This window comes from Amblyomma mixtum, chromosome 7 (genome assembly GCF_055824585.1).
Source record: "Amblyomma mixtum isolate Tamu chromosome 7, ASM5582458v1, whole genome shotgun sequence".
Taxonomy (NCBI): Eukaryota; Metazoa; Arthropoda; class Arachnida; order Ixodida; family Ixodidae; genus Amblyomma; species Amblyomma mixtum.
Window position 1 is genome coordinate 2883387 of NC_143018.1, and position 72089 is coordinate 2955475.

At 48.5% G+C, this 72089-nt stretch overlaps 1 long non-coding RNA gene across 1 annotated transcript; it reads right to left on the reverse strand.

Annotated features, from left to right (window-relative positions):
- Window positions 1-393: 393 nt before the first annotated feature.
- On the reverse strand, window positions 394-37713 carry LOC149334808 (uncharacterized). Its single transcript, XR_016284454.1, has 3 exons — window positions 37664-37713; window positions 33608-33652; window positions 394-520 (listed from the first exon to the last, which is right to left on the reverse strand). It is a non-coding gene; the product is annotated as an uncharacterized LOC149334808 (long non-coding RNA).
- Window positions 37714-72089: the final 34376 nt, after the last annotated feature.

Here is a 72089-nt window from a genome sequence, read left to right on the forward strand (position 1 = left end):
TTTCAACCTTGCTACCTTCAGTTGCATCTTACAATATAAACAATCAGGAACTGTAGTCATCAAGGCGTTTTTCATGTGATTACGGGTCTTTTGTTTACAGCTTATCGGTACGTTAGTGCAGTTCCGCAATAAACTTGTAACATTTTCATCAGCTTACCACGCTCCGATAGAAAACGCGTTTCCGTCTATCGCCCTCACTATATTTCAACTTCGTTCTAATTATCCCTGAATATCGCATTCCATGCTTTAATTTTTTTGATTGGTTTAGTATTCCTAGTTCTCACAAGGCGGAAAGTTGTACACTCCTAAAAATACAGCCTCTTACGGGGTTTCCGTGTCGTTGTCTGTACCACTTTTGTCGTAGTTGACACCACTTTCGTCTTAGTTGTCCCCACTTTGGTCATAGTTGGCACCACTTCCGTCTTGGGTGTCCCCCCTTCGGTCACAGTTGGCACCACTTCCGTCTTAGGTGTCCCTTTCGTATTAGGTGCCGCCACTTCCGTCGTTGATGCTCCAGCCACTGAGATGGATAAAATGAGATCAAAAGTCTGTCTTATCAATGTATCCTGATAGGACAACCTTAAATTACATCTGAAACTCCCTGAAAAACATTAGAAAAACAAAACGCGCGACATTTCTATACCACAAGCCATAGGCGCGCATTCCTGCATCCCACATCGCCCTCGGCGTGGGCGCTGTTGACGTAACCGGTGATCCAAGTAGCAGAGGGAAACGCCTCTTGGAAGGTGGCTAGCAGCGTAGCACGCCACCTGTGCCAGTGGTGGCAGGTGGCGTGTCATGACCTGCGCTCAAATCTCGCATTACCCACAATAGTAACCATCTGATTCTTTTTGGTCCTGTTGAAATGAATAAAAGACGGCACTAGTTTTATTAACAGCCAAATTCCTTTGCAACCCCCGGGTGCGAGAGTTTTCCTAAGCACAGTAACTTCAGCAAAAATTAAGCTGTAGCTGTGCGCTAAGGAGGTACCAGTACATTTACTGACTACGGGATCTCCATCAGTATAAATTTGTCCATCTTCCTTATTTCCTCCCCTATGCAGAGTAACGAGTAAGCGAATATTCATGCCAGCTAAAATATGTTTTTCATTAAAGAGTTTTCATTATCTCTCTTGCCCACCTGATGTTTTTTTTTTACTGCAATAAACTGATTCTGATCCTGAAACTACAGAACAGCCAGACCACCACGTCTAAGAAGGAGCGCACAACTTCTGTCATTATCCCATAATGATGAAGCATCATTTACCACTAGAAAGACTTCCTCGGACGCGGTAGGCTATGCACAAGACTGAGCTCCTTATCTGAGATTTCTTAAACAACCTGAGCAGACCATGTGTCTCTCAGACCGACTTGATAGAATGAGTCTAGGGAGACTCCAGCACTACCGGCAACAAGATATCATGTCAAAAGAAGAGGCTGTCAGCCTAGTGAGGCAGACTCCTCTCGCCATGCCCTTCACCCTCCTTCCATGGTAACCACGTTCCGGATGGTTACAATGGTATGCCTTCTTATATCCTCTTTACACGGGCAGCCTAACTATAGTTAAGCTTAACTGCTGTTAGAGGGCTTAACCATAGTTAACGCAAACCACAGTTACCCGTGCTTACACGCAATTTGGGCATGTCGGTTAGAGTGACGGAAACCGTCATGTGATTACCACCTTTGTGAATTTATGATTTCACCTAAAGCAGTGTATTATCAATCAAGATTACTTTAAAAAGATTATATGATCGAAAAAACGGTTGTTTCTCGTTCTTCTATCTGCGGGGCAGTTTTTTTTCTGCGCATGTGGCGGACATTAGAGTAAAGCTGGAAAGAAGTCTACACACAATGATCGTAGTTGACTTTACAGTCAACATAATAGCCATATTTAGCCACTACTGTCCCAACGGGAGCCGCCATATCGCTCGTTCCGTTGTGCCTCATTTTTTACTGTGTTCGCAACACTTGTGCGTCGTTAGTGCAGTCAATTGCGGCGCTTCATTACATCGTCACTTTCGTGAACGAGTGTGCGATATCGTGTCCTGTGCTCTTCAGTGTGTGATTATTTTCATATGTCGAGTGCCAGACGTGTGGTCGAAAATGCGTTTGGACGTGTGAAAGCACGCTTCAGAATCTTGGTGAAGGGTCTGGAGTGCAACATACACAATGTGAACACTGTGATCCGCGCTGCTTGTGTGCTGCACAATATCTGTGAGCAGCTCAATGATCAGTGTGATGCAGGCTGGTTTGGTGCAGTGCAAAGTGCAGATGAGAGGCGTCCTCAGCCAGTGTGCACAAGTAGCCGAGTAGAGCCGTCAGGCGTAGCTATACGGAATGCTCTGGCAAAGCATCTTTCAGGCAACTGAAACATCTTGCATGATCCGTGTTCCTTGCCTTTTTTATTAATAGATGACTCAGTGTATTGACCAACTAAAACCTTGGGCTAATTGAGGTTCAGTTTTGTTAAGATGAATTAACAGGTGGTTCAGCTGCGTAGCAGCCAGAGAGATGGCACGATGTAACAGGAGCTAGCTCTGTGTATATAATGAGAATGAGAGGAAATGGCAACTGTAGGTTGGCACAGAAGGCGTTTTGCCCGAGGTTGCTTTGCTTTCACTGCAGCAAAGTTGATGCATTGCTGGTGTAGCTGGTGCCATTTATGAGGACTTCATTTAGAGGCTTCAGTTTCTACTACTGCACCCATTCTGCCACTGCTCTCTTCTCACAGAAATTCCAAGAATACCAACCTACCTTTCTTTTAACCATTTCAACCGCTTGTCTCTCGTGCTGAGCTGCCATTTGCATCTCTTTGTAGGTGTCTCTTTGATTGCGTTGTATTTCATTTTATTCTGGAGACATATGCATGCCTGTGGTAATGAGCTTTTCCTCAAATGAATCTGAAGCTTCATGAAGGGATGTGATACTTTGGTGGGTATACGCTGCTTGAATACTTCTATTCAGATGATGACATTGTCTGCATGTGCCATGAAGTGTACATCTTCGTGGTGGGCAAGACAGTGCTTTAACCTGTTTACGATTACATTAACACCAATATGTGGAAAACTCTATTGTCAAGCCTGTACTGTCTCTTTTTTTTTCAAAAACTCGGACGCTGCATGAGTCTGCTCACTCTAATTCTAAAATAGAGCCTTATTGCATGGTGGTCATTTTGTCCGTTCTTTGAGTTGCTGCAATGGTTCCCTCTTTCCTCAAGCAGTTACGGTGACAAATATTAGTGCAACCAGTGGTGACAGAATGCGTGTGTGTATTGTGCAGCAGGGGATGGACGGACTATCTGGGATACATAGTCATTGTGCCATTGGAATTAACCCCTTGTAATACCATGTCTGCAACAATATGTTTGTAGTCCTGTATTTTTAGTTTGGCCACCGGTAAAACACAGTGTGAAAGCTTTATGCTGCGCACGTCAACCATTATGTACCATTGATAGGGAGATTTTTGTTGTTGTGTTGCTTCTTCATGATTTATTGTTGCGAATGATTCTCCTAATGAACAGTACTGCCCGGGAACCAAATAATCCATTAAAATTGATGCACGACTGTATACCCCTTGCTGTTACCTAGCATTTCAGGAATGCTAGGAGCCTCATTATGGCATCATTTGCACAAATTTATTCCAGTAGAATTTCATCTGCCTCCAAGTTCAGATTTGTTTCCTTTATTAATGGTTCAGACAACACATGCGTAATTATTTCCCCATAAGAATAATTCTCATGTGCTTCTGCATTAACTCATGAACACAGGCTCTGGTAACCAAGCATCAATAAATCCAGTTCAATGTGTCAACATTCATGGCTTTTAAAATGACTGCTGCTAAAAAACAAGACATTGAAGAAAGTGTAGTGCAATATGTTTGCAATGAACTACTTGTAAGCAACGTATATCAGACATGTACAGTTTTCTGTCAGAACTAATTTTTTACTTTTAAGTCCCCTAATCTCAGCTGGAACACTCACTTGCCATAAAGGAAACCCATTTAACTACAAACCAAATGAAGGCCTTGTAGCGAGATTACTTGGTACAGAGGCTGCTGCTTTGCCAGGATGAGGCAGGTGGAATGATACTCGGAGGTTAACTGTTTTAAGCCAGAGGTTTGGGTGAGTGGGTCATATGTAAGATGAAATGCAGCACAAAGCAAAGGAAGGACAAGAAAGAACTTGACGAAGCATACTGCTGACTGTTAAGCTTGTCTTTTACACCTGTGACAAAATATAGTTTGAGAAGGGGAACACTACTAGAGAATAGTTTGTTTACACAGAGCTCACATACCTTACTAATATCCCACAAAACTTTCTTTCGAAAGCATGAAAATCTATCATTTGTACAGTTAGGCTCACGTTAACCTGTAAAAAGCTGCGGTTTGTACCAACCACTAGCCCTTCTTGCGACAAAAAGTCCTTCACCTACACACTACTTTCGCTGACAAACCTGTTAAATCATGCAGATCTCAATCCTTGCAGTAAATAAACAATTTGCTGGTACACAATAATGAAAAGCTGGTTTACGCTCCCATTTTTATAGCTTAAGTTTCACATTTTATAGTATTCATTGTTGTTGAGTATTGCTATTTTTTTTGCTGATTCACTGTCATTGTGCTAATTCATTTTGTAATTTTGTAGCATGATCTGTGCATTGTCTGTTGCTCTCTATTGCTTGCTGTGTATTTCTTCGCAATATTTGTGTATTACTGGCCTATATGCTCCTGTTTTACCAGTTCAAAAAGCTTTTAGTCTCGCACTCACAGTTTTTGAAAGTGCAGTGTGATAGATACTATTGCATTGTCTGTTTGTTGAGCAAAAGTAAACTTTCTCTGTGCATTTTCATGTCAGTACTATTTTGCTATCATTAATATTCCCCAGAGTCTCCCCGCACGCTATCACTTGCCCTAAAGACAGCCCATTTGGTTGGAAGAAAGATGAACGCCCCTTGCAAATGATGATCAGTGAATAGGCAACAGCAGGAAGTTCACTGTGGAAAGGTATGTGGAGCGATACCCTAGGAGCAACAGCAGTATTTCTTGCCACAACCTTATTCGTTCACTGCACCCACACCTATATTCTTCTGTAGTGTACACACACCCATTGTCAATACGTATAGTGCACACTGCTGTGGTAGTCAACCCCCACAGTAATTTGCTGCTTAAACCACAGCATAAAATTCCAGACGTAAAAGAGCTTTGTTCATATCATGACATGCTGCTAAATACATTTGCAACAGTCTGCATTGTCGAAACGCCTCCTCTTTGGAGTATCAGAAACTGATTCCATTGCCTCTTAAGCCGTGCTAGGGTGAGGTGCACGTGACAGTCCAGTCTCTCCGTCCTCTAATGATACACAGCACTACCCCCTCACCAAAAGCACATTTTGGTGCGTACTAGAGACATGGACGATCTCAATGCAGGGTGTAGCATGCGCGGACAGCGAACACAACGATGCGATGTCGTACGCCGTGGCAGTGACAGGATGTACACTTTGATAAGGGACGGTATAGTGCGCCAGGTTTTCAGAGAGGGCCACAGGGCGGGACGAGACACCACAAGGTAAGGAATCTCGGAGGGTAGGTATCATCGCGATGGCGACAGTTGTGAAGGCACTCTTGAGAATCTTGGGAAGCGGAGAACCTGTGTCGAGCTACACGATACGGGCGGCGGCGGCATCGGCGATGCCATCCCGAGCTTAACTACTCGTGGAGGCGACGGCGGGAAGAACACTGTTGAGAGGCAGTAATGTGCCGCAGCTAAACTGAAGGTAATAAGGAGAGCAACGCGCTTTATCATAACAAGTGGAGTTGTAGGCGAATGCCACCAAAACTGGGGGCTAATATCCCAGTGACAGAGATGGTTGCAGTCTACGTATAAATCATGTTAGTCTCGTTATGACGTTCGGTCAGGCCTTTCGCCTTTCGGTGGTAGACCGCGACTAATTTATGACGGACAGAACTGGTGCTATGGATTTCGGCAACCATTTCGGAGAAGAAGCGGCGCCCGCTATCTAAGGTTGAGCAGAACGAAGCCAGTGACATTAGTTGTGCAGCTGGTTGGAATCGCTTGCGAGATAGCTTAGCGTGTCGTGCAGTCTGTTGCGGAGACGATCCATTTGTTGCCCATGGTAGACACCGGTAAAGGGCCTAGCAGGCCGGCACTTACACCAGAAAAACGGGTCTATCGGAAAGCCAATTAGCTTTGAGTCGACGCGAGGAAGAACACAAGGCATCTTCCAGTGCTGGCAGAGCTCGCACGCGGCAACACAGCGCCGGACACAGCGGCAGAGACCTGGCCAAAACAAGCGGCGACGCACGAAGTCGTACGTCCCGGATAGTTCAAGATGACCTGCCGTGGAAGCATCACGGAGCTAGTTGGGTTTCCTCTTCAGGTGGAGATGTGAGGAAACACTTGATGATGATGAATAGATGGTTCGGACTCGCGAACAATCACGTTACTCGACGACGCAGGCCTACTGCGATCGCCACTTTGCTGCCAAGGCTTCCTTCGTTCAGGACACACATAGCCCTGCCACACTTCCTAGCTACACATCTGTTCACTCGGACGCCACGAATACACCCAGGGCGTCCACACTCATACATCGCTCCATTACACACCAAACCCATTACATCACCTCCGAGACGCCCTGCGTAATTACAGAAATCATACAAGATACACACTCACTACCATCGATGTTTGTCGCCAATATATACCACCCACCATCTCACCCGATGGCTTCATTGGAAACGCTACTGCGAGATCTCCACCGTCTTGCAGGCAAGCATCCATTGATTATCGGAGGAGACTTCAACAGTCAGCATACTGACTGGGGCTACCGCACCACCACTGGACGAGGCCGGCGTCTCTGGTCCTTGGTACAAGAGCTCCGCCTCACAATACACAACAACTTTAACACCCCCACGAGGATTGGTAACAGTGTCAGCGCGGACACCAGCCCGGATTTGACACTGAGCCGCAACCTTGTTGGTATTACGTGGGCCACAACGCGTCATACATTAGGAAGCGATCATTACATCCTCTCCGTTACAGTACCGTACAAGCAAAGACAGGCCCGTCACCTAACACACAAAATCACCAACTGGGATGCTGTACGCTCCGCACGGGTGGCCCTCCCTGACGCTTCCATTATAGACATCGACCAGTGGTTGGCATCACTCATGAACGATGTCTCCACACACACGCGAACCCTTGTCACAACAACAGATACGCCCACCCTCGACACTCGCCTGGCCCACCTTTGGGAGGCCCACCATAGCATCCTAGAGCGCTGGAACGGGCAAAAGCTCAATCGGACCCTTAAAAAGCGGCTGGCCGCGCTGCAAACACAAATTACTGAGCACGCTGAGGAGCTCTGCCGATCAAACTGGGGTCAGATTTGCGACAGTTTGGCTGGCAATCTGTCCTCCAAACGTAGCTGGCAACTCCTCCGTCACCTAATTGACCCCACGCAATCCAAAACAGCCACACAACACCACGTCACACGCCTTATACACAAGACCGGCCTTTCTCCTGACGAACTCATTAATATACTTAGAAACACACATACAACTCCCGGTACCTCAAACCCCCTGCCCCCCTATACAGGCGCCCCGAATGCCAACCTCGACGCAGAGATCACGGAGACAGAAGTCAGAGCGGCCCTCCTGACTCTCCGTTCTAACTCCACCCCAGGAGTTGACCGGATCTCTAATGCCATGCTCCGCAATTTGGACGATCAATCGATCGCCCAGCTCACGGAGTACTTCAACAAATGCTGGCAGGAGGGCACTCTTCCCCAATCATGGCGTCATGCCAAAATCATATTCATACCAAAGCCCCACAAACCACTTACACCCTCAAATCTCCGTCCCATTTCACTAACCTCATGCCTAGGCAAGCTTTTCGAACACGTCGCACTCGCTCGACTCACCCAACACATGGCGGAGCAAGACCTCTACCCGCACAGCATGGTGGGCTTCCGTCCCCATCTGTCAGCACAGGACGCCATGCTCCAACTCACGCAGGACATTTTCGACCAACTCATTCCGGGTCACACAAAAGCTGTCTTAGCCTTGGATCTCTGCAAGGCCTTTGATCGCCTGGACCATCAAGCGATCATGGCGGCTCTCTCCCCCTTGAACATAGGTGAACATATGTACACCTATATTCAAACATTCCTTACTAACCGCACGGCCGAAATTCACTTCGGTCCCCACATCTCCCCCCATACACCCTTAGTGGGGTCGGAACCCCCCAGGGGTCCGTCCTCTCCCCTTTCCTCTTCAATGCCACTCTCATTCCCCTTGCCCACAAGCTACAAACCATCCCTCACCTTCGGCATACACTCTACGCCGATGATATCACGCTATGGACCACCCATGGCAGTGATGGAGACATAGAGAACACCCTACAGTCCGCGGCTATCCTCACCCAAACGCATGCGCGGAGTATCGGACTCTCCTGCTCACCGGAGAAGTCGGAGCTCCTCATAATCCGCCTCACAACACGAAACTGTCCCACAGCCCCCATCACCGTGACACTGGAAAACCGGCCCATCCCGGAGGTAAACACTCTCCGGGTACTTGGCCTCCACATCCAGAACAACGGGAAAAACACACTCACCATACAGAAACTCAAGCAGACAACTGTGTCGATATCACACCTAATCCGCCGCGTTTCTGCACACCACCGGGGCATGAAGGAGCATGACCTATGTCGTCTCATTCATGCCTTCGTCCTCAGCCGCTTTATCTTCACGCTCCCCTACCTGAAACTCCAGGCTAGGGAAATCTCCACCCTGGATGCCATGATTCGAACAGCATTTAAGACAGCATTACACCTACCCCAAAATACCTCAACCGAAAAACTCTTTCAACTAGGCCTGCACAATACGATAGGGGAGCTTATTGAGGCCCACCGACAGACACAATACATACGTCTCGCGAGAACCACCACCGGGAGACACATCCTACACACCCTCGGTATACGCCTACCAGTTACCGATCCCACACAGCTCCAGGTACCCCGCCTCATTCACCGCGATTTATTTATTAAACCTCCCCCCAAAAACATGCATCCCACCTACCACGAACCCCGCCGCAGAGCTCGCGCACGGGCACTCCACAAATACTATGGCACGGAACCGTATGCCGTTTGGGTGGATGCCGCATGCACGGGCGAGGACGCGGTTGTCGCCATCACGAACCCCTCCCTCCAACCCATTGCCACACTTCACATAACCCCTACTGCCACTTCGGAGGAGGCCGAAGAGGCCGCCATTGCCCTGGCCATCACCCGCACGGAGGCGGGATATATACTGTCAGATTCCAAAACTGCCATACTAAATTTTGCTCGCGGGAGAATTCACGTCCCTGCATTTCGCATACTGGACTCCCTCGCCGCGCACCCGCCCCGCCATGTGGAGCTATGGGTGCCTGCCCACTCCGGGAATCCCGGAAACGAGGCCGCCAACGCTTTAGCCCGAGCTTCTCTCAACCGGGCACCGGCGGCCTCCGACCTGGGGTTCTCGCGGGAGCGCATGAACTCATTCAGTGAAATGACGCAGGCCTACAAAGCCGAGCGTCGGCTCTACCCCCCACCTCATCCTTCCCTCGACAATTACCATCAGACACTTTGGAGGCGGCTCCAAACACGCACTTTGCCCTCCCCTTATATACGCTCGCGATATCACCCAGTCCACACGAACCCTTCCTGTACCCTCTGCCACCACCCCAAAGCCACCCTCGACCATATTCTTTTCCTCTGCCCGGCGGATCCTCCCCCGCGGGGCCTGGAGCACCTTACTTCATGGGAGGCTTGGGAGACCCTACTGCGCTCCGAGGACCCGGCCAAGCAAGCCATCGCCACCGGCCGGGCTGCCAGCGTCATGAGCCTCCGGGACATGAACGTTTGAGTGCAGTGGGGCCGTGCGGGGGCCCAAGGACCGACGTGTCCAAAACTCCCTTGTTATAAATAAAGTTTTCATCATCATCATCATCGACAGGCTGCACAAGCCTACGGTGTTTTGGAACGCCGTCGACAGGACCTGGCTACGGTTTTCCTGCTGCAGCTGCCCAGTTCTTGGGGGCGGCTGACAGGAGTTCGTCAGCGTCTCCTGTCTGCATCTCCGTTCGTCACCTCCTGGTGCTCTACCACAGCTTCCCAGGACGCAACGCCAGCGACGCATCGCAAGTCGACAACGCGCGTCTCGCTGCCTGAAAGGCATTCCCGCTCCACCTGGGACGCTTTGTATCCGGTGAACTCTCTCCTTTTTATCCGTAGTGTTGTACGCGTTTCTAGCGTGTGTTTTCCTCGTGTTTTCGTTTCTTTTATTGGCTCCTTTCCTTTAAAGTATAAACAGGGTTTCGTTTTGTTCTGTTTGATTCGTTTGTTTTCTTCGTCGAACCTGCACGCGAAAGCGTTCCCCCTCAGCAGTCAGGGACGCGTCACCCCCATTCGCTACAGTGGAACAGGACTATGTGGCGTTGGTGATGTGGATAGTGTGAATTTGGGAGACATGATGACGATGCCGAAGCGGCAACCAGAGCGAAGATTCAATATTCTTTGCAACGAAAAGCCGACTGGGAGAGCCGTATAGCTCAAAGCAGGCGGTACAGCGTCGCCATCGTCCTGAGCATTTCACAGTCTTCTATCCGTAAGCAAAGAGACAAGAGAGGCAACTCATGTGAACTTCCACAGTCGTTATGTGAATGTTCTGCTCCGTATATCAACGTTTCTGAGAGCAAGACTGAGCTTTGTCAGCTTCACCTTCGTGAATATGCCTTCCATTGGCGCTGGCCTCGGGTGCTTAAAGCTCCATCTATCATTCCTAAAATTGCCCGGGATTAAAAGGCGTCATCTTGGTGGCATAAGTACATGAGAGTATAGCTGTGCCGTAGTAGGGTTTCAGGCGGCCAGATTGGATTATTTCTTGGCCACGGCGACGGGGATCTGACGAGGACGTGAGGGGCTTCGACGAGGTGACTCCGTAGGTTTGCTCAAGGACGCGATAGGGGACCTGGTATGTGGTCACACGCCTGAGGTAGAGAAGGGCACCGAATGCCAAACTAAGCAGTCGGGACGATAAGAAGGCTGTAGACGGGCAGAAGTGGCAGGCTTCTTTTCAGACTGTGAGCTGGTCGTGAGCTGCAAATTTACGGGCGATTTGACGGAATTCTTCGGCATACGTTGCGGCTTGGGAGAGGATTGGAGATCCGGATGCATCAGGTCGATCAAAGAGCATGGTGCTCCTTATGTACGAAGGCCTATGCTCTACAGCAGAAAATACCGTGGAAATCCGGCATATGCTTACGTGAAAGAGTTTTAAGTTGATGTTGCGTATGGTAAAAGTGTCCCAGTTGAGTGACGGGTTGAAAATACTTTTCCATCATGTTGCCGAGGGTCTCAGTAAAGCGCTCTTTCACGCCGTACGTCTGTAGATGGTACGAAAGCGTTGTGTAGCGAACGATATGACGCTCTGAAGAAAGTCTTCCAAGGCGTCGGAGAAGAAGACGCGACCCCAACCGCTAAGCAATTCTTGGGGAGCTCCTATGGCGTAGAATTATATTCTGGACTATGAAACCAGCGACGTCAGCGACGACGTCGAGGCTATTAACGTAGAGATCCCGCAAAGCGCGTCAGATTATCGGTGGTGGCAATGGTGCAGCTGTTCTGTCCAGAAGTGCTGGGAAGTGAACCATAAAGAGCGACTCCAACGCTGTTGAATGGCAGGGCTAGACAAAGTAAGGGCTGCATAGCAGAAGGAGCGTGCGGTGGTTGGTTCGTTGGGCGCTGAATTTCGAGACAACAGCGGCCGTACGTACTGGCGGACGAAACTGTTCATGCCCGCCAGTAGTACCCCGGCCGCACGCTGGTAAACGTTTTCAGTAGGCCAGGACGGGCGCTTGTCACGTCGCCTGGATAACCGACCCCCAGTAGCACAAGGTGGTGGGCCCATGCGGGTCCGACATCGGCAATGAGGGCTGGTGGCTGCCCGCAATAAATCCACATGGGTCCCCCGTGGGTGCAGTGATGGCACAAAACGCTGGGGCTGCCTACTTCGTGCCCGAATGGGACCCTCGTCGACTAGGCATGGTCTTAAACAGACTGGGCAGCCCACCTTGGTGCCACCGCAGATAAACGCGGGCTAGGATGCGGGCTCTATTTTGGTGAAGCGCGGGCAACCCCAAAACCGGCTGCCCGTACCCCACCGTGAGGGAGTGCCAGTGTTTTTGTGTGGGCAAAGAGCTAGTAATCGCGTCTTCAACCAACATGGGTCCCACAGAGGAAATACACGGGCTAAACTATGGGCTTCACAGTGGCGAAGCGTTTCTGACATGCAGTTTGCGCTGTCTTAGCAATACCGGCGAAGGTCCCGCCTGGGCTGCATGCAGTTCGTGTGCATAAAAGATGGGGCTACATGACGGTGAAGTGCGGGCACACCCAAACGTGCAGCACTCTGACGGTGCCAATTGGGCTGTGTGTCGGCTAACTCCAGTATTCCCGCCTGTAGCCTACATGGGTCCTGCATAGAAAATATATGGGCTAGGCATGGCCACAATTGCGATTCCAACATCTTCCCCACCTGTATCGTACATATCTGGTAGAAAAGACCTAAGCGTGAGCTGTGCAGTAGCAAAACATGCGGTGTGTGCGTTCAAACGGCGAGTATATATCCGCCAGCAGCCTTCGTAAATCCTGCGCAGATTACTCTGGGCTTCACAGTGCAGAAACATCATGCGCCATTAACGAGTTGCCGGGCAACACCTATCGACAGTCCCACGTACATTAGTTGTACACGGGAAGAGTTGCCATTCTCGCATTTAGTCCGCCTGCTTACCATACATCAGAGGTAAAAGGGTTAAGCGCGCCCAAATAGAGAGACCTTGCATGTTTCACACAGACGAAGAGCTGCTCTTTGAACGTCTTAATCACAAAAGAACCCGCTTCTGAGATTTGTTGGAGCTTCTTTTGCGTTTATCGCATTGCATTTTTTTCTGGTGTGCTTCGGTCGCCGCGGAGAAAGCTTCTAGCATAAGGTTTCTTGCTTGTTTCAATGCACTTCAATTACGCCAGCACTGCAAGCGCTTTCGTCGTCTCCATGCAACATGTGGCGCATGGAATTCACGACTGCTTGATGAACATAGCGAGCCTCCGGCGACTGCGCCAGAGGCTGCAAAAGGTTTGTTACTGTCGCGTTCATTGCAGCAGCTTTCTGAATGTCCGCTAGCAGCAGTCTGTAGCCCCACATCGATCAAGACACAAAATTCTTGGTTTTTGCGCGGGCATTCTTTGCGCTCCTTCTTCGTCAAGTGATCGCACATTGATAACGCAATTTGCCAAGTGCCATAGCGAGCGGCCCCACCCTTCACCCTATCAGGAAGAGATACTAATAACAAATCGCCCAGAAGATTTCTAACGACGAACAAGAAAAAGTTAACTCAACGGAGCCGGCAGCTTGGGGTGTTCCCTAAAGGGCGAAAATTCGGGCTAGCGAAAAGGTACAGTGCTAGAGAGAACAAAATAAAAACAAAAACTCCTGTAGAAACGTCACACGAGTAACCTAACTATGCGCACACTTTTTTTTTCGTTTTTTTCTTTCCTCTCAACACCGCCTTCTTGCCTGGCGCATCTTGGAATATAGCTGCCGATACGAAGATCCAACTCCACGCAACCTGATTTGGGCCCCCGGTCACCAGGGCCTCCAGGGAAACGAACAGGCCGATCAGGCCGCCCGCGCACTCTCTCCCCGGGCTATCTCCCTGTCCTTGGGCGCCTACTCCCAATCAGACAATCTGGCCCTTACATTCAAACACATCACCGATTACTACAAGGAGGAGCACCGGCGCTACCCGGCCCCTTGTAAGGGACTGGATCGCGCTGACGAGTGCCTCCTCATCAAAATTCTTACTAACACTGTACTGTGCCCGGCGGTACTTAAACATTTCAACGCATCCTTTGATGGCACGTGCCAGCTCTGTGGGGAGGTGGCTGACTCCTTCCACATGGTTTGGGCGTGTCAATCAAACCCATCCATCCCCCCCCCAACCCCAACCCCACCAGAGAGGACTGGGAGGCGGCCCTACTCGGCTGTCAGGACCTAAAGACCCAAAAGGCCTTGGTTCACCGGACGAGGGCGGCGTTGCTTGCCAATGGGGCCCCGGAATAGGGGCTCCACTTAGTATTGTTAGGGGAAAGGGCCAATAGGGCCTACCCCAATCACCTCTCTGTAAATATTTATTGTATTATAAATGTTTTTCACCACCACCACCACCACCACCAACCCTGGTTTTTCTGTCTGCCTTTGTTCCTTCCCCGAGGACTCTTCTGTATCTGTCCTGTCCCTCCCAACCCCCTTCCCCAAAATGGCGCGGAGGCACTCACTCTACAACCCACTACCGAACATTTTAAGCCGTTCTCCCGACCACACTCCCCGCGACCCTTCCATGAAGTGGAGAGGGAGCTCCGATTCCACTTGTTCACTGTGTCCAGTCGCTGCGCGGTGACGTTATGCAGAAGTGCTCCCCCGCCTTTCCTGCGTTTGTTTGGAACAGGTTTTTCTTCTCTCCTGCGGTTGGGTTGAGTGTCAAGGGATGAAGGTAGCTGCGAAAATGCGCTGGCACTCGCTAGTCCTCGTTGAATTTGTGTTATACAGTTTTTTGTGCCTTTCCTCGTGTTGCTCAATCAATCCACGATCGAAGATGACATCGCCTTCCATGCGTACGTCCAGTGCAAGTATGATGGAACCCTGTCGTCCTTGTCTCAGTGTTGAATAACTTGGTTGGTTGGTTGGTTTATGGGGTTTAACGTCCCAAAGCGACTAAGGCTATGAGAGACGCCGTAGTGGAGGGCTCCGGAAATTTCGACCACCTGGGGTTCTTTAACGTGCACTGACATCGCACAGTACACGGGCCTCGAATTTCTCCTCCAAAGAAATTCAGCCACCGCGGCCGGGATCGAACCCGCGTCTTTCGGGACAGCAGCCGAGCACCATAGCCACTGAGCCACCGCGGCGGCTTGAATAACTTCGCTCCGAAAGACGTGAGTGGTGAACAGTAACATTTACTGACATTTTAGCAGTGGAGGCCGCGGCGGTGAGGGTGTATTTTATGACGGTGACGTCGTGCAGCTAGGACGTAGATAAGCATTTGAAATCACTCTGTTGTTTGAGAAGTGCCGCCGTCTCGGTTATATGCTCGGCGTCAACAGAAACTTTCTAGTTGTTCAGTGTCTTTTTTGAACCAGCCAGTTCTAGATTGCACAGCTTAGAGGGACAAAATAGCGAAAACGTTTCTGTCAATTACATACCGAAATTTCTTGTCCTTCATGGTAACAAGACTAAAATTAGTTTTGGGGTGTGTATTCTTTTTTTACACAGGCATATGGTGCATACGTGCAAGCGCAATCAGCGACGAGTGTCCTGAGGGGGAGTGGCTCAAGGCCCTGAACAAACATCACGCATCGCATCGATGCTGCGAAATGTGCCGTAAATAAAGGAGGATGACCAAGCAAGCAATGGAATCGTCCGAGCAACCTGTTTACACACCAACAATGTTACGACACACATTTGCAACACAGTATTGATTCAAATACGAAAGGCGTGAGGTGCATTCACGATACTGTGCATTGCCAAAGCTCAGAGCCAGGCGTCATGAGACGCCTGGCTTGACCGTGCCTTGGCTTTCGTCCTGTATTCTTTTGCACGCATTATCTTTTTTTAAGTAATGTGACGTACAACTTCCCCTGCGTGGGATTCTCGGTAGCTCCTTTTCCTATTTTTTTCCTTTTCTTATTTCCTAGCGATTAGCAATCCACAATCACTTTACCGATAACGATCGTCGATTACAATCCCAATTATCGATTACCTATCATCAATACTTATCTAGCTTACAGAGCACTGGATACTACGCCACTTCTACACATACACACCATTTGTTCCAGTACACTGAAGCACCATAACACTCCTTTTCATTCCGTCCACTTTCTGACGCGTAATTAGCATATTAATATTTGTCTGGCTTCGCGGTGGCTCAATGGTTACGGCGCTCGGCTGCTGACCCGAAAGACGCGGGTTCGATCCCGGCCGCGGCGGCCGAATTTCGATGAAGGCGAAATTCTAGAGGCCCGTGTACTGTCTTTGCACGTTAAAGAAGCCCACGTGGTCGAAATTTCCGAAGCCCTTCACTACATCGTTCCTCATAGCCTGAGTCGCTTTGGGACGTTAAGCCCCCATACACCACACCAATATTTGTTTTTTTTTTCGTGACTGTCAGACCGGAACACATCCCAAACACAGGTTATTAAGCCATAGACCCTACCTCGCGTTCAATGGGTGTCCCTCAAACACGCCTGGAGCAATTACCCTTCGTGGCCTACGGGAATAAAGAACAAACAAAAAACCTTCGTGGCATACGCGTTACTTGACCACCTGGCGCAGTGGGGCTATTTTCTTTTTCTATTTACAGGACTTGGGGTTTTTTTCGACGGGCGGAGCCGGGATTTCACCTGAACGAGCTCCTTACGCTGTCGCTTAGTACTTGCGACTGTCCAATAGACCTTTTCTGGAATGCATCACAGCTCGTGTTTCTGGTTCGATGGGAAAAAGATAGCGCGCACCGAGGTGTCTCTAACAAGGAGAAGAAATTGGGCGGGGGAGCGATCGTCGCAAGGTAAACCGGTTGAGAAGCAAAAGTGGGCTGTTTTGCCTGTGGAAGAAGTGCAGATTGGGCTAATTAGTGTATATTCATAATGGTGGTTCAACAGCGCGAACACACGAAGACCAAGAAAGAAAGAGGACACACCAGCGCTGAATTCAGCGCTGGTATGTGTCTTGTCTCTTTCTTGGTCTATGTGTGTTTGCCTGTGGGCCGAACTTGGGCTAGCCCATGTGGGCCGGACTTGGGCTAGCCCACGTGGGCCGAGCATGGATTATCTCATGTGGGCCGGACTTGGGCTAGCGCATGTGGGTCCCCGCTGCACTGCCGCCTAAGCCCCCCTGGAGGTCCCCTCTGAGAAGCCCATTAGTTCTCCTATGGGTCCAAGAAAGGACCGAGGAAAGCCCCCTTTATCGTTTTTATGCATGCAGACCATAGGGGTCCCCTGCTGGTCCTATGTAGCAAGCCCACTGGGCTGCCCCTGTGGGTCCCGCACGATGCCGAGTTGCAAATCCCGCACATATCCCACATCGGGCCCCCATGGGCTGCCCGTGTCGGGCCCACGAGGACCCGCAATTCGGAGCCCCGTTTGTGCTACTGGCGGCGCAAATGATGGAGCGAAAATGTCGTGTAATCACTAGAAGTCATTTGCGACTACCCGGCAGATAGTTCACATGGTAAAGCAGCTTATCAGGTAAGAAAAATTGATGGGCTTGAGTCATAACCAGCGGTTCGCTAAGAACTCCAAATTTGAAACAACCCAGGGATCCTTGCACTGCTGAGAAGCCTTATGAATGGCGTCAAGAGAAGAAGGTGTCAAGCCGGATACAGACGTGGATCAGGATCAGGGAATACATGGAAGCGAGATAGGGCGACGGCATCTGGGTGCGTATGACCGGAGTAATGAATCAAACGAATCTCACACTCTTGTAAACAAAGCCCAAAGATCGAGGCAGCGGGAAGAATCTTCGAGAGAAGGCCGGCAGCGGCAAGCATGTTGAGCTGTGATAACATAAAATGGACGCCCACATAAATAAGGGAGAAAGATTGTCATCACAGAAATATGCGGCAAACGTTCTTAATTTGTGACCTAATAATTAGTCTTGGCTTTCGTGAGTGCGCGGCTGGCGTAAGCAAGGCCGTGGTTTGCGCTGAGTGAAATCAACATCAGTACCCCTGGCGTCTGTGTGAAGTTCTGTAGGATCGTGAAGATCGAAATTATGCAAGAATAAAATCAGGGGCCACTTTGACTGTCTAAAGTGCATTGAGGCGAAAGCGTTTTCCGCACCACTTTGACTGCTTCTTAGGGCTGGTGGCGCCATATGTAATTGAGTACTAATTGCTAAGTGATGACAAATCACCAATTAATGGTTAATTACTGATTAATGCATGAATACTAATTAACTACTAATTAATTATGTTTAAGCTACGCCTTTAGGAGTGGAACGCGACAGCGTGTTGTAGCGCTGCCAGGGAGTCCACGGAACGCCACCACCCGTTTGGCGCGATGTGTTTCCCTCTGAACGCAACGCTTTTTAAGGAAAGGAAATGGCGCAGTAATTCTCTGTCATCTCGGTGTACACCTGAGCCGCACCGTAGAGGAGGGAGGAAGTGGAAGTGAAAGAAGAAAGACAAAGCTGGGCCGTAATGAAGAAAATGAAAATTGTATTTGAGGAAAGGAAATTACGCAGTAACGGTCTCACATATCTCGGTGGACACCCGTCAAAATTCGGGGGGTGGGGGGGGCACTTTTTTGACCTAAAGTGCGGTCACTGATGTGTGGTTAAGATGTTAAGCTTCGTCTCTAAGTGAAACGCGACAGTGTCTTGCAACGCTGCCAGGGAGTCCATAGTACGCCATCGCCCATTCGGTTCTACGCCTAGCTCGTCGGTAAATTGGTTTTTGAGGAAAGGAAATTATCTGCCTCTCATTTATGGCTGAATTTATGAGAAGACTATGGTTCGCTGCGCAGTCGTTATGTTATCCAGTATTTTGACATAAGACCTAAACCTCGCCGGAAGGGAAGGGAGGAGGATGGGAGTGAGCGAAGACACCGTATTCACTAGACGCGCCTTTGTTCATTCCAAACCATCGAGCTGGCATCGCAGAGGGAGAAAGACGAAGACGGCGTTCCGAACGGTCGCGTTTTTGATGCTCTCCGCAGAAATGGATAAATCCGCCATATAATAGGCCGAGGCACTGTTGCGGCTTCTGCTGCCAGTAATACTTACCGTACTGTTCTTCCCCGTCTGCCTGCTGGTAAGCTGGGTTTTTAACTCCGTATTTCTGCATGCGGACCTTGCTGGCCGTCCCTATCGTGCCCAGGACTTCAGAGATGCCTTACGGGGTGTCATTGACCTCTGTGACATCAGCTCTATCGGACAGTTTCAGATGTCTCACGTATGGATGATAACATGCAAGACAGCGTTAGCGAAAGCTAAGCTCGTGAGCACTCAGGAGTTACAAGTGAAAAACCGCCGTTTTCTAGTGATTGACCCGGAACCGAAGACAGTAAAGCTCAAGATACTTTGGCTCCCAGAACATCTTGAAGATCTTTACATTCGGGACGCCCTTCGCGCTTGCGGAACGATTACGTCCATCACAGTGGAGCACTGGAGGGTTCCAGAAATGGAGGGCATGCGCACCTTGAATCGAGACGTTGCCTTGACTCTTGCTGATGGCGTCACTGTCAACGACGCGTGCCTCACATTTTGACAATTTGCGGTGTACAATGTCTGGTTTTAGTGCCAGGAAGGCCACCACTGTGTCTCTGTTGCCACAAGGTTGGCCATATACGCCGTCATTGCCGCACTCCTCGGTGTGATGATTGTCGGCGTTTTGGTCATACTACAGAGGAGTGCGTAGTGTCGTATGCTGATAAGCTACGCGGTGGCACCTGTGCCATGGACGACGCATTGCAGGAGCACTTGATGGACGCAACAGAAGTTTTGGATGCTGCTGGTGGCACGCCAGCCGTTGCGCCCATTGACTCAGCGACTACTGACCCGCTGTCTGGCCCCGTTCCTGCTGTGCAGCATGAGCCTACCCAGCCTTCACAGATGGAGCAGCTGTCTGCAGATGATGAGTACGATGCCTGGCGGAGCAGGCTCCAGCTATATGCAGTGTCAGTGATGGCACTCTTGGCGCACGTGCCTGTGCTGTGCGTGGGCCAGAGGAAGACAAGGACGACGGTGTGGCTCCGGCGCCGAGTGCCTGCACTGCTACATCTTCTGAGGCTCCTGGCGGATGTTCCACACAGGTAACAGAGTGCCAACCTGGCACTTCACTCCCCGACGGCAACTGTGATGCTTATGAGCAAATTTTAAGTGTGGCCTCGAAGCGCGGTGTGTCTCCGAGTTCTGCCTCCTCTGAGGAGGACAGTGTCCACGCGAAGCACAAGTCCCGCCGTCGAAAGTCAAAGACTAAGAAACCTCCTCGGCGCTTCAGATCAAGGAGAAAGGGCGTCAACTCTAGGGAGGTCTCACCTTCCGGAGTGATGCCCCCAGACATCGTGGATGCCTCATTGAAGCTCAAGTTAGCCACCATGGCGTCTAACCAGCAGTTGACTGTCGCAACACTCAACATATGTGGACTCCGTTCAAGGCAGAAACAGGTACAGTTACGCCGATTGCTTTGGGGCAATCAGCTAAACATTGTCGCTATTCAAGAAACTAAGATAGAAAGTGAAGTGGATACAGAGATAGCCCTGCGACCTTTCCTAACAGATTACAACGTCTGTGTGTCGCACTCAGTGGGTCTTTCGGCAGCTTGCTTTCTTTTCTTAAAGAAGAGTCTACCTATTTCTGACTTTAAGTACCAGGTTTACATAGAAGGGCGTCTGATATGTTGTGACTTTCGACTGCATGGCGAGTCGTGGAGGTTTATCAACGTGTATGCTTCAAATAATCCGGTGCAACGAGCAGTTTTTTTTCACGCAATTGCAAATTCAAAGGCAATAAGTGGCTCTTTAAGCTTGGGTGAATTGCAAGATGCAATTGATCAATTGCCACTTTCGAAAACCCCGGGGCCTGACGGCCTCTAAGGAGAATTTTACAAGGCATTTAAATCCGTTCTAGCCCCTGTCCTGCTCCAAATTTTTGAGACAAGTATTGATGTTAAATTTATGCCTCAGTCATTTACGAAAAGTCATATTGTCTTGATACCAAAGACCGAGGATAAGGAAAAACTTCGATTTTTAGATGGCTACAGACCAATCACGCTTTCTAATGTAGATTATAAGATTTTTGCTAAACTACTGTCAAATCGGCTGCAGCTTGCAATGTCTACTTTGATTGGGCCTCATCAAACATGTGGCTTGCGGGGACGATCAATACAAACTAACCTACATGTAGCGCGTACGGTGTTGCAGTATTGCAGTGACGCTCAAGAACAATTAGCAATGCTGCAAATTGACCTGGCAAAGGCATTTGATCGAGTGTGCCGTTCATTTCTTTTTGCACTTTTAAAACACGTCAATCTCGGTTCAATACTTTCTACTGGCATACGCCTTTGTTACATATCCTGTACCACGCGCTTGATTGTTAATGGCTGTCTCTCGCAACCAGTCCCAATTCAGTCTTCGGTGAAACAAGGGTGCCCACTGTCTCCGCTCCTGTTCGCATTATACTTGGAGCCACTTTGCATAAGTGTTATAAACAGTAGAGCTGTCAATGGTTTCTGAATAATGGGCCACGAACTGAAGGTATTGGCTTATGCAGATGACCTTGCGTTTTTTTGTATTGATAAGCCAAGCATCGATGAGGTTATTCGTTTAACGGAGGACTTTGGTTCGGTGTCAGGAAGTTGGATTAATCGCTCTAAGAGTTGCTGTCTTTGGTTTGGTAGCAGAATATGCTGGTATAACATGGACATGCAGGCCACCAAAGTACCTTGGCGTCCCTTTGAGTGCCTATAAGCATAGCGCACATTATTGGAAAGACCGCGTGTCAACTCTTCAGCGCTATGCTCAAACGTTTGTCCCCCATGGCCTCTCAATTTTTGGCAGGGCGACCGCCTGTAATCTGTTTCTCGCGACTAAAATATATTATGTACTGCAAATTATTAATGCGCAAGACTTCCTGTCCAGCGTTTTCACAGGGTTTTCGCTACTTTTGTGTGGGATTCGTCTTTTGAATCCATGAGGCGTGATAACCTTTTTCGGCCTGGAAGCGCTGGTGGCCTTGGTCTAGTTCACCTGTATGTCCGACAGATAGTCTCACGTTTCATGTTTTCCGTGACACTACACACCTAATAGTACGTTCATTCCTGCAAACAAATTTAGTTCATGTTTTACCCAACCTCACTGTGTCTACCAATGTTTGTGACCGTCCGTGTTTGTGGGGCATAATGCAAGAGGTGTGTTTGGCTGTCCGTTTCCTACTTGTTCGTTTTTCTCCCGAGTTCCTCTTTTTAGTGTCGAGGAAAAAGTTGTATAAGGATTTGATTAGTATGCTCTTCCCTCCGCCCATGTACCGCTCTCTGTATTTTGGTTTACCTGGGCATAACGTACTCAAAAGAGTACATCAGATGCCAGTCTCGCCGTGTACAAAGACCTTTTTCTTTAAATTGCACACCGGTACGTTGCCCGTTAGAACATGGTTAGAGAAAAAGGGCATTTTTGTGTCTACCGTTAATTGCCGCTTTTGTGATGAACCAGAAACAATTGAGCATTGTTTCATCAGTTGCAATGATGCAGTACTCTTCTGGGATATCCTGCAACGCACATTTAAAAAAAGAATTCATCTGACTCCACATTCTGTTCGCTATCTCACTGCGCTGCCATTGTTGATGAACCCCTGGACATGTTCTTTCTGATTGGACTGCACAGCCTCTGGAAAACCCACATGATGGACAGACACTGTGAACCTGTTGTGTCTACAAAGGATCACTTCAGTCGAATGGTTGTTCATCTAAGAGACGTGTATGCCCAGACTGAGTACGAACCGGAGTGGCACTCACTATTAGAGATGTGCTCTGCATTGCCCCTTTTCTAGTGCATGGTCTTTTCAATGTGTATTGTTTAACACTGTTTTCATGATGGCTTGTATATAGTTCATGTACATAGAACAACATCACTGTAATAAATACCATGTTGAAAAAAAAAAGCTGGCATGGCAGAGTGGATAGCATGCTCGTCTCGCACTCCAAAGACTGGGGTTCGATTCCCGAGCCCGACCAATTTTCTACTCAGTTTTATTTATTTATATGGCCTGACTAGAAAAGTTAATTAGTCTAATTGGGTAATTAAGCAATTAACTAAGCTCAGTCCCACTTACTTGGAGCATCACTGCATGATCCCTTCAATTGGTTGCATGGTTACTAGCCAAAGTACAATTGGCCCCGTTTGAAATTCGCGCACTGTGACGTCACGACCGTTTCGACCAATTGAAAAGCGTGACATTTCTGTCGACAACTGCTGCTTACAACGATGAGACATTAAAGGCTTTCGCCTTAACAGTCAGGACGTGAGTAACGGGCGCAGCGTTGTAACAGCTTCGCCTCACGCAGGAGTACAAAAGCTTTCTGCTTAGCTATTGATAATGCTGCCCTGACGATAAAACAAGTCGTGAAATTTAAAATTGCACTAAAGCTATCAAGTCCTTATGGCTACCTCACAAGTGTAGTGGACAGGCTTCCGGAAGACAGAATGGGAGTTTTGACTAATCAAAGCAGTAGGCAAGGTGTGTTCTCACGTCGTGAATTTCAGGTGTCATCCTGCACAATGCTATTTAGAGCAGATGCTTTTGGATCAGCTTTCACGAAGGCTACCGGAATGAAGTCAACAGGGTATGTTCTACGCGCATCCGGCCTGAATAACAGGACACACAATTAAATCTGCTCGTTTCGATGTAGCCTCAACTTCGAGCTGGCAAACTTCTCAACAAAGTCTGCTTCAGAATGAACTGTAAAGTCAAGCTGAGCCAATTTTTAACTAAGGTAGATTCTTTGATGTCGTTTGAGGTACCAGGGGATTCAAGCTTAGGGCTTTTTAACGAAAATTTAGTTAGGATTGAAATATCATAGAGACCACCTCTTAATCATGCAACGTGGCGGTTTATCTGCGTTGGCCTTTTAGAGTTGCATGTAAGTTCGCTTTATTAGGTGCGACTATTTGCTGTAGGCTGCTAAATTTTGTTTTTTCGGGGATGCAAGACATTTGTAGTGCCCAATACCCTGGCGGCTCTCAGGTTGATTCATTACACTGGCCAGGGAGTGGTGCAGTGTTGTGCGATCGGTTTCGGCTACAGCCTACATTGCTAGAGGCTTAGAATTGATTAGTTATCGCAGAGAAGAGCAAGGCCCCCATGCAGATCCAGTCCTAATATCTCTGCGGCAAGTGACTGCGACCACTGGCTGGCCGACATTATCCTGGCCCTGGAGCAGCGGTCGTCAATGGAGACCTCCAACCAGGGACAAACTTTACATGCGGGACATATCATTAGGCATCAACAGACGCTTCTCCTAACAGGCGTTCGAGTTGCACCAACATCCAGCATGCCGCCAAGGTTGCGGTGCCACAGCAGTAAGGTCTTTAGCGGCGTTTAGCGGCGTCGCCATTGCCGTCGCCGTTGCCGTTGTAACCACCAGTGGACACTTAAATCACGTTTTCAGCTGCGAAACCAATGGAGCGGGAACATGGAAAGCAAAGGAAAGGCGCATTAACTGCCCTCTTTGAACAGAAGACCCCTCAGTCGTACTTTAAGCTACGCGGCGGGAGTGAGAGATGTGCGCTGCATGCTTTGGCATTGACAACGTTGTGCAATTTTAAGGAAAGGAAGTGGCTCCCTGGGTCAGTGGACGCCTGAATCACGCTTATAGGTACGAGGGGGGATCAGAGAGATGCGGGCTGCAGGCATTGACAACTTTGTGCCAGAAACGCCGCACTGAAGCCATAGGCCGCCAGCGTTCATTGTGTTCATTGGCGTTGGCGTTGGCAACGGTTGATAATCCGATCGTTATAAGGAAAGGAAGTGCATATAATTGGCTTCCTGGGTCAGCGGACGCCTGACTCGCGCTTATAGGTAATTGGGGGGATGAGAGAGTGAGGTTTGGGTTGCATGCGTTAGCACTGAGAATGGTGAACGAACTCTCACGATCAACCATTAATAACCACCTGCCAGAGCGGCTGGATGGGTGAGGATTTCAATGTACATATAAAGACAAAGGAATTTTTTTACCACTTATCCGGAACATCCCGTTACTCTCGCTCGTAACGCCTCCCGCGGGTGTGACAACCTCGCGAAATACTTGCATAGACCTCGTCTTCGCGAACCAGGCATTGGTGCAGCAAATCGAGCATATATCCATATATTTCTCCGACCACAAACCTTCGTTCATCACAAGCAAGAACTGTTAGTGTAGTGTTTCTTAAAGAAAGAAAATGTGCGAAAAATAACATATTGTCTGTAGTTGGACATACACGTCTTGCTCAAATTCTTTGCCTCAGTCTATTGAAAAGCTAAAACAGCTGATGAGCTGCGCCGAAATTTTTGCATTAGGAAGTAACGTAATCGTCGCCAATTATTTTTTTTTTGCAGCAGAAAGCGTTCGGCGACCGAAGCTTTGGCGAGGCGAATGCTGTGTTGGCTGACCACTCGGGGCTAACCAGATCGCTGGGAAAAGTTGAAATTTATTTTTTGATGAAAGGAAATGACGCATTATCTGTATAACATATCACGGTGGATGCCTGAGCCGCGGCGTGAGGGAAGGGGTTAATGAGAAAGCGAAAGGAGAAAGAGAGATAGACGTGCCGTAGTTGAGGGCTCAGGGATAATTTCGGCCTCCTGGGGACCTTTAACATGCATTAACATTGCACAGCACAAGGGTAGAAGTGTTCCCAATCATGTGAAATGGTGGCAGCAAAAGAAAGGAGCCATAACTTTCCTAAGGCTCCCGGCTGCCCAACCTGTCTGAAAGCCATCCGTCCCTATTTCCTGGAACGAAAACGACGGATGATATCCCCTCGCATCTCTACGAAGCGCTGCAGTTCGAAGCTGGTGACTGTGTGGACACGATACTTGTAGTTAACGCTGGTCAATGACCGATGTAATCAGGACCTGCTATTCCTGATGCTGAATTGTCTTCTCCTCCTAAATAGCTGGAATTCTGCGACCGATTCGACTTCGCGGTCTGTATAGCGGACTGTCGGCTCTATAAATGCTGCAAAGCGGCCGCGATACGGCTTGCTTCGGTGCTCACCTCCCCAAGACAATTTGAGGCACCCTTCGACTGGGCATTGATAAAGTTCGAAGACTTTCCAGCTAGGAAACCGGCGATCTAGCACTGTTTTTGAGCATAGGAACTGCGTGTGTGCCAGGCATCGTATTTATTACAGACTTTCGCTGCTCTCTCACGTGCTCCTACAAAAATGTAAAACCAACCCTGCTCTCTTCAAAGCCGGGACCTCCTTGAAAAATGACAGGACCGGTCTTTCGGCACAGAATCCCTGCACTTCGACGTGACTGAGTCGAGCCAGTGGAAATAAGTGCCCATATCTGGAAAGGGGTCTTCATATACATCAGTGCACCTAGAAAAACCTTATTACGTGCGCTAGGCGGGCAGCCGCTGGAGTCACTATCAGGGGGCACGCTCGTGCTGGAAGTTTCATAACGCTACAGCAGTGTTCCTTTGACATCATTTTTGGAAAAGAACCTTATTTTGAGCACACTGTGAGCATTCAAGTCCGCTTCCGCTTGATTTCGCTTTCCGTGTGCAAGACCCGGCCACAACAAGGTACAACAAGGCGGTATGCTGTTTTGTTCGGTGCGAAGTTCTTCACGATGACAACATTCTGTTCGCAGAACTAAGGCAATCCACGATTTCCAGATTGAGTTAGTCATCGACAGAACGAGAAAAATTTCTGGTTGTGTCTTCTCGAGTAAAAAAAAAAAAGAAACACGATGTTCGTTATAAACAAAGCTCATCCAAAAATACCAACAGCTGATCAGAAGGCAGGACGATCATTTTGAATGTAATCACTGAAATGACCAATGCGGTCGTTCTCTAAGAATGATCATTTAGGATCCCTGTTACGCAGTCCGGCGATTCCTGCATGGTTTCAGTCCGCTGCAAAATATATTTCCAAAGCTGTCATTTTTCTCGATCGATATCAAGAGCCACAGAGGAGTGTTGTTTCGACAGTGTTTGTGGCAGAGTGTCCTCTAACCTTGTCGAAATCATATCCGTTTCGTATTTCCCGTGTCTGGATTGCGGCGAACACGTGCCTGAAACAGTTGGAGACGCACGGTTGACTATACTGCGCTTCTTCCAAGGCAGCTGAGTGAAAAATACCACAGAAATGTTGCTTCACAAAATCGGCGCAAATGCCTCTCTAACAAGTGGCCAGCGGGGATTAAAGTGGACTCCTGACAGCGAAAAGCATAACTCTACGCGATCCTAGATAGCCAACAGTTCACTGTAGAAAACTTTCCGAGTAAACAATGGCGGCGCCTCAGTTAATGCGCGGGACTATCTGTCTTCGATTCCGCAGCGAAGGCCCAGGGATTAGCGTACTCGGCTGTTCAGCCCGAGCACGCAGTAACCCGGCTGCGGCAGCCTCGTCTTCCTGGAGGCGAAAGGCTAGGCACCCGTGTACAGTGCATGGTAAGGAACGCTATGGATGGTAGACATTAATCCGCAGCCGTCCACTGCGGTGTTACATCATACCACATGTCAGTTTCAGACGTTAAAGCCCATATACCATACCGTCACGTAGTGGTGACTGCAGTCCGGCGAGAAGGAAAATAGCGAGAATGGGTTCCAAACGAAACTATTGAATTTGAGTGGACTTAGGCCCACAAACAACTGAATGACTCGGCGGCAGTGTAGGAACAGGCGTGCTTGGCGGTCGTCGAAACGAATTCCCGCCGCTCTCGGTTGTGCTCAGTTCAAAGCTGATAGCGAACTTTGTAGATAAAGCGTGCAAAGTTACTAGAACACTCTGGGACAACAGTTGAATCGGCTCCACATGGATGCGACCAATAGAGATAAGTCTGATCACATCTTGCATCACAAACAAATCGATAAAGCGGCGTGCCGGCAGCTTTGAAGAATGAACAAGCACTACAAGAATTCCCGGCAGTACTCACCTCTTAAAAAAACATCGACCCGATGCTTTGAAACATAAGGCAACTACAAACAAATAAAACGGATTGTGAAAAAATAAACACTGAGTGAGGAAACACAGCGGACTTCAGCGCGTATAACAGGGCTTTAGAAGGATGAAAGGGACAACTTCAGGTCCAAAGCGGCGTCGCTAGGATGCAGTCACTTCTTCAGGAAAAACTTCATCGTCCAGTTCACATAGCCGGCGAAAAATTTTGTATGGACCGAAATAGTAGCGCAAAAGCTTTTCACTGAAACCGTGACGGCGACGTTCTTCTTCGTGAGGACAACATTCTGCACACAGAACGAAAGCAATCCTTGCTTGAACGAAGCGGGAGGTGAAGAAACCTTGCCTTCTAAGTACTTGATGAGGCGTTTTAGGTAAGGGTCTGAGCGTTGCTGCTATGCAAAAGAGCTGTAGCTGATCGGTCCCAGGAAGGCGTCCTCATCGTCGTCCGGCGGTGGTGCATCTACAGGGGCTCGTAACAGGCAGTCGGCGTCAGAGTGCTTGCGTCCGGACTTGTAAAGGACGGTGACGTCAAACTCCTGGAGCCGCAGGCTCCATCCAGCGAGGCGGCCGGAGGGGTTCTTCAAACTGCCGAGCAATCACAGTGCGTGGTGATCGGTGACCACCTAGAACGGTCGTCCGTACAGGTAGGGGCGGAATTTCGACGTAGCCCAGATGATGGCAAGGCACTTTTTCTGAGTTGTTGAATAGTTAGCCTCAGCCTTGGACAGTAAACGGCTAGCGTATGCGATTAATTGCTCCAGTCCTCGGTTTTTTGAACGAGGACGGCGCCGAGGACCACACTGCTTGCTTCGGTATGAATTTGAGTCTCGGCGTTCTCATCAAAGTGCCCGAGGGTGGGTTGGAACTGCAAATGGCGCAGAAGTTCCTTGAAGGATTCCGCTTGCCGCGCTTCTCAATTATATGGCACGTATGCCCTTGTCAGTTGGGTCAAAGGCTCAGAAATGCCCGGAAAGTTCTTTACAAATCATTGATAATATGCGCAGAGTAGACAATGCGGGGGAGAGGGTAGACGCCCTTCTTCGTTATGCTTTCATGCGGCGGTAATCGACGAAGAATCGGAGCGCGCCGTCTTTCTTGTTCACTAGAACAACCGGCGCTGCCCAGGGGCTGTTTGATGGCTGGATGACGTCGTCGCGAAGCATTTCATGCACTTGGTCCCGGATGGCTTGTCGTTCTCACGGCGACAGATGGAAAGGGCTTTGGCGGAAAGGTCCGGCGTACAGGTCAGTTACAATGCGATGCTTGGCAATCGGAGTTTGTCGGACTTTCGGCGATGACGAGAAACACTCGCTGTAGCTTCGAAGCAGATTGCGGATCTGGTCTTGTGTGTTCCGGGACTGGGCTGGTTTGATGTCGCAGATATGCTTGTGAACCTGATTAGGTGAATCTTCTGGAACTCGTTCGGAGAGGGCAAAGGCGTCGTGAAGATCGGATAGTTCGTCCAAGAAAGCAATCGTCGTTCCCTTGTTAACGTGCCGGTATTGATGGCTGAAGTTCGTCAGCAGTACTCCAGCTTGTCCATTCCGAAAATGAGCAATGCCTCTAGCGATGCCGATCCCTCGCTCAGGGACAACTCCGTGTTCCCCTCGGTGAGATCTTCTGTTTCTTGCATCAGTGGCACCTAAGGTGACTATAACGCTTGATCGGGGTGCGACGTCCACTTGTTCATCCCTGACACTCAGGGCAACATGCTTCTCAATGGTTGTCTTTGAAGGGACGACCTCATTCGTCAAAAGCGTGATTAACTTGAATCGCAGGTTGATGATCGCCTGATGCTCCTTACGAAAATTCACACCCAAGATCAATTCGCGGGAACATTGCTGTGGCACAACGAATTTCACTGGATAAGAATGTCTTTTGACGTTCGCTCGCGCTGTGCATCGTCCCAGTGGAGTGATGAGGTGGCCTCCTGCGGTGCGGACTTTGGGCCGTCCCAAGCGGTTGTGGCCTTTTTCAGCTGAGCAGCGAATGTTGCGCTCATCGCTGAATAATCGGCTCCTGTGTCAACTAGAGCCGTAACTGTACGGCCGTCGATAGCCACACTTTCAAGTCCGATGTCCTAACTGTTGCGTTGCACGTCGTCCTTGGCGTCTGGTCACGGCTTCGTCGGGCATGAGAACCATGGGTAGGGCGTGTCATGGATGCTTTACTCGGCGGCGGCGTCACTGTCAAGTCAGATAGCGTCATGGCTGAGCTCCTGTTTGTATGTGGCATAGGCGCAGTGGGTGCGGCGTCTTCATAGGACAAGGTTGTTGGAGGATATTCGTCCTTTCCTCCAGCGACCCAGGTTGTTTCAGCTTCCCCTACCAGGCGTCAAGGTTCCTTTCGTTGGTCGAAGCTTCGACTACGGGCTCTGCGACGGTTTTTGGAAGATACCGAATCAGGCCAGCCAACAGTTGCTCCTTTACGCACGCATCAGTAAGGTGAGGTTCTTATCTTCATTCATGTCAGGCTTGACGCGCCTGAAAAGGCGTTTCACTTCTACCACAATCGTAGCCACAGTCTCGTTTGGGTGTTGAATTCGTGACTGCAGCAGGGCCTCCCCTCTTTCTTTCTTTTTGCACAACGCTAGTGAAGCGGTCGTCGAAAAGAATTCCCGCCGCTCTCGGCCATGCTCAGTTTAAAGCTGATAGCTGAAGTTACTAGAACGTTCTGGAGCAACGTAGAATCGACTCCGCCTGGATGCGATAAGTGGAGATAAATCTCGTCGCGTCTTGCACCACAAGCAGAAACACAGCTTTGAAGAATGAACAAACAAGCACTACAAACATTCGCGGAAATACCAGCTCTCTTCGAAGATAGCCGTGTTCATTCTAGTACCTCTGCCATAGTCAGTAGACGATACCTCCGCGCTTGTGGAGCCCATCGACGCACAATCATACAGCAGTTGCCGATGTCAGTACGGGGACGTAGTATCCTTCTAATGGAAAGGGTGGTCCCGTCGGGGCAGCGGCGTCAGGGAATGGTGCATGTAACGGCACAAATATTAAATTTTGCGGTCAGTTGTGAATAAACATGAAATGCATCTCTGGAAGGGCATAACGCCTTACAAATTGGCATATACGAGATGGTGATACCTCGTAGATGGTGATACCTGCATTGTGGTATCGTCCTGGTGTCAGTATCTCAGTTGTGAGCAGGTGTCCGATTCAACCGGCGCTACCTATTAAGTTTCTGTTTCCGTTCCTCGTGCCTGAGCATTTCCTTCATTTCCGCCTGAGACCACCCTGTCAACCTGATAAAAGGCGATCTGTGATATGTGGCAACTTTATCGACGAAAAATCAGTGTGGTTGAAACAATAAGGTCATTGTTTCACATCATCGCCTCACTATCGCTGCCTGAAGATTAAGGACAGCAGTTAACTGTTTGGATGGCTTTTCCCGAAATGTATTTCATTTCAAATAGTGCTGTCTTACCACTGCTTCACTTCGTATTTTTACTAAATATTGTTGTACCTGACTCGATCTGCGCTAGAACTGGTGCCAGCCTTTACCATAGTTCTGAAGGAAGGGGACTTTCTGCAAAAAATCTTCACGACCCTGACCTTAGCGCTCAACTAGCATCCGACCGTAACAATCGCTCCTTCATTCAAGGTCACGGCATCGACAATGATGTCAGGAATGTGCCTAGATAAAAGCGGCTTACGAGGAGCCGAAGGTTTCAGTCGTCGTGGGAACAGCATCGTTGTGTGCCTTGTTTAGAGCATCCGTTTGTTCATCCCGGTTAGTAGCCTTCAAGCCATCCATGCAAAAAGTTTCAGTAATGTTTCCCTATTGCTGTCCCTGAGGAGTCTTGTTCTCTTTGTTCTCTCAGTATTTCAGCGCTGTTAATTCCTTTTGCTCTTCAGGGATATCGAAGTTAACTGCGCTCACGCGGTCTCAAAAACTGTATGGTGCTCATCTCTGTTACAACAGGTCAACTTACGAACATAGAAGTTGTATAAGGAACAGCTTCCGCTTATTAGGTCAACTACCTGTCTATCGTGTGGTCACATTCATTTGCTATCCGAGCCTTCTCTCGACGGAATGCAGCAACTTTCTTCAAATGTGTGCCAATTTTAGCATCTCACAACTTTTCAATGAACCAATGAACCAATGAACCAACGAACCAATGAACTGCTTAGTTGTTATCAAGTGTGTTAGGTCCAGTGTTAACCATGTCCCAAGGCCTCGTCATTTGTCTTTCATACCTTCCGGCGTTAAGCGATCGTTCATTGTTTCATTTAGAACTGAATATTTCTGCCCCTATACTCGCGATAGACAATTAAATCCCCTCAGGGGTTATAACAGACTTTATCGCTATTAATCAAGAGCTTTGCCTTCTTTAATAACTACTTGCTAGGGTTGTCTCAACACTGGCTTGACGCGAGCTATAGAATCTCTTTAAAGAACTGGTTTCTTTGCTCACTAACACATTCATTCCGCTAATAACGGTGACCAATAAGGCAATGACCAGTGGTTAGCCAGTTCATAAAGACTTCTAGCAAGAAAAAGTCTATCCTTCGTTCGCCTAATCGACGAAATTCTCTCGGGGGCGTATTTTGATGGGAGGCGTGTTTTGTGTATCACCAGCGAACGCCATAGCGTTTAAAAATCCTGAGGACTCATTTTTTAACCCCACTCTACCTTCGATGCTGATAATGAACCTAAAACTATTTCGTGATGTAGCCTAGAGAAAAGATGCTTCTAATCTCGGGTATTAGAAACTCTTTATTGGGCTGACTAGCGCCCACAAAGATCTGGATGATTTGGCGGCGGCGTAGCTACAAGCGTGCTCGGCGGTTGCCGAGCAGAACGGCTGCCGCTGGTGGCCATGCTAAGAAAAAAGCTGACAACGGATGCGGCGTGCAAAGTAACTACAACAGTTTGGAACAATGGAGCAACGTGGAATCAGTTCCGCCCGGGAGTGATCATTCGAGACAAATCTGGTCGCGTTTTGCATCACAAGTAAAGCGGTGAAGCTGCGTGCGAGCAGCTTCGAAGAAAAAACAAATACCAATTACAAAGCTTTGCGTTAATATTGGCTCTCAGTTTTCCCCAGTTGATTCCGGTTTGCGTCAGGGTTTATACTCTGGACTCCTTCCTTTCCTCATATGCATAAATGGCTCGGCGGCAAACCTTAGTTCTGTTATGTGTGGTAAAATAAACAACTACTGCGACATCTCTCTTACAATCAGATATTAGTAGCATCTCCGAATGGTGTCAACGGTGGAATATGAAACCTAACAAGAACAAGAGTGGATGTTTGCGTGTCACTCGTAGCAACCTGATGCAACCTGAAGAACTTGCACGTAGCAACCTGTAGCAACCTGAAGAACTTGCACACTCTAGTTTACGACACCCGTGTCTTCCAATTTGCTGCACACGTCCATAGTAATCACTCCTGCTCGGCGACCTGCCCATGGTCTGTCTCGCAAAGAACGGGATGTGCCGAGATGAGGATATATGGCGCACGTCCGCCGCGCATATTCTTCACCCCCTTATGAACACTTGTCAACGCTGATTCCGATCTTATAAAAGTATAATTACGGCAAAATGCTCAACGTAGTATTCTGTACTAAGCGATGCTACCTACCCACTTTCTTTACACAGCGCGAAGCGATATCGAACGCCGGGAGAAAGCTCCTCGACATGTAACCGTTAGGTGCAAAGATGATGCAATGTGAGTATTTACTGAATGCCCCTTGCGCAAGGCTAGCATCTTTTATTTTGTAGTCAAAGTAGTATTTCCTGCAGAGTAAAAGTAGATTAATCAACAGGTAGCTCTTTTTCTTGGCACACCATTGTAGTGCACACATCTGATATGAGAGACAACTCACCTGTCGTCACCTTCGGATCACTTTTGCCTGAAAGGCTTGGCCCACCTGCGAAAGAAGCCTGGTTAAGTTCGGAAAAGTAGCGCTCTGCTATTTTCTCTTGCAATGCTCTAATGCTACAACATAATAAAGCGAATCCACACAACACAATAGGTCGCCAAATTAGCAGCGCAGTAGATGCGGCATAGCAGAAGACACAGACATCGGCGCTGACTTCTTTCTGTCCTTTTGCTATGTCCGGTGTAGTAAGATGCTGATTTCTGTGGCATGTGTGTCAATTCCCCTCTTCGACCATAAAGCGCCGTTTTATTCATTTCTGCTGGCTACTTTCAGTATAGACCAACACCGAGCCGTGACGTAGCATGCGAAAGCGCTGCTGTCGCCGGCCGAGTCGATTTCGGGTGTAAAGTACACTGTAAACAAGTATAAACCCAATTCGGAGCATAAATGGTTTGCGTCACCCTTTAAACTCCATATGGCGAAATATTTACTCCATCCATATAAAGTAAAAATGTGATAAATGACATATTTTACTCCCTTCACTCAAAAACGGCGTATAAAGGAGGATTCTCCTCCTTATAAATCCCATCTTTAAAGGAGTTTCTTGGTTTCAATTCACCCTAAGTCCCCAGTAGAGTAAAAACATCATTTTGCGCCATACGCCCGCTACCTAGCGTCGCCTCTGCTTCTGGTCAGTCGCCTGATAATGGCGGTGAGTGACGATCTCTTGCTTACCATCATCGTTTGATATCTGCTCACTTCTGCTCCTTCACGGGCGCCTCCCACGGTACAAGATATCGGGCTGTCGCGGTTCTCCACTACAGTAAGCTACACAGCTGAACCACTCTTGTGAAGCCTCCAGTATTCTAACCATACCTGAACTCCCTTAATGACTGTCGCCTACCCTTTAGAGCCCACGCTTAGGCCTAATTCTTACAGCTTTTTTCAGTGTGGCTTTCGCGGTGTGTTGCAGCGGATCATAATGTGCTGCATGAACATGAAACTCTTATACAACGGAGTTTCAACGCTGAGCTTTTGGTTGAGCTGATGAGGGTACGTATTTCCTCAGTCATAATGAAAAGCCAAGCCTTAAAAAAGTGAATATGAAAGCAAACATTGCTATTCCAAAATACCTTCAGGGGTGTTGTCATTTTCAACCTATGTAGTCTGCTCTGGTTCAAGTCAAGTGTTGTGTAATGCATGACCGTGAAAATTACTCCACAAGCGACTCTTTTTCAAGTTTTAGCCGTTCATTCTCATGTCAAATTCCTTTATCAAAGAACATAGACAACCAAACGAGCTCGTACAGCAAAAGCAGACGACTCCTGTTGCCTTCGCCTACGCCGCCGCTGGGTTTACACACGCAGAAAACAACGCGTGACGCGGAGTCACAATAGGGCAGTGCAGTTTAGTAAGTTGGGTTGCCCACCGCCCCAGCAGCTACTGCCCATTTTAGCAGCTGGCACGGCTGTAAGAATGAGCCTTAATGATGATAAATTAACATGACGCCATTTTCGGCTCCATTCCTGCGGGTAGTAAAAATTGCTTGTACACCTAAATACCCCCCTTGTTAAAAATAATATACTCCATTTATACGGAGTAAATAAAACCTCTTTTTTGGGTGCGCTTAGAGGGCGATGCATTTGCTCCCATTTGGGTTTTTTTTAAGAGTGTGGCGTTTTATAACTGACTTTCCATGTAATGCTGCCTAGGCTGTCTAATTTGAACGAAGCATATGTGAGGAAACGTAGCACACGCGACAGCGTGGTTAACTACACGAGAAGCATACAAGATTCGGGGAAACACATGTCAGAGTGCCCCTTAAGAGCACCTCCTGAGGGTACGTAAGGCTTTACAATTCACAGTAATCGTGGAATTTTAAAGCGATATCTTCGAAATGAGGTCGCGTACCTTGTCGCACACTTCTCCAAAACACTATTCAACTGCGATGAATAGGCGCCTCCAAGGGTACTTTGCGTGATGATCAAAATAATTTGGAAAGTTTTCCTTACATCTTTTTGTAAGGGTCCACTCCCGCCCTTTGACTCCCACGGACACGTATTGCGAAGTTTTCAAAGTACACCATCTCTCAAATGGTGATTCGTAGTTTAACAACCAATGTTCTCCCAATTTCGCGTCTGGTTCTCTACCAACCGAGCTACGTAGACGGCTGTGCAATCTGGTGCTTTTTGAGGTCATTCATCTATAATTGAACCGAACCTTGAGAGTGTTCACCAGAGCTACCCTCGGCGGACGTAGAACGCCCTTTATTACTGCGAGTGCCACGTTCGGGCGTCATCGAACGGTGAGAGCGGAAGCTGAGCGCGAACCCTCTTATGATTCCCACAGATCAAGACGCGAGAACGGAGGCGCAAGTTATCTATTCGGCAGAAAAATGAAGGAAAAAGAGAGCCTCTTTGTAAAGTACATGACAGAAGCCAACAGTCACCAAAACCAAGGAGCAACCGGGCTGTTTTTTTTCTAATATGTGCTGTTCATTTATGGGAGTGACATGGGGTTTTTTTTAATGGTAACTGATTATGAAGCAGAGGGAAAAATAACCACATGCCGCCGGTGTGATCCGAACCCATGATTTCCGAATTTCGCGTCGGTACGTGTAGTATAACCCAACAGAACTAGGGTGGCCCTGCAGAACACTCTCGAGCTTCGGTTAGAGTACAAGTAAATGCCCCCGAGAGGCAGAACATCGGACAGCGTTTGCAGTAGCTCAGTTGGTAAAGCACCGGACACTAAATTCATAGGTCGTGGGTTCACCGGCGGCATGTGATTATTTTCTGCTGCTTTATAATCACTTGTAAATAAACACCAAAATTAATAAAGAAAACATCCCGCATTCTCCTTGGTTTCGGTATGTTCGCTTCCGTTGTGTGTGTCATATCGGGATAGTTATTTTAATGACCCTGAACAATCTGGTCCAGCAAACTCGTCAACCATGCTTCGACTACACACACACACAGAATTTGGCCATTTTTTCTGCAGGCTCACAAACCAAATAGTGCCAGAAAATAATATTCTTTTATAAATAGCGGCACAGCCACGGTGGCGCAGCAGTTATGGCACTCGGCTTCTGACCCGAAAGGCGCGGAATCGATCCCGGCCGCAACGGTCGAATTTCGATGAAGACGAAATTCTAATGACCCATGTACTGAGCGAAATCAGAGCACGTTAAAGAACTCCAGGTCATCGAAATTTCCCGAGTCCTTTACAACGGCCTTTATCATAGCCTGAGTTGCTATGGGACGTTAAACACCCATCAACCAGACCTAACTACACTGATTCTGGCCTTCCTAAAACTTGTATAAACATACATCGTCCAAACGTCATGTCTTATTTTAAAGGACCGGCATCATAAACATCACGTCTACGACGGCGCCGGTTTTAGCAGCATCAGATGGAACTCGCATGCTCGACCGGTAAGTTCATGATCCAAGCTTCTTCCAGCGGCACCGACAACCGCAATGTCAGAAACACTCGACTATTGCAAGCTGACAGGGCAAAGTAATAAACCCTGCGTGCATTGAGAGCAGCACCTAATGAAAAAGACGAAAATATAAAGTAACAAGCTCCTCAAAATAGCTAATATTACCTGTAGTTAACCGAATACAACCATCTGAGATGGTGCAGGAAGGATATACACAGTAACTTACATAACTTAAAATATGAAATTCCGCAAAAGTTCTCACCAAGTGCGGGAAACGTAGCAAGATGGCGTTAAAAATAAAGAGCAAGAGGGTTTGGCAGGCCCAGTTAGAGCGAAGAGGTGGTTCAGCTTTATTGTTTCCGAATTATTATAAAAATTCAGGTCTGATTCTTTATTATCATTTCCTTTCAACGGCTCAGGATGTAGTGCGCGATTTCTCACTGCAGTGGAATCTACTCTTCGACGCAACTCGTGACTGTCTTTAAAGAACACCGCGTGCTACTAAGCTTTCTTTGCAGGCCTTGTCTAGCATTGCAGCCACACCCACAATAACACTATGAGGACGTACACGTAACCTTTGAATTGAAATCATAAAGAGACGTCACTTGGCGCCTTACCTTTGGCGTAGTTAGGTGGACTAGTTTCATCTGTTTCTTTACCTTCCTCTGCGAATAGAGTACGATTAATTAGTATTACAATACAGTTTTTTTCAACCCCTATTACATAGAGACGACATATTTTCTCCCAACACCAAAGGGTAAAATTTTTTTCACTCTTGAAAGCAAAAAGCATAACGTAGTGATCAATATGGCATAGTTATGAGTGTACGTTGGTGTGTATTGCAGACCCTTGCGCTCATCGGAGGACAGCAAAACATTTTTGTCACACGAAAAACGCGAATTCTGTCGGATTTGGACGCAGTTCCGAACTCTCGAAAGTCGCTTCAAGGACTGCGACTCATTATCATCTGCTAAACTCACGCAGTGCGAGCAGTTTAAAATTATTCGAAGTCTCGGAACTCCGTTGAACTGCTCAGGGGAATCACAAATCGCCTTTCCAGGCTGGCGGTGTTCTAAATTGGTTTTGCCCTCCTAACGATGCAGCCATGTTTGTGAAGCTTTTTGCAAACGCGAATTGTGCCCAAGCCTTGTACCTTTAAATTGGACTATGAGCTGTAACTTTTTCTTAGTGCGAATTTATTCTATCGCTCTTCCTACTTATCTTGTTGTTGTCTAGCAGTAATCGACGCATTTATTTAAAAATATATTTAGATATCTTTCCGCCACGTGGTTCAAATTCGGGACAACTACGCCAGAAATCAGTGCATGAATAACCTTCTGACGTGATAACTGTCTAGACGAGCCTCCGGAATATGCGTAAAATAACTGTGTCGACGAATTACACTTTACATCAAAAAACCAGATGGTGGAGCCAGCACTTCTTTATTTTTCCGACTCCTTCTACATTGCAAGCTCCATTTAAAGTGAAAACAGAGTATTTTTGTTGTATCGCAGTAACCTAACGATAGAGGCCATTCGGTGGACTTGACTCGCTTCAAGGGATAGCCGTGAAAACTTCGTTAAGTCAGTGCAAACGCAAACCCCACTGCACCGAAAGTTTTGCACTCGGGAAGCGGAGCGATATCACCAATACAGAGAGAGGATTCTGCAGCCCGAGTCGACGAGGCCGATAAGACGATATAATGGTGCCAGGCTCTGCAATTCTGAGCAGGAGACGTCTCAAGAAAGAGGTGAATAAGATGGTTCCACACGCGTGTTGGCCCATTAATTAAATGCCAAGCCAATCGGTTTTGCAGATATCAATTGCAATAGCCTCTCACTGATGTGGCGAATACTAACGCCCGGTTTGCATTTGAACACATCAATCATTAGTAGCATCAAAGTTGCGCTTAGGATTAGCGACCAGCTGGCACTGTAATTAGCAGCACCTTTGATGCTCCTGGTTAGCTTTTCTTCATTTTCTTCGCGTTACATCTTACACTTTTTTGTGTTCACAAATTGGCAACATTTTCTACAGCAGAAGCGTTCGAGGAGATACGTAGAAGAATGCGCATATAGATCGCAGTTACCCGTGCGCTCTTTGGAATGTGCAAGAAAGTTAGCACTGATAAGCCTCCGCGAGTAGATACGAATAGAAGAAAAGGAAGCAGTGTTCGAAGCCTGTTGACATTAGGTACAATTTACTCTTCCAGTGCTTGAAAAGGCAACCGATAGGAGCTGAAGAAGTGCTTTGTAATAAGAAAATGCATTTAAACGGAGTAGAAACTTCACGGCTCTACATGCATACATTGTTCATCCACAAATGGCAGAAATAAAAGCAACTATTGCATAATAAATTTTATTCTAAAGCGCCCCTTAACTTCATTTAACTGTTGACATCTAGACAGCTAATGCTTCTATGATCCACGACAAAAAATATTTCATGATCACCATTGTGATGCGAACGGTGGTTTCGGGCTGTGAGCCCGAAAAATTACTGTACAAATCGTAATTAATTCGTGCTATCTTGCGGTGAAGGCTACAGATATATTTTAATATATGGCCCTTCTAGTTTAAAATAGCCGGGTTCCGGAGAAAATAACTTTCTGGTTAGATTGTCTTAATCCATCGTTACAGAACAGATTTCGTTCCCCCTCGTGTCCCTTTAATTGGGGCAGTGGTGGGCGCCTTTAGAAGGATGAATGAGATAACTTGGCAGTACGCATTCGAGATCTGGCTGGGTGTATTGAAGCCAGCGCCAAGAAAGATAGCGCCTGGCGCAGAAGGATCAGCTGCGTAGGTTTTACCTGTTGTTTGTACCTTACCTTCGTTAGAAAGGAGGCCAGACGCAGCGACCAAAGCAGCCACCACAAGGAGGCAACAGATCCCGAAGATAAGGCCAGCCTTACGGCGCTCATCGTCATCATCGCTGCGTGGACAAATACACAACGACCACTGCCTTAGTGTCGCCAGAACCAGCCCTCCTTTCATGGCTTGCGGCCCAAGATCGCGGGAAAACCCGCAAGGTGTGAATATTGCCTTTGCAGCGCATGGTACGGTACAACACTGGGGCTTCCCTCTACATGTCCAAGATTCACGAACAAAAATTTTACAAATCGGAAAATTGTAAGACACACTTCTGGAAATATTGAAGTAAATAATGAAGTCCATTATTTTTATATGTAGCAAAATCTATCTTTTATACAGCTTCCATTGATTGCATCAAACAGTTGTGGTTTAGGGGGGGGGGGGGGGGTTTAACGTCCCAAAGCGACTCAGCCTACGAGGGACGCCGTAGTGAACGGATCCGGACCTCCTCGGGTTCTTTACCGTGCACTGACATCATATAGTACACGGGCCTCTAGAGTTTCGCCTCCATCGAAATTCGACAGCTATGGCCGGGATCCAGCCTGCGTATTCCGAGTTTGAAGCCGAGCGCCATTACCTCTTAGCCAACGCGCCGGATCGCATCGAACAGTTAGGATTTCCATACAAAAGCAATTGGAAACGCTTTTGACGATAGCAAAAACGTTCATAAAAAATATAACACTGGCATCAAGTGATCAGTGGATATATTAATTGTTATAGTAAAATCGTAGGTTATAAGAAATAATTGCGTCCAGAGACGGATTCCCGCTCAAGAATTCTTTTTTACAGAATTGTTCGGTATCTACCCCCATCGCAAAAGTAAACGAGCAACAGGTTTTTGCTTCTCAGCCGTATAACAGAGCCGTTACGGCACCCTTATAAGACCGAAATGTGTCAAAACGTGAGGAAAAGGAATCACCTTACTTTACACCAAATTAGAGCTTAAGGGCTGCCATAGGTGCTCCGCTACTCGGCTAAGAAACAAACCGCCTGTCGACGGTTAATTTTCGCAAAGACCATGCATCCATCATATGGGCTTCGAGCCAAATAACAAAACAGAGGTGATAACACGCACCTTAACATTTTTTTTTATTCTAAGCACCAGGTCATCAGATCAAAAGGCTGCACATGCTGCAGAAATTGCGAGATGTAATCGCTCGAAGTTTCCACACCGAGTATTGGCGCGGATTGGCAAAGAGAATGTGCGGACACAGGCCAGCCCAATATGCCACATGCATCCTAATAGTGTGCACATTCATACGCCCTTAGAATGCTTGGGGTTAGCTGTCCCTGTCCTTGAGAGTTGCCCTCGACTTGTCGTGACATGTTAGCCGGAGTCAAGCAACCTAGTGACCAAGAGGGCGGTCGCCTGGTGCCCAGCTTTCACCGGTCGCAACACAGAGAATGGGCCGGAGTCAAAGGCACAATAACAAAACAAGCTTTACATAGCGAACGCACCATACATAGATATTACATCGTACTCATGGGGAAGCATGTCATCATGAGTGGCGACCACCCTCCAGTTTCGCCTTACGCTCTCGCCGTACCTTCCTCCTTCCACGAAGACCATAACAAGGTTAAGCTTTGTGGCATGCTCTCATCATACGCCTGCTCCTTCGGTGGTAACCGTCTTCCGGTTGGGGATTCCACTATTCCCACCACACCCTCCTCCCTCCACGGTAATCATCTTAACCCGCCTCCTCCAACATCCATGTAAACTGTCCTCCGTTTGGTTCCCGTGGCCACCTTCCACCGATTGTGCCTTTTTACGCCCTCTCCACACCCTCCTGGTTTCATGGCAACCCCTCTCCAGTTGGGGATTCTTCCGCTATGGCGATACCCTCCTCCTTCTGGGGTAACCACCCCCTGGCTCGTTTCGGGGCAACCACCCACCGGTTATGCATTCCTCCGCTCAAGTCATATACCCTCCTTCCACTGTGACCACATTTCTAGTGGTTCCCATGGCAACGCACCCACCGAACCGATCACGCCGATTCCAACCATGAACTAACCAGGATCGTCACTGTGAACCCATCGACGCATTTGGAGAGTGCAGCGGCGACACTATCAATCCCGTAGGGACTTGCCGAAGAGACGCAGTGTAAAAATAAAGAATTTTCTATCTTCTTGACTGTAGGCAACGTAGGCAGCAATATCGTATATTTTGAGCGAGCGACAGCACCTTCAGACGGATAGGAACACAGTTAAAGTGCTTGTGCGCCTGCCGCTTTAGAAAAGCTCATTCCCTCCGTTACTGTTCCTTCTAAGCGAGGCACACACAGACTGTATCCACTAAGCCTCCGCGAGGACAGAAACTGGGTGCATTATTTTTGCTTGTCAAGCGTAAATGCGCCTTTACGTAGTTTGCGTATTTTCGTCAATTGTATAAATTCGCCAATGCCCTGCAGTTCTCACATTGTCATAACCTCTCAAAACTGGCTGTTTCATCGCCTTCTAAGGCGGCTTGTAATTCTTGCTACATACAGACTCATTAGTGTCATCAGCTCGCGGGATAATATTTCATTTATTTTGGCATGCACCGAGCGGAGTGGCGACGCCGATAAAACACTTCGAACTAGGCACTTCTAGGCGTAAACCCACAGGGAAACGTTAACGAAAGACAGTTAGGTTGGATCATTTTCATAACTGCAACAGTGACGGACGCAGAAAAAATTGCGAAAAACAGGCCATGTGTTCTAATTTTTTTGTTCTCCTTCCAGACTGCATGGTTAACTCCTTGCTAGTCATTTACTTCACATCTTTCACTATATTCGCACTGATGCTTCCATTACGCCCGTCCATAAAAGGTAGTGCATTCGCCAAAGCTACTTCATGCACTACGTCGCATTCTGTGAAGCTTCCTGTGCATATTTCAATGGCCACCACCAATTTTCAGTTACCATCCAGCATATTTTTCAAGTTGCTGGCGACAACCTGCTTTCTTCCTTTTATTTATGAGTTTGAATTCCTTCAGGTCACTTACGTGAAGATATGCGGCTACATCCATCAAGTTGCATCATGCGGTTATCAGCTCATCTCGAAGCTAGGAGCAATAACAAGAAATTTCATTGCACTAAGTCCCACTCACGCATATCCGGTATGTGCGCTTCGAAGCAATAACAAGAAATTTCATTGCACTAAGTCCCACTCACGCATATCCGGTATGTGCGCTATGCCACACACAGATAAACCTTTTCAAAAGGCAACTGCATAGGTTTCAGAAATCCAGACGAATGCGTGAAACTTGCAGGTAAAACATGCGGAGTCTTTTTGGGCTAGCATTCGCTTCGAAGCAATAACAAGAAATTTCATTGCACTAAGTCCCACTCACGCATATCCGGTATGTGCGCTATGCCACACACAGATAAACCTTTTCAAAAGGCAACTGCATAGGTTTCAGAAATCCAGACGAATGCGTGAAACTTGCAGGTAAAACATGCAGAGTCTTTTTGGGCTAGCATTCGATATAGTTACGTAATCTCCAATTAAAATCGCGACGCCTTTCAATCTTCTCCGCAGGGCACAACGCAAAGTGGGGGATAGATTTTGCCATCATGGAAGTAACTATTCAAAACTATCGATAGTACTATCGATACTATCGATATAGGTGAGTCACTGTCGAACTATCGATGGAAAAAAAGACTATCGATAGTTAGTACTTTCGACAGTGAATCGATAGTACTAGCAATAGTACTTTCGATAGTTCTATCGAAAGTACTCTATCGATCATAATATCGATAGCCGTATTGTGTTGTGTTGGGTTTAATGGCGCATAAGCGACTAAGGCTATCTCGCGCCAAGCTCAAGGTATGGAAAAATTGGTTTGAGCATAGTGTGAAAACAAAGGGGATAAAAACGGTGGTGTAAAGGCCCTAAAAGTTATTTTTACTACCTAGTTGATGAAAGACAAGCATTTTAGAAATGTCTGATAGCAAAACTTTTAAAGGTTGGGTAACCTCCACGGACATCCTTGGCTCGGCAAGGGTTTCGAGGATCCCAACAACTCAGAGACCTCAGCCTCCTTCTCATGATTGAGAAAGCGGCTGAGGTATATAACTGTACGTAGTGAAGCACAGGGTGATTAAATTAGAGCTTCTGAAGAATACTGGCTTCCCTTAAAAAGCTAAAAACATAGGGTATACTGACCAGTGCATCTTCACCTAAAGTCAATGCTGGATGAAAAGGAATGTGTTTATTGTAAAATGCAGTAAAATGTTTTTTTCCTTAGTGATTCAAGTTTCGTACATGAGAATAATATGTGGTTTACTGATAGTTCATCTCCGCACTTTTCAGAAACAGGTTTGTCTTCTTGTGTAAGTAGGAAGTTGTGTGTGAGATGTGTGTGTCCAATACGGAGACAGCACAAAATAACTTCGGTGAATCGTTTTTGGTGTGAGCATCATTTCTATTTGTCTAGGATGGGTTTTACTAAATGTAGCTTATTATTTCTTTCAATATTTCATTGCGACTGCCATTTATTTCTTAGCTTACACTGTACCAACTTCACACCATCTTTGTAGGGAATGGTCACTTTCCTTATTTCTTTGTTCCGAGCTTTTCCAGCACATTCATCCACTTTCTCATTGTCAGTGATTCCAATGTGGCTGGGAACCCAGCAAAATTTTATGTCTTGTCCCTGTATTGTGGCGCTTGTTATGTTGTATATGATATCACCAATTAGTGGTGTCACTGCATTTCTATGGTGAAGTGAGGTTAGTATGCTTAGAGAATCAGTGTAAATGATACTGTTCTGAATTTTCTCATTTATTATTTTTTCTAGAGCCACCGAGACTGCGTAACACTCGGCGGTGAAAATGAATGCACACTCAGGTAGCCGTACCATTTTTTCCCAATTATTTTGAACCACAGCACTTCCGACGTAGTGTGCTGATTTTGATCCATCAGTATAAAATGCTTCGTATTCTCCGTATTTTTCATTTAATGCGAATTGTTCTGGTAATATCTGCTCATGTGGTGTATGTTTTTTCTGAAATTGTGTTAATGTGAAGTCGCACACAGATGGTAGGCAGTGCCAAGGCGGGAGTGGATCAGGTTTGCGGCCAATATTAGGTAATGTGTTCATTATGTCTAGTTCTTGGCATATCTCTTCAAAGCGGAGAAGAAGTGGCCTGATTGCGAGAGGTTTGTCGGTAAATAGTGTCCGAGATGGGCACTTTGTAACGAGTGGGTAACAGATGTGTTTAGGCTGGGAACGGATCTTTAAAATGTATGGGCATGTGAGCATTGTTCTTCTGTCAGCAAGTGGTGATTCATTGGTTCGTACGTACAGGCTTCTTATGGGTGATGTCCTGTAAGCACCAGTTGAAAGACGCAAACCCAAATTGTGCACAGGGTCCAGTCGCTTCAAGTACGACGGCCTTGCTGATCCATACACTATCCAACCATAACCTAAAACGGAACGTACTACAGAGCAAAAAAATCTGTAGAAGGCATACCCGATCAGAACCCCAGTGTTTGCGTGAAAGGACTTGCAGTATGTTCAGTGATAGCGACGCTTTCTTTTTCAGTGCATCTACGTGAAGCAGGAAAGTAAGTTTTTTGTCGAAGGTGATGCCTACAAATTTCTGTTCCTTTTTTAAAGGCAGTTCGGTTTGGTTTAGGTGTAATGCGGGATCTGCGTGCAAGCCTCGTTTGAGTGAAAAAAGTAGGGTCACTGTTTTCTCTGGTAAGAACTGGAAACCATTCTTGTCTGCCCATGTTGCCAGTTTGTTGATTGTAAGCTGTACTTGCATTTCGCATGTACATATATTGGAAGATGTGCACGCTATCTGAAGATCGTCAACATAGACTGAATATCTAATGGACCTTGAAATTATTTTCCTAACAAAATTCATTTTTACAACGAAGAGAGTTGTGCTTAAAATGCACCCTTGAGGCACTCCATTTTCCTGAATAAATTTCCTCCAAAGGATTCAGCCTAGGCGTACATTAAATGAACGGTTGGACAAAAAGTCTTTAATGGTGTTCAGCATTCTGCCACGGATGCCGAGCTCAGCTAAGTGCTGAAGAATCCTGAACCTCCAGGTAGTATCATATGCTTTTTCTAAATCAAAAAAGACGCTAAGACAGTGTTGTTTGTGTATAAAAGCTTCTCTGACAGTATTTTAAACGCGGACTAGATGATCTGTAGTGGAGCATCCCTTTTTAAATCCACACTGATGGATATCAAGAAGTTCACAGGATTGAAGAACAAAATTTAATCTTATATTAAGGACACTTTCAAAGAATTTGACGAGACAACTGGTTAACGCTATGGGTCTATAACTGCTAGCAGACATTGGGGGTTTACTAGGTATAAAAAACGGTACAATAATAGCTTTCTTCCAAGCTTCAGGTATTTTCCCAGATATCCAAACTGGGTTAAAGAATCTTAAAAGTGCTTCTACGGCAGGCTCGGAAAGATGGGCAAGCATTTCATAATGTATTTCGTCGATCATGGAGCAGATTTCTTGCCGGCAGATAGTACTGTATTGATTCCTTGGAGGATAATTACTCGATTGTATTTTTCATTTGCACCTCCACTTGTTGGGAGCCTCTGTTTTTGAGCCGTGTTTTTGTATTTTAAAAAGGGCTGCGTATAGTGTGATGAACTTTGTTTGTGTGCCATGTGTTGTGAAAAAAGGAATTGTGAATCGTGAAAAGTTGACGTTTAATTTCCGAACCTGCTCCTACATTTTTTTACATGGGATTTGACTGTTGGTAGGTGAAACATAATTCTGCCATGATGCTTTCTCGGCACTCCGACGGACGTACCGAGCTTTAGCTTTTGCCTTTTTAAAATTCAAGAGATTTTCATGTGTCGGATACCTACGGAATTTACCCCAAGCTCTATTTTGTTGTTTTTTAGCTTCTTTACAGTCTTTTGTCCACCGTAATTTATGGTTTTGTCGCGCCACTCCTGACGACTGAGGAATAGCTGTGAGTGCGGCAGTTATGATACAATTAGTGAACTTTTCGTTTATCTGGTCGATGCTGAGATTTTCTACAACTATAATTTCTAAAGTTGCCTTTGCTCTAAAAAGTGACCAGTCAGCGAGGTGGAGCTTCCAGCGCCGTGGCCTTGTGGGGATTAATTCCGGTGGGGATGTTAAAGTGATTAGTGCAGGGAGGTGATCGCTGTCATATGGGTTGTCAATGACGTCCCATTTAAAATCGTTAAAAACAGAATGTGAACTAAAGGACAAATCTCAACAGGTCATTTTCCCTGTGGTAGGGGAACAGTATGTGGCGTTTTCTGTATTTAAAAGCATACAGTATTTGTGAGGATAAAATCTTCGATTATTTGACCCCTAGAGTCAAAGCGCTCGCTTCCCCATAAAGGAGAGTGAGCGTTAAAATCCCCAAGTACTAGGTATGGTTCTCGAAGTTCATTGATTAGTTCTTGTAGATCGTGGACTCTTAATGTAAAATGTGGAGGAATATATACAGAACAGATAGAAATTGTTTTATAGCTGACGACACTGACCGCAACGGCTTCAAGTGTTGTTCTAAGTTTGATTCTTGAGCAGGGACGCCGCTTTGTACGGCAATCGCGACGCCTACAGAGAGTCTATTTGCCTGCTCACGATCGCGTCTAAAAGTTTTATAATGTTTCAGGATATTCATGACTTGTGGACCTAGATTGGTTTCCTGAAGACATAAGGCTACGGGCGACATTGACCCTAAATATTTTTGTCATTGTAATTTCTCAACATTCCTCTACAGTTCCACTGAACTAGAAAAGCCATGTTTATGCTTTGGGGTAGGAACGACAAGGGGTTTACTTATGTTCTGGGGCTGTTATGACGGCCCTGTCTTTTTTCCCCTCAAGAGAGCTGTACCGCCGCTGTAAAGCAGGCGGGCTGCGGGTTACGTCCATCACCTCGCAAGAGATGCTGGACGACCGCGGAGAAGCCGCGGGTGTGCGGGTGTCAGGCCTCCCCCGACGGGGGGAAGTCCTGCGGGATGCCGACCCATGGGCCGGCACTCCCTGCTTTGGAGTTGGCAGAGCAGCCTTCGCTGTCCCTGCCTGGGGCATGGATGGCCCTGCCACAGGCTTGATGCAAGTGGCCTCAGCAGGTGCCGGAGTGCTGTGTGGTGCTACGTCCCTGCGCACCACATCAGCTAAGTTTGGTTTTGCTGTGAAGGAGACTGTATTCGTAAGCGCAAAACGCCTCCACGCTTCTCTGAATGAAATGTTTTCTTTGGTATCTGTGATAAAAATTCAGGGAAGCACTTTGTTGGCCTAAAGTGCGGTCAGGCGAAAGCCTTAAGCTGGTGTTGCTGCCTGTGTCCATGATGTGTGGTTAAGGTGTTAAGCTTCGCCTGTAAGAGTGGAATGCGACTGCGTCTTGCAACGCTGTCGGAGAGTTTACAGAACGCCATCGCCCGTTCGGCTCTACGCCTTGCTCGTCGGTAAACTGGTTTTTGAGGAAAGAAAATGTGTCTAGCATATCTCAGTGGACACCTGAACCTCGCCGTAACGGGAAGGGAGGAAGATGGGAGTGAACGAAAACACCGTGTTCAGTAGACGCGCCTTTTTTCATTCCAAAGCGTCGAACTGGCATGGCGGAGTGGTTGCGTGCTCGTTTCGCAATCCGGTGACCCTGGCTAGATTCCCCAAGTCGACCAATTTCCTACTAGTATTTATTTATTTATCTGGCCTGACTAGGAAAGTTAATTAAGCTAATTGGTTAATGAAGCAATTAACTAAAGTCAGTCTCACTTCCTTGGAGCATCACTAAACTATCCCTTTAATTGGTTGCATGGTTACTAGCCAACGTGCAATTAGCACTGTTTGAAATTCGCGTGCTGTGACGTCACGACCATTTCGACTAATTGAAAATCGTGACATTTCTGTCGACAACTCCTGCTTACAACGATGAGGCATTAAAGGCTTCCGCCTTAATAATTTGTTTCTCCTTTTTCGAGGACGGACACGCCCTAGAGTACGCAGCGTGGTCTCCTTCGCAGTTTGCACAGCGTAGTGCTGCGTCACATTCCTCAGAAGGGTGGTCTTTCGAAGTGCATTTCACGCAGGTTTTGCGGCCGCGGCAACTCTGTGAGCCGTGGTCAAACTTCTGACAATTGAAATGTCGGCGGGGATTGGGTACGTAGTGTCTGACGGTGACTTTCAAGTGTCCAACTTTATCGTTTCGGATAAGCTTCTGGTGTTAAATGTTGGGACCATGTGTTTGGTATCTATTTTCTTATCATTGCGGATTTTGATCCTGTGAACGTCATTTACATTTTCGTCGGAGAGTCGTTGAAGCATTTCGGCTTCTGTTAGGTGGATAAAGTCAGCTTCTGAGAAAACGCCTTTGACTGTGTTGAGATATCGATGCGGGGTCACGTAGACAGAGATGTCCCCTATAGAAGCGATGTTTGAGAGTTTTGAGCACTGGATGCTCTCGCGCAGTTCAAGGAGTAGGTCGCCACTGGCCATTTTTGATACCTTGCAGCCAGGCCCTAAGGTATCTGTTAAGCATTTGGTAACAAGAAATGGGGATATTATACGAACTTGCTTTTCTTCACAGTCACTGTGTATTACGTGAAACTTTGTGAATGTCGCTTTCTTTTTTTGCAAAAAAGTCTGGTGCCTCGTTCCGCCCTCTTTTGAGAGGGAGATCTGGTTTGACAAGGGGAGGAGCCATAAAATATTTAATTTCTTCGGTCATGATGCCAGCCACCCACCATAGAGTCCAACAAGGGGACGGGACAGAAACTTAGACGCAAGTCCTGCCTACGCCAGCTGTAGGCCTTAACTATAACCAAATATGACGCAGCTGGGGGTAGTTGGTCACGCAAGGTTATCCGTCACCGCCTGGGAAAAAAAAATGGCTGAGGCTTAACTTGGTTAAGCCTGGAGAATGCGAAGCATCATCGTGTCGCGTAATTTGGAGGCGCACAACCACAGCGACGGCGCGAGGTGGGCCCCCGTTTCTCTACTGTCGTGACGTCATCGTGTCACGTGGTGTGACGTCATGCATCACGTGATTTGGAGGCGCATAACCACGGTGAAGGGCTGAAGTGGTAGCTAAAGTAGTATGCTTCGCATAAAAGAAAAAGCCAATAAGGGGGGAGAGGGCAGGAAAGTTCCGAGAAAGAAAATAGAAAAGTGGAAGATGAAGGGGAGGACAGGAAAAGGCGACTGCCGATTTCCCCCGGTCTGGTCAGACCGGAGGCGCCGTCTACAGGAAGCTGGGGCCAATGTGGTGTGTTGCCTCCGCAACCACCAGGATCCCCTTTTCCCCGGACACGGCGATGCCACGCACGGCTAGGCGCGGATGCTCGGGTCCGTGGTGACGCATTGCTCACCATCATCCCCCTGCGGGGATGTCCCTGCGGATGCTCAGGAACCCGTGGTGTCGCCACTCACCAACGTCTGCATGCTGCAGACGCCCCCCTTCGGCGACGATAGCCATATTGATACTACTTGTTATACATAGTACTATCGATTCTATAAAATCAACCAATCGTACCCACTGCATCCTAAACTTGGTTTCCCGAGTGGGTGGTATGGAGGGGATGGTATGAGTAACTAACAAGACTCGCCCGTTTTCGCGGCCTACGCGTCACCGAGCTCTGCAGATGTTCCCTACGTAAAGTTGCTGGATAAAATGTTATCGTGCGAACATCCTATTTGCGAAGCATGTGTGCGAAAAGCATTCCTGCAGCGTTTACGTCAGCAAGACGACGTCTGCAGTGCACGACATTGTCGTGTGTGCCAGCACAACTTCTGATTTTTGTTCTTTCATCCCATGCAGTTCCAGGTATTTTTCCGAACTTTCCCAGAGCCCGTTAAAAAACCACAGGTGGTCGAAATTTACCCGGAGACCTCCACTACAGCATCCCTCATAGCTTGTGTCCCTTTGGGACGTTAAGCCTCATGATACAGTGAAACCTATCAGGTATCGCAGATGTTTTTGTTGTATCGCTGGCCAACAAATGCATAATATCAATATCGTCAATAGTTTTACCATCGACAGTTTCACTATCGATAGTCACAGCCACAGCGATAGTCATAGATAGTCATAGCGCATAGCCTGAGTCACTTTGGGGCGTTAAAACCCCATAAACTAAACTATCGATAGTCTTGCCACCGATAGCGATACTATCGCTAGGATTACTATCGATGGCAACACTATGGATAGTATTACTGTCGATAGTAGGCTCTCGATAATACTATCGATAGTCTATCGATAGTAGAAATATCTATAGTTCAAAAGAAACTATCGATACTATCGATAGTAAACTTTCCGATAGTTTTGCATCACTACATGGAAGTCATGGGTACATTTCCAAGGCGTAAACGCCTGCTTTAAAAGAACAAAACCAACTCCACCGAAGACAAATCTCGCCGAGCGTTTTTTGGAAGCGTCTAACGAGGCACGGCAGGGTGTGGCTGACGACAGCGGTAGTTGGAAAGCATACCTTCCGTGACGTCGCACTGAACTTCCCAGCACTCCTCGTGTGCGTTGAGAAAGAGCGCAAAATTCAATCATCCATTACGTAACTATTTTAAATGCTACTGTCTCACTTGGCATGCCTTACCTAGATTTGAATCCTTGAAGATCGTGAAATTCTGAAAACGTGGTGCAATAGCCCTTTACGCTCCGAATGGCTCAGATCTTCCCGGTAGAATTGCAACCTGACTCCTCTTGAACCTCTATAAGCACCGAACAGTACCGGTATCTCCGTTGCTCTTGCTTCATTGTACCCGCTTAAACCTGTCCGAGTTACTACGCATACCGATACCTCCGTTACAAGTGCTATATTAGACCCGGTTAAACCATCTTTAAGGTCGGAATAGTACTATTCTCGCCGATATCAGCGCTAAACTGGCATCAGAGAAACCCGCTTAAGGCGAGGTATCCACCTTTTTGCTAGGAACAGGACCGGTGTAAAGCCTGTTTCTTCCAGAAAAATTCGTTTTCATAACATGCGATGTTTTTAGTAAAATTTTGCCTAATCTATTCAATGCTATAATCAACTGATACTCGGGATTATGCCAAAGGCTTTTCTTTTTCTGTCCTGTTTTGCTTGGTGCATCGGAAGGGAACTTTCTGAAGCGGCATGGAGCCTGCGCTCTCGTTATAAGGAGCTTAATGTCAAGGCCCCAGCCACCCGCACCAACGGACGTTTCGCAGACTGTGTCTTGCATGATATTTCGCTATAGTATGCAAACTACCTAATCTGTGATAGAGTTTCAGGAGGCTATTTGAAATGATTACATACAGGGTGAAAAACGAATACGTATTGACTACTTAGCCAATGCATTGTTGTGGACCTCGAAAAAATTTGTGTGTGCAGGTATTTACTTTACATTGCTTTCGAGGCCACATTTCGAGAAAAAAAATTCTCAATAAAGTCTAACCCCTCTATAATGTCCAATAAACCTTTTTTGTGCAGCTTGCCCGCCGCTACCACTTTTTTACAGGCTTGCTTACGCCCGAAAAGTTGTTTTCGTGGCGCTAAGAACTTGTCCCCTTCCACTCTTCAAATATTGCCTAACCGGTTTGTTTTCAGACGAATAAAAAGAGCTCTTCGATTGTTTCATGGGCATGAGAAAGCACAGTTTACAGCAACTGTACTGTTGGTTCGCAGTGGTGTTCCGCAATGGACACACTGTATCACGTTCTTCCTTATCCAGGAGGCGTATCTTCCTACCATTGGAACCACTTTTATATGCGCTAATTTCTCACTGATAACTAATTTATCGACTACAGAGCGAAAGCAGCGACCGATAGCTTGCACAATGACGCTATCCTCTCGGCAATCTCCAGCGCTGCTCTGAATGTGTCCAGATCTGTCAACCTGGTGAGATGTTGAAATGAAACATTAAGCAAAGACGCTTTCTTGTGCGTTCAAGTCAGGGCGTGGGTATCCTGTCGAAGCGTTGTAGCGGCCGCAGTCCAATGACTGGAACATGGAACCCAAACCCAAAGAGTATTTGCACGTCTGGTCTTGGGTTCTCTGATCAAAATAAAAGTTATCTTCGGCCAGCCGAAGAATGAGGCTCGAGCGCGAGGCTCACCGCCGTGCTACCGCCGCCCTCCGCCGACGGATTGAGCTGTGGGCCCTTTTTTTCGCAGCTGGTATGACGTCGCCTCGACTGTAGCGCCAATGGTGAGAGGAGCGCGAGGCTCACCGCCGTGACTACCGCCGCCCTCCGCTGACGGATCGAGCTCTGGGCACTTTTTTTCGCAGCTGGTATGACGTCACCTCGACTGTAGCGCAACTGGTGAGAGGAGCGCGAGGCTCACCGCCTGACTACCGCCGCCCTCCGCCGACGGGTCGAGCTGGGGGCCCTCTTTTTCGCATCTGGTACGACGTCACTCCGCGATAGGTACCGTAAATACCGCCGCGCCAACGCTGAAGGCTCAAAACCTAGCGTAGTATTGCTTTTGCAATAAAAGAGATGATTTAATGGCCGCTGGCCTAGCTTGAACGTGCTCCGTCCCGCGCCACTGCCAGCTTTGTCTTCGTCACACTACCCGGTGGCACCGAGCGACCCCCCTCTTCGTCACAATATTACCACTTAGAAGTTGTAACATTTTTGTCCCCATGTGCTCTCCGTATCAACAATAAATAGCTGCCTAAATACTATGCTCTCGGGCTCATAGCTTCTCCTCCATTAAAGCTGATCCTCATAGTTAAAGAAAAATTATCCTTCCAGCCTAAAAACATTGCAAGCGCAAATAAGTCCTCGTCGAAGAATTTACTTACCGACGGTTGGCTGGAAACACAAGAAAAAGTATTGCAACTTATTTTCCTAAACGTACACCGATTGTAAGTTTCGATCCATTGAGAATCGTCAAATACACACACAAAGCTTATCCAGTATTTCAATAAAAAGCGAATGCTTTTATAGCGAAGCTCTCAAGCGCCCGTTTCTCGCTTGTGCGTGGTCTTCGCTGTCGTCGGTGTAATTGGCAGACCAATAGCAAAGCACAGAGAAATAGCTTTTGACGAAAGGAAAGGGAGCAGCAGCAGCCTCACATCTTGATGGACACCCGAACCGCGCAGTGAGGAAGAGAGACAGAAGCAACTTCTATTGCCAAGAACTTGTCGACCGCAAGGCGCCTGAGTCTTAGTGTCATCCCCGTGAAGGAAGGGAAGAGGGAATGCGGTGAGAGACGATATCGAAAAAATTAGTGTTGGTTTAGCATTTCTAAGCATGGAATAATGTGCTCGCTTGAGAAACGCCTTTATTTGCACACTACAAGGGGAGGCTGGCCGGCGAAGATGGTCCGGGCCGCCGCAAGTGGCAGCCGACGCGCGACCGTCGAGCATCCGAGGAGGAAGGCATGACCTCAAGCCTCTTTGGGGACGAGAAAGGAAGTAAGGACTGGGATGAGTATTCCCACACCAGACGGTAGAGAGAGCAACGGCTCTCTTCCCAGTGCGCGGACACTCGGGCTTCACGTTCCGGTCGTAGCGAGCAAACTGGGCCGGACACCGAAAGGTGCGGGTCTGGAGCTGCCGCAGAACGCGTTCGTCGGCCTTCGACCCAGGTTGCTAAGAAATGCAGATCCTAGCAGATCCTAGCAGATCTCAGCCATCAGCAAAAGGCCGACGGTGGCATGACGCCAGCCTATGCTGAAATAAGAGGGTTACACAGCAGAAAGCCAGCACTTAGCAATTGTTTCCGTCTTAGAGCCGGACTGAGTTGCTCTGTGCGGAATCCTGTTTCTCTCAACCACTCTAACTGACCGCTTGTATTCTCTATTTCTCTAAACAGTGCACTAATTTCCGCTGTACATTAGAAAGCATACTATCATCTCAAATAACTTCCACTACTGCAATTATGTACAGGAGACATCAAAATTCCCAGGCCCGAATATCGTATAACTGCAGGCGTTGGAATAAGTGTCATTCTCCTCTTATTGGTCCCATTGGCGTTTTGGGTGGTAGAATATACTGCGCGAAAGGTAGACTCTGCGGCCTAAAAACTTTTTATGCAGCCTCTACTTGTACTTGCAGCAGTAGCTGCAGAATAACATTAATGTTCATGTCTCCAGGGTCTCAAAAGAAAATAAATACAGAGGAAAAACTGCTCACCCGGATCGTTGGTTCCTGCGAATAAAAAAGAAAGAAAACAGAAATCGATACATGAACTAGGGAACTCTTAACCAACCAGTAATTTTTCTGAAGTAAAATTAGCCCTTTGGGGCATTTGATAAAACCGGGCTTCTCGCCCTCAGTTCGCTGTGTCTCCGCTCAAAAACTGCTGCTCATTTTTACAATTCGTGCGCAGTATAACAACTAACAGGCACGTGGGCGAAATTGCGGTTAGCCTGGTCTGTTACTTGTCCTAGAATAGCAACAGCATTCCTGCTAAGAATTTATTCTGAAGAAGCGCAGTGCCTTACGGGTTGGTCTGTGCCTTAGATAAACTTGGCAGCAAAATGAGCCGTGCGCAATGTTTACACTGCCACCTGAAACAGGACGTGACAGTCGTCATTACCTGCGACTGGCCTAGTGCGTCGAGACAGCCCCAGACTACCTCTCCGTAAAGATTGGAGTTCAACATAGTTACGCTGAACATGTGCAGCCAAAAAGAATTGCCGCTCATTCCTCGGCTATTGAATGCGAGCTGAGAGGGAAATCCAGTGGACCGAACTAACGGACACATATACGAAAATATACGTGACCAAAACATCTGGGTGCTTTTTAATCGTCACTGTTCTTCTAACAAACCTCATCTGTGCACCATAAAAAAGTAGCCGCGAAGGAACAATGCGCAAACAAAAAAAAACCTTTCGACGATAATAATAAGAACTTGCCGCTTTTCTTTTTTCCTACAAGATGCAGTGCGCGGAAAGCCAGAAGCCACTACGCACATCAAGGTCCGCGATGTACAAGCCCTCTTTCCAGCCACCACGGGAACATTTCGCTAAATTTCTATTGCTGTACAGGAATAAGATAGTGGTTCACATGCGGCTCTGTGTCTTAATTGCTGAGTTATTTCCGTTTTTAGAGTGATATGAGTCTTGCGTTGTGGAAGCATGATGGCAAAAAGTTTCCACATTGATAATTCGTGACCCCGGTAACCACGGAAGTATTTCTAGTCAAGCAATACCCAACATAATAGTATTTACCTAAACGTTCCAAATGGTCCATATCGCCGGCATTGGAAAAACCAGCTTTCGGGGGGGACGAAAGCACTTTTCTCTCAGGTTTTTGTGTCCACGTATATGGGAACGTACACTGTTCTCTAACCGACATCTGCACCGCTTTGAATATGTGTGCGCATTCTGTTCTATAAAGTATAAAAGCTTAACAACTCATCCCACCCTCATCCCACCCTCAGGTGCACCAGGTGGTGTCCCCGAGAATTAATGAAGCGCATTTTTGCAAAACCTCGGCAAAACCAATAAAGGTTTACAGTGTGTCTGGATAAAATGGCCAGAATAAAGGGAACCAAAGAGAAGCCCAAAGAAAAGTGATATCGCCCATTATCAACAGTGATGTTCATTAAGTGGTTATCAGTTACTTGCGGTGCTATAACGATAATTTCTAATGATACTTGTCTTCAAAAAAAAATAGCCTGCTTATTACCGTCTGAGCATGTCATGCTCTGAAAGCAAAAAAGTCATTTACGTACCGCTTTCGGTCATCGTAGACATCGAGCCTAATGTGGAGAAATAATAACAAAAACAGCGATCAGTCTATCGCATACACAATGACTAAGCAATAAATGGCACTTTAGTGTTTGATATGGCAACACTGAAGAAAAGAAAGCGCATGGTGTAAGGGATGCCAGAGAGTGGATGCTGTTAATGCTTTCATTGAGACGACGTTTTCGCTATTTTTTCCACAAGTTCACAAGTCCTAAATAGGCACTACTCTAAGACGTAGAACGCTTCACAGGCAAGGAATTTCATATTACGGCTACAGCCGCACTTGGCGAGGAAACCATGCTGATGCTTGTTTGTTCCCGTGACAGCCTGCAGTACTTGCATGCAGAGAGCGAGGACACTGCTCCCCTCTCCCCATCCTGCTCGTACATATGCAGCATTCGCGAAAGCCACGATCTGTCAAGGTGTTCGCGCCCATCAGTTTTGGCGTTTTGTAACAGACTAAATAAGAAAGTTATATTATCTAGGTCAGAAGGCTGTCACACTGAAAGATAATCTTTGGGCCCAAACTCGCCAGAAAATATATCACTGTGGGAGAAGCTAACAAATCACAAAATAAAGTGACAATGAAGGAATAAAAGCTAATGCGCTCACAAGATAGACCACTGACTGTGCTCCGTTTTCGAGCTCTACCCGCGATACGGTGACAAAGTTAGCCCGAAGCACTCTGAAAATTCAACCCTAATCGCCTCTTAAGAACACCTTAGTTTTAATTCAGGAACTCCTTAAGGGTCTTCGTTTTCACGTCGCCTTGTTATCATACTTTATCCACTCGTCTCTCCACGGCTCGACAGAATTCGAGGAAATAAAACGCCAAAAAGAAGTTGGTTCGAGGTAGATCCGAAAAAACTCTTCTTAGGGGCCAGTAAGGGTAGGGGCAACGCGGATCGCCGAGGCCGCATGCGCCGACGTGATCTCACGGCGTTCCTACTCATTCAACACAACAAGAAGGTCGTAAAATATCACGAAAAAGGCGCTTAGTAATCTAGTAGATAGCTTTCAATTAGTGCGTCATGAACGATAACAGCGCTGCTGAAAATAGGCGCTTGTTTTCTTCATAGCAAAGCGCGAGGAAAGCTGAGATTTATATGAAATGCACCACGCGGAACCAGAGTTGCATGCACAGCATCCCCCGGAATGACGGAAGAATTACACTTTGGAAACGTTTCTTCTGAACCACATTCGTAAAGAAAAAGATGCTGTATCATTTGGAAGTTGTCCTTCACCCAAAACATCCAAATGGCAGCCCAAATTTTGGAAGTAGATCCACTCCAGAAAATGAATTATTTTAAGTAATGTCGATTAGTGGGTGGATTTAAGCGGATAATTGGGTCTGAAAACTATACTATCATACGATAGGCCAATGGAACGTGCCCAGAGATTCTAGCCCTAAGATTCGCGAATTGGGGGCGCTGATGGTGCCACGCTCACGGTGACGAACTAAAACGTATACCCCAAATCGCTCGCCTCCGCTGTCTTTATGAAACTAATATCATACCACCCCCTCATCTCTCTTTTCCACAGCGAGAGACCGGAGCCGTGGCCCCGTGGTAGAGCACCCCCCTGAGCTTCCGGAGGTGGTGGTTCGACTCTCGCTGCTGGCCGGGTACCCACCGGTTTTCTCAAAATGAGTAGAAGCTATCGCCCTGCCTGGTGATGGGCTTCCTAGGGTTACATTGCTTCCGAAAGGAGCCTGCATGCGCCATCAAATTCCGTCACTTTGGGCTTGATGACTGGCCGTGGCATCATATTTGAGCGCTTGCCTCTGCTTCTCGAGTTCTGCGGTTCGACCTCCACGGTCGCCAGTCTACCCAACCGCCCAAACCGTTGGGAACAGGTGGTTCCCCAGCCTTAGCGCTCGATTCTACAGGAATGAACCACATAGGAACGTATCCTGCGCCTCGAAATTCCAGTTGAATATGGGCAAGAACTCGGAAGCGGTGGAACCCGCAGTCAAACTCGCTTGCCTCGTCAAGACTGGAACCCACATAATGTGAAGTTGGCAGGGAAACTATGAAGAGGTGTACAGAGGTGTACACTCTTGTGAAACCCTCCGGAGGCCAATGCGGTGGCCTTGTGGTAGAGCATGCGGCTCGCATTCAGAAGGTGCTGGGTTCGATCTCCAGTGCCGCTGGGAGCCTACCAGTTTCCTAATGCGTACAAGATTTCCCCTCGTCTGGTGCTCGTCCTTTCTGGAGTGAAATGATTGGGAAAAGGGTCACGGACCGAAAGTTGCGTTGACGAGCCAGCGATTCGTTCCGCCATCAAAAAACCCTAAAACCGCCTGGTTCGGTAAAAGCTCACTTGTGAAAGGACTCGGGCCATTTCGTATCTTTGACGCCCTTCGAAGCCGCGACCGTCACCCCAAGCAAACAAGGCTTCCCTTGCGCAATGCACCATCTTTGTTGTCATGGACGCGCGGTCGATGCGCTCAGACGCTCTGGAATGCTTCTCGACGCTCTGTTCATCTGTGGACGCATCTGCGCAGGAGCGAAATGCCATCGAATAGGCCGCGCTGTCTTTAGAAAGCAACGCTTTCGCCAAACACCGGCGTTTGGAGAAGCGCGAGTGAAAGACGCAGCACGGCCAACTGTATAGGACGTCTAACGCGGTATGCATGCGGTCATTCCTGCAGTCGGGTGGTCAAGGGTTCGCACGGACTGGGAAGTAAATATTGAAAATCGGTAGTAGCTCGAAAATTGTATAAACCGAAGAGAACTTTCGATGTAAGATATGGTCAACTAACATTTGAACTCCTAACTTATGACCTTCTTATAACGCGTGCTATGCTCGACCGAATAAGCTATTGTGGCTAACTCGCCTTTCACCTCATTAATATCACAATGTTAGGAAGGTTAAGCCATAGACAACAATCTACAGAAAGAGCCTAGAAGTCGTAAATCCAAAGTTTCGTCATCACCTCCCTCTGGTCGATCCATGATATTTCGGTGCGCAAGACCACAAATCTCTTTAAGGTGGCGTTGTCGGTGAGATATAATAAAGTTTCAAGCTGCTATCAAATCTGAGGTATCAACCTACTCATAGCGCAGGACACTGCTATTTGCAGATTAGTGTTACAGGCCTTCGTCCTGCAGCAGACGTAGGCTGGTGTCAACAATTATGACGATCATGATCACGGACGTCTAGAAGTGTGCGACGGCGTGGGCAACTCTGCCAAAGTTATCGATCTCACGCCTTCGCCCTGGAAACCACAAAAACTCTCGGCGATAATTTTCTAGTTCATGCGCGGACAGTTATGCGCGCTGTTGTTCAGTCCGGAACGATGCCGGCACTGTCGACCTGTCCCAAAGAGTTCCGAGTACACGTAGTTCCCTAGTGACTACAAAAAACGCACAGCATATGACTATTGATTTTCCGTTCAACGGGAAGGGTGAAGGGCCTAGAGCAGATACGTATGCCGACCTCTGGCGGTCACCGAAAAACTCCCTAGTCAGGTTCATTTTATGGCTGAATACTGAACTTATCAAACGATTCGCAATCAAAGCGAAGTCTATTCGTCTTGTTGCCGTTATAACTGTTCTTTTCGCATTTTTGTGTATGGGACGTTACACCACACTATTAATGAAGCGACGTAGCAGAATACAACAAAACGTAACGTAACGCTTTTACACCCATCTTGCACATCAGGAACTATCGTTGCTGAAAGTGCTCCTTCTTTGCATACATCTTCACTGTAGCCTCTGCAAGACGGAGTACTGCATTTGGCTTTGCGGGTAGCGGCGAAATCGTAGTCAGCAAGCAGAAGTACTAACCTGTGCACTTATGGAGTCAGTAATGAAACACTAAATAGACCTTAGCAATGGAGCCATACGAATGGACGATAGTTCCTGATGGTGTACCGTATTAAACGCGCAGACTGCAAGGGCGTGAACATGCTTGTGAGATGAATAATGCGTATTATTCATCTCACAAGCATGTTCAGGCCCTTGCAGTCTGCGCGTTTAATACGGTACACCGGCAAGCTCCATGGGTCCTGACTGTTCCCGAGGAGTTTATACTGTAATCAGTTATGGAAATCGCAGCCCGTGCTTAGGAAAATTATTTCACCATCTCTGCTATGCCTGAAAACTGTTGCAATTTCGGGCATTGGTATCGCACTTCTGAACAATCTCTAGCCAGTCTTCAAAACAAAACATTGTATCTTTGCAGTACTGTTATCATGCTTGTCATTTAGGACTGCAATGTTTCGCGATGACATGATCGATACAATAATCGACTGCTTGATCTGTACGTACTGGCTTCCATGGTCGTAGTCTTGCCTATCCGCGGCGGGCACAACTCCAAGCAGAAGATGCAAGCGGCGAGGCGCGCACTGGTTTCTTCTCAGCTGCAGGCTGTACTACACCGTCCAGTCACTTGCCCACACAAGCACAAGATAGGGCGACACAGGCTGTAGTACACCGTTCAGTCAGTTGCCCTCGCAAGCACAAGATCGGTTGACACAATCGTTGTTGTTGTTATTGACCTCTAGATCAATCACTGCAACGAGCAAAACCCTGACTAATCAGTGCCTCTTCGTCTTTCAAAGGGCAGAAAAGGTCGCTCGAAGAAGAAGAATAATATGCAAAGGCGTAGCTGCATTCTCTCATTCCGGTTTCGCCTCCCGCTTTTCGAACTGCTTTTTAAGCGGCTACTTGGTTCAAAGGCGTCACAAAATGCAACCTATCAGGTGAAACAACCCCAGGGGTAGCGGTGGATATTTTGCGGCATGCTGTTGATTCTTGGAGTAAGGAAGGGATGAAATATTTATTTTCTGCAATCGGACAAGAACGGCTTCTTTACTTATTGAAAACAGCTGCCTTGAGCTTCGGTGCCACTGAACCGATGTGGATGAGCGCGTATAACTGGTCTGTTGTATATTCTCATAAAGTTTTTTTCTGCTAATTTGCCGTCGCGTAACGCGCACTACGTACTGTTAACAAAAAACACCCAAATGGTAGTAAATGGCTTGTCTTCTAACGCACACACAAAAGATGGTTTTATTTACTCCACATAAATGGTGTATATTATTTATTCCGTTATATAAGGGAGGTATTTAGGAGTACAAGTGAGCAAATTTTTTACTACCCACAGAAAGGTACCCCATATGTGGCATCTAGTTTATTTATCCCCATTCAGAGTCATTCTTACAGCAGTGACAGCGGGTGGTGGTGGTGAAAAATTTTATTTGATGAAATAGAATTTGGGAGGCACAGAGTGGCCCCTATGCATGGTCGGCGTCCCTAGTCCGGGACACCGCATAAAAAGGCCCCGTCTCTCGCCCGTTTCACCAGAGCCCTTTGGGACTCAAGCCAGGAGCAGTTGATGAGGGCAGTCTCCCATGCCTCTCTGGAAGGGGTAGGGGAAGCGGGGAGGTGGGGATTTTGACAGCGGCGGAAACGGGCAGGAGCTGCTGCGGCCGCCGGCAACCCAACTTGGGAAACTGCGCTGCCCTATTGTGACCCCGCGTCACGCGTTCTTTTCCCCGTCTGCAAACCCAGCGGCTGCGTAGACGGCAGGAGTCGCCTGCTTGTCGTCTGCTTTTGTTTTACGAGCCCGTTCGGTTGGCCATGTTCGTAGATAAAGGGATGTAACATTATAATAAGTAGTTCAAAACTGAAAAGGTGTCGCTGGATAGTTTTCACAGTCATGCACCACGCTATATCTGACTATAAACCACAGAATAAAAGTTGAAAACACACCTGATGGTAGTTTAGAATGGCACTGTTCCAGTTTAGCTAAACTTCCAGGTAAATCTTCCAGTTTAGCTTAACTTAAAATTAGTTCGAAGCCGACGGCGGCGGTCACTTGCTAGTCCGACGGCGTGGGTTCGGTGGCCTGGAAGGAAAATGGCGCCTGCCGGCTGTTGTTGCCAGCAGAACTAGCGCCTTTGCGGTACTCTAAAATTTTCCAGTGACTATATTTTTGCTACCAGTTCATCCATCTCGTCAGCGCTGCATTCGCAGTTTTCTCGTTCGAATGAATCTGCAACATCGCTAACCTCGCGGCCGTCCCAATGCGGATGGATTTATTTTATTTTCGATTAAAATTCATGCTTAGTCTTCATTGTGGGAGTCCACTGGAAACTGCAGCCTTCCTAGCCCTCTCTGTAAGCTCATGCGGAACTTTTGGGTCCGAGCTGGACAGCATTTTCTCCCACCGCTCAGACGTCGGTTCATTCATCATTTCTATTTTTGTGTTGTCTTGGCAGGCCCATACCAAGTGTCATATGCTCCCCATTATGCACAGCGTGAGCATTAAGGCGAAATCCTTTAATGGCTCGTGCTCGCGGTGTCCGTCCGTGCTCGCGGCGTCCGTTCATGCTTCCGGTGTCCGGTCATGCTCGCGGTGTGCGTCCGTGCGCTGGAATCGTGCCAACTGTGGCCTCTCCTCCGGGCAGCGGCGCAACCTCCTCCGTAATTTCCTTTCCTCAAAATCATTTTCTTCACTAAGGGCCCAGATTGTGTTCCTTCTTTCACTCCCACTTCCTCCCTTCCTCTGCAAACAGATGATTGGTGTCCACTGAGAGATGCGAGACAGTTACTGCGTAAATTCCTTTCCTCAAATGGAATTTTTATTTTCCTAACCCCGGCCCCTGTTTGTCTTTCTTCTTTCACTCCCACTTCCTCCCTTCCTGTACGGTGAGGTTCGGGTGTCCACCGCGACGGTTGGTAGGCAACGGCTCTTGCAGCCGCTACAACACAAAATCACGATTCAGGCGTCCACTGACCAAAGGGAGCCAGTTATGAGCGCTTCCTTTCCTTATAGTGTCCGAAGTGCAAAACGTCAACACCAACGCTAATGAACACAATGAACGCCGAACGGACAGCGCTGACGGCGACGCCGCGAAACGGGCTCTAATTAGCTCGCTCTAAAACACTACAATCAAAATAGAGAATAAAAAAATGGCAGAGGATTAACTTGGTTAACCCTGGTCAGATGCGAAGCATATTGATGGCTAGGCTTGGTAATACATGGCTTTCCTTGTTTGAATACTTGGTCATTTTAATACAACCACTAGAAGCCTTCGTCGTGGGGGAAGACAACGGCATGGCTACAGCGGAACGCCGACTAACCCCGAGACGCGCGTTGGGTGGGCGCCTGGATTGCCACGGAAGCCGCGTCCGCCTGCCCGGTGGAGCGAGCGTTTCACCTACACCGAGTGTGAACGCGCGTTCGAAATGCGCGGGAATGCCGCTCGAAGACATTCCGGTGTCTGTGCGATGGCATCGTTCCCGCTGCGGGAAGTCCCACCCAAAGGAAGATGTGCCCTCATGCACCCTCAGCTGCATTCTCTGCGGCGGCCCTCATATGACCGGCACCGGGAACTGCAAGGGACGGGGCCGCAAACTAGCGTCTCCGAAGAACGCTCTCTATCCTCCGGATACATCTCGGCTTTCCCGCTGCGATCAACCAGGCACAGCCAGCAGACGCAGCTCGACGACTTCCCGGTCGCCTTCTGCAAGCCGGCAGAATGGCAGCAAGAACGCCACGCGTCTCACCTGGGCAGACCGCGTTTCTGGCAAGGCTACCCGTCATCCCCCACCACCCCAGTCCTCCCAGGCAGATCCGAGAGACCAGGAGCTCAAGGCCTTGCGTGAAGAGGTAAGCCGCCTTTCCTCCCTCCTAAGCACCCCCGCCCCTCCATGCCCCCTAAACCCGCACCCGCTGTCATTAACTCGACCCCATCATCCACAGACACATCGAGCACCCCTCCCGTACCCTCAGAAATAGACGCTAAATTAGCAGCACTCGAAGCCAAATTTGACCACAAACTAAAAGAGCTAGACGCACGCCTCGAGGCCAGATTCAATCACCTTGCCGCCACCCTCACCGAAAAACTTGAGCAGCGCATGGACGCTATGCTTACCAAGATGATGGAACTTTTGGAACATAATCTTAACCATCGCTTCACCCAACTTCAAACCCCCTCCACTCCCCCCATCCTTCCTCCGCAAACACAGACCACCTATCCTGAGCCACACATACCAATTGACACCCGTCTTACTTCCATCCTCAATCCCCCTACCATCCAATATGGCGGGGGGGAATACTAATTATCAACCCATTTTAACTTGGAACTGCCGCGGTTTCCGGGCAAAGCGCGCGCCTCTGCAACTTCTCCTTCCCACCATCACACCCACGCCCCACATACTACTTCTACAGGAGACTGCACACCGGGCAACCCTCCCTTCCTACACATCTACACATTCAGATACCACTAACACATCCAGGGCGTCCACACTTGGCCACCGCAGCCTCACCTACAAAACTCATCACATCACGTCTGAGACGCCCTGCGTGATCACTGAACTTATACATCACACACATTCACTTCCTTCCATATTTATAGCAAACATATACCACCCCCCGTCCCAGCCGATGGCCTCGCTAGAATCACTTTGAGAGACCTACATCATCTAGCAGGGAAACATCCCCTACTCATCGGCGGGGACTTCAACAGTCAGCATACTGACTGGGGATACACAACCACGACACAACGAGGTCGCAGGCTCTGGCTCCTCCTGCAGAACCTCCAACTCGCTGTGCACAACACGTTTCAGACGCCTACGAGGATCGGCAACAGTGTCAGCATGGACACCAGTCCGGACCTGACGCTGAGCCGCTGTATCCGCGGCGTTACCTGGAACAGAACACAACATACACTGGGCAGTGATCATTACATTATACAAATCACTGTCCCGTACAAAGCACCCCGTCACGCAAATACAACACACAAACTCATTAACTGGGATGCCTTTCGCGCTGTACGCACCGCCCTCCCAGACACTCCCATCGAAGACATCGACGAATGGGTGCAGTCACTCAAGCATGACGTTCACCACAACACGCGAGACATTGAAACTACAACCGAAACACCTACTCTTGACACACGCCTAGCCCACCTCTGGGAGGCTTATCACAGCATCCTAGAACGCTGGAAAGGCAACAAACACAACAGAACGCTTAAGAAGCGGCTGGCCGCGCTGCAGACACAAATCCAACAGCACTCTGAGGAGCTCTGCCGATCCAACTGGGGACAGATATGTGACGGCATCGCCGGAAACCTGTCCAGCAAACGCGCATGGCAACTCCTCCGACACCTCATTGACCCCACGCGCACCAAATCAGCAACACAGCACCACGTGACACGCCTCACACATGAACACATTGACGATCCCGACACCCTTCTAGACACACTTCGAACCATGTACACATCTCCAGGCGGCCCCATACCTCTACCGCACTACACAGGACAAGCAAATCCAACACTCGACACCGACATCACGGAGACGGAAGTCAGAGCGGCCCTCCTGACTCTCCGCGCCAACTCCGCACCTGGTGCAGACCAAATCACAAACTCCATGCTCCGTAATCTGGATGACCAATCGATCACCCACATTACGAAATACTTCAACCAGTGCTGGAGAGAGGGTAACCTCCCGCAGTCCTGGCGCCACGCGAAGGTAATATTCATACCTAAACCCAACAAACCACTTACACTTCAAAACCTTCGCCCTATTTCGCTAACCTCATGCTTTGGGAAGCTCCTAGAGCATGTTGTGTTAGCGAGACTCACAAGTCACATGGCGGACAACAATCTTTACCCGCATAGCATGGTAGGGTTTCGCCCCCATCTATCCGCACAGGACGCTATGCTGCAACTCTCACACGACATTTTCGACCCGCTTCTTCCGGGTCACACCAAGGCAGTCTTAGCTTTGGATCTCTCCAAAGCTTTTGATCGCATTGAACATCAGGCGATCATGACTGCTCTATCCCCCTTGAATGTGGGTGTACGCACGTATGCCTACATTCAAGCATTCCTAACTGACCGCACAGCTGAGATACACTTCGGCCCTCTTTCTTCCCCCTCCTACACTCTTCAGAGTATCGGCACCCCTCAAGGGTCCGTCCTTTCTCCCTTTCTCTTTAACATTACCCTCATCCCCGTCGCCCGAAAATTGGCCACTATTCCCCACCTGAACCACACTCTTTATGCCGACGATATCACCCTGTGGACCACTCACGGCAGTGACGGTGTCACGATATGGTGGGCGGCTAGATGTTTGATTGGCGCCGAAGTTATAATTAATCGGGCCAACCTGCCCACCACTGTACTCTCCGTAAGTTAGGAGGGGGTGGAGCGACAAACCTCTCCACCCCGCGTGCGGAAGATGAGGTTAGACTGCTGACCGGCGATAGGGGCCACGCCTGATTAGCCGTTGACCGGAGGCATGAGGCGTATAGGCAAGTTTCTTTAGCAACCCTTTTACTTGGGTAAGAACAAGAACAAACGGTTACAAACCAAGCAATATTGCGAAAATACACAGGCGCGACGCGAATAAACACAGGATCAGAACACAAGCAACTATTGACAATAAGAAGAAAAATAACAGGGCGAGAACTATACAACAAAGTTACATGATTAAAGCAATATACAAAGGAATAGGACGAGAACAGCGACAGAACAAAGAAAAAGAGCAGAGCGAGTGGTGAGAGTCGGTGACTTAGCTGCGTAGTGGCAAGGTCCGGTCGCAGGGAGCGTCGGGCTGCGGAAGCGCGCGGTGCTGATGGGGGGGTGCGGATACGGGCGAACTTGGGCCACGGGTTACGCGTCTTCCACGCGTCTTTCGGGGCCGCCGTCGCCGCGCTCTACGCGTCAGACACCGCCTAGGCTCGCTTGCCGACCACTGCCCTGGCTGACCCCACACACGTCGGCACGCACCGAAATCTCTAAACCAACTCGGTCGTGATTTTCCCGCCACCGTGTTCACGTGACAAACCACCAAAAAAACAAATAAAAGCAAACGAATCGTCTCGGCCCCGTGCACCAACGATTTACAGATGTTGAGAAGGGGGGAGAAGAAACATGAAGAAACTGAAGGGGATGCGAAGGAAAGGTACGGTCCTAACGAGGAGCGATGTTAACTTCCCAAGGTTGGGACGGGTGCTAGGGCATTCACCGGCCGCTTCCCGTCCCCCCCTCGTGAAAGCACTCGCTTCCCGGAGATAATCCTGAGGAGGGGGGCGGCGTAGTCTTGACCCCCCCCCAGCGTCGCGAGGGGTCAACGCCCACGCGGGGGGAGGCAAAGTCATCGCCGCTGCGTCGCGACATGCCCGCATACTACCGGCGCCGTGGCCAGCCGTGGCCAATTTGGTCGGAGAAGAAAAAAGAAAGATAAAGCATGCGCGCACTTTGTGACACAACCCCCACGAAAAGAATGTTATTCTTAATAACATTTCAAAATCAAATGCACAAATGTCGTGCATGCACAAATGCGTCTTGCCGAGCAAGGAAACACAGATAAAATACGCGCACTTCACTGTCAGGAGCGCGCACCAGTTCGTCGCACAACGTTTCCCACGATGACTCGCACAGTCGCGCACTGCACACTTCACATTGTCGCGTCCTAGTCACTGCAGACTGTTCTACACTGCACTTGGAGTCGAAACAGTTCAACACTGCACACAACATACGCACATTTTGCGTTGCCCGACATTTCCACAACATAGGAAGACAAGCCACAAAGTATGAAGGAAGGAAAAGGAATGTCTGCCCAGAAAGGGTGGAGCGTTGATCTCTCATGACCATCTAGGTTCCGGCAAAGATAATCAGTGCCGGCCTCGCGTCTCCCTTTACTACGGCGCTGAGTGGGACTTCACCGTACCTCTTGGTGCGGAACTTTCCGCCCAAAGACTTTCTCCCGCCTACTTCGACGCTGAGACCGTCGATGCGAGGGATCGTTCGAGCGTCGTGCCAACTCTTCACCGCGGCGTGAAAACGGCTCTTGCCGTTTGAGCGTTTCACGAGTCCGGTAGGAGCCATGCAAATCACGTGCCCTATACTTTGAAGGCTGCTATGACGCACTGCAGGCTCTTCTTCCTCCCTTTCCTGATAGGCAGCCGTGGAAGACGGGCACTGCCCGACAGGGCTTACCTGCGAGCCCGCTTTTGTCGAGCTGCACATATCCCCAGTGCGGTAACCTGGTCTTTCGTGGGAATAGTCCCCTTGGCGGGTACCTAATGACTTTACGTCATTTGCTGGTTGTGCGCTTGGCTGTGCGGAAACGGCACTCTCGCAGCAACCGTCTCGCCCTACCCCCACGTAGACCTGTACTCCCCCCTGTACCGCTGGCTCCTCGCAAAATGGTTCTTCCGAAAAAGCGACCGAGTCTGTATCGGTTGCTTGAAGCGGTTCAAGCCGCGCGGGAACTGTGGCATCATGATGATGCGCTGATTCCCCTACGGGGCACAACGGTGCTCCGTTCTCCCGGTCCGGCTCTACAGCCGACGAGTCCGAGCAATGCCACTCGACTTCGACCGGTCCGTCGAGCTCTGCTTTTCTTTCCTCATCATCATGAGGGTCGGGGCGCTCCACAGCTCGCTGAACGGTCCGCCGCTCAGGAGCCGTGACATAGCCGGGATTTCTTTTCCCGAAAGTGTGCCCCAGTGTCCCGTCCTCCAGGTCAGGCGACACTGTTGCCTCCAATGTGAAGTCTGAGGGCGGTGCCGGCATTCGGCTGAACAGCTCTTCCAGCGTGTTCGCTCCAGGCGTTTCCGAACTCCCCTCTACCCCGATTGCATGGCCGAGCTCACCACTTCGTCCTTTGACGATACAAAGTTCACCCCCTTTGAACGTGAGCTCCCCATGCTCGGGAGGCGTCGGCAAACGCACCTGATCTGCTGCCGATGCCACTTCTGCTTCCGCCCTGCAGTCGCCTTGCCGGTAATCTCGTTCGCCGGCGTCAAGCACCTTCCGTGCTGCCTCACCTGCTACTTCACTTTCATTACAAACAACATAAAGACCAGCGCTCCTGCTAAGCCTGCTCCCTACTCGGAGAGCCTCAAGCTCTTTCTGCAGCTCCAACATCCTGCGCGCCGAGCGCGCTTTGTCTAGCTCGTCGTCCTGACGACGGCGCTCATCCTCTTCGCGACGACGCTCGCGCCGTTTCGCGCGCTCGTTTCTGAGGAATTCCTGAAGGGCTACCCCCTCGAAGCCCAGCTGTCTCCCGAGAGCAATTATCTCCTCCAAATCTGCCATTGCGCCAAGGCTCTGGCTCTCAGTTCTCGCAATGCCTGAGATTATTGCCTGGATGCTATGCCTCGCGGTCAAGGCCAATCGTGGTCAGCAAGTCCTGTCGCGGACGCCAATTGTCACGATATGGTGGGCGGCTAGATGTTTGATTGGCGCCGAAGTTATAATTAATCGGGCCAACCTGCCCACCACTGCACTCTCCGTAAGTTAGGAGGGGGTGGAGCGACAAACCTCTCCACCCCGCGTGCGGAAGATGAGGTTAGACTGCTGACCGGCGATAGGGGCCACGCCTGATTAGCCGTTGACAGGAGGCATGAGGCGTATAGGCAAGTTTCTTTAGCAACCCTTTTACTTGGGTAAGAACAAGAACAAACGGTTACAAACCAAGCAATATTGCGAAAATACACAGGCGCGACGCGAATAAACACAGGATCAGAACACAAGCAACTATTGACAATAAGAAGAAAAATAACAGGGCGAGAACTATACAACAAAGTTACATGATTAAAGCAATATACAAAGGAATAGGACGAGAACAGCGACAGAACAAAGAAAAAGAGCAGAGCGAGTGGTGAGAGTCGGTGACTTAGCTGCGTAGTGGCAAGGTCCGGTCGCAGGGAGCGTCGGGCTGCGGAAGGGCGCGGTGCTGATGGGGGGGTGCGGATACGGGCGAACTTGGGCCACGGGTTACGCGTCTTCCACGCGTCTTTCGGGGCCGCCGTCGCCGCGCTCTACGCGTCAGACACCGCCTAGGCTCGCTTGCCGACCACTGCCCTGGCTGACCCCACACACGTCGGCACGCACCGAAATCACTAAACCAACTAACTCGGTCGTGATTTTGCCGCCACCGTGTTCACGTGACAAACCACCAAAAAAACAAATAAAAGCAAACGAATCCTCTCGGCCCCGTGCACCAACGATTTACAGATGTTGAGAAGGGGGGAGAAGAAACATGAAGAAACTGAAGGGGATGCGAAGGAAAGGTACGGTCCTAACGAGGAGCGATGTTAACTTCCCAAGGTTGGGACGGGTGCTAGGGCATTCACCGGCCGCTTCCCGTCCCCCCCTCGTGAAAGCACTCGCTTCCCGGAGATAATCCTGAGGAGGGGGGCGGCGTAGTCTTGACCCCCCCAGCGTCGCGAGGGGTCAACGCCCACGCGGGGGGAGGCAGAGTCATCGCCGCTGCGTCGCGACATGCCCGCATACTACCGGCGCCGTGGCCAGCCGTGGCCAATTTGGTCGGAGAAGAAAAAATAAAGATAAAGCATGCGCGCACGTTGTGACAGACGGAGACATAGAGAACACCTTACAGGAAGCAGCCACCCTCACCCAAAATTACGCACGGACCATCGGACTGTCTTGCTCCCCAGAGAAGTCCGAACTCTTCCTCATCCGGCCTAAGAGCCACCGCTGCCCCCGCTCCCCCATTGCCATTGAACTGAATGGTGAGCCGGTACCTGAGGTTGGAACCCTCCGTGTATTGGGCCTGCACATCCAGAACGATGGCAAAAACATCACCACCCTCAAGAAACTCAAGCAGGTTGTAGGCGCGATATCGCACCTCATCCGCAGGGTTTCGGGACGTCATAGAGGCATGAAGGAGCGCGACCTATGTCGCCTCATTCATGCCTTTGTCCTCAGCCGTGTGCTGTACACTACCCCATACTTACACCTATCCAAACATAACATAAACGCTTTGGATGCTTTGATTCGCAAGGCATTCAAGGTAGCACTTAACCTTCCCCTCAACACACCCACAGACAGATTACTAGGCCTGGGCCTCCACAATACGATCGGGGAACTGGTGGAGGCCCACCGACAGGCCCAATACATCAGGCTCACACAAACCTCCACAGGTCGGTATATCCTGGACACCCTCGGAATCAAAATACCGGCCAACGACCCAACCCTCCTCGCCATCCCACGATCCCTTCACCGAGAGCTCCTCATCAGGCCGCTCCCGAGGAATATGCACCCGTCCCACAATGAGCAGCGCCGCAGAGCCCGTGCGAAGGCACTTCATCGAGCGTACGGCCCCCAGCCGGACGCCGTGTGGGTGGACGCTGGCTGCACGGGTGATGAAGCGACAGCAGCTGTGGTGGACTCCTCTTTATCCGCCCTCCTCACACTACCTCTCCCTCCAGACACGTCCCCAGAGGCTGCAGAGGAAGCCGCCATTGCCCTTGCTATAACCCGCACGGAAGCCCGGTACATTTTAAGCGATTCTAAAACTGCGATTCTAAATTTTGCTCGAGGCCGAGTCCATGTCCCTGCTTTTGGCATACTGGACTCGCCCGATGCCCCCCCGCCCCGCCAAGTGGAGCTGATATGGGTGCCCGCGCACTCCGGGAATCCCGGAAACGAGGCCGCCAACCATTTAGCCCGAGGTTCTTTAAACCGGGCTCAGGTGGCCTCTGATCGGGGATTCACGAAGGAGCGCATGCACTCATTCAGTGAGCTGACCCAGGCGCACAGAGCCTTACGCCAGCTCTAC